At 35.5% G+C, this 72,089-nt stretch overlaps 1 protein-coding gene and 1 long non-coding RNA gene across 5 annotated transcripts; both read right to left on the bottom strand.

The window, feature by feature from the left end:
- Positions 1 to 38,608: 38,608 nt before the first annotated feature.
- LOC150033393 (uncharacterized) lies at positions 38,609 to 39,088 on the bottom strand. Its single transcript, XR_016523837.1, has 2 exons — positions 38,950 to 39,088; positions 38,609 to 38,844 (listed from the first exon to the last, which is right to left on the bottom strand). It is a non-coding gene; the product is annotated as an uncharacterized LOC150033393 (long non-coding RNA).
- Positions 39,089 to 40,740: 1,652 nt separating this feature from the next.
- LOC120088153 (CCR4-NOT transcription complex subunit) lies at positions 40,741 to 69,586 on the bottom strand. 4 transcript variants are annotated; one of them, XM_039045257.2, is made up of 14 exons: positions 69,256 to 69,558; positions 66,876 to 66,986; positions 54,438 to 54,524; positions 50,787 to 50,865; positions 50,568 to 50,695; positions 46,694 to 46,747; positions 46,393 to 46,538; positions 44,001 to 44,151; positions 43,771 to 43,908; positions 43,596 to 43,667; positions 43,434 to 43,507; positions 43,189 to 43,330; positions 41,905 to 41,983; positions 40,741 to 41,000 (listed from the first exon to the last, which is right to left on the bottom strand). In XM_039045257.2, the coding sequence occupies exons 1-14, from the start codon at positions 69,451 to 69,453 to the stop codon at positions 40,903 to 40,905; spliced, it is 1,557 nt and encodes a 518-aa protein (XP_038901185.1). In that variant the 5' UTR covers positions 69,454 to 69,558; the 3' UTR covers positions 40,741 to 40,902. The 4 variants fall into 4 exon arrangements, 3 of the variants coding, with proteins under 3 accessions (XP_038901185.1, XP_090161933.1, XP_038901187.1); XM_090305807.1 differs by having other exon boundaries at positions 50,800 to 50,865; positions 69,256 to 69,383; XR_016523836.1 differs by lacking the exons at positions 50,568 to 50,695; positions 50,787 to 50,865 and having other exon boundaries at positions 43,229 to 43,330; positions 69,256 to 69,554.
- Positions 69,587 to 72,089: the final 2,503 nt, after the last annotated feature.

The raw sequence follows: 72,089 nt of genomic DNA, 5'->3' as shown, positions 1-72,089 counted from the left end.
CTTTCGATGCAGGGGCCTGGGGACATTCCTCAGTTAAGACAAATCTCAGGTCATCTATTACTAGTGTTGAATTTAGATTTGTTTTCCATGTTTAGTAGTTGTCGCCGTTAAGTTTTTCAGAAGCTAATAGTTGATCTAAAGAGCTAGTCATGCTAAAAAAAAAAAACATATCCTTTTTAGTAGAAAGCATTAATCTTTTAAATCCAATCAAGTTTAGCAAAAAAAAAACTAATAATGTACCCTTCATTATTATATTTTGCAACGATATATCAATGGTTTAGAATAACCTCCACCGAGGGGTGATCGACTATTCCTCCGTTGAACCAAGACTATCTTGACTAGATACTATCACCAGAATAACTCTTATTCCTATAGTAACTCAGTTATCGCTACTTTTGTCAAGAATTTACTAAAACTTAGTAATTCTCGTAAGTGTGACCCTCCATTTTCAGACCTTAAAAATTGGAATAATTATGCTCCCAAAGTTGGAAAGGCAAGAATGAAAATGGACCTGAGAGACCCTATCAATTTCTAGAGTTCGCGGAGTTTCGAATCCTATAATACAGCCCTCCGATTGGTAAGGTCGGTCCAGGGCAGACATGCAAGCGCATTATAGGAATCTCATGGTGCGACCTAATAGAAGAGACCGTAGGATGTGTTGACACACTTCCTTCTCCCACTTACTATGAACAACTTCCCCTATTCAGCTTGGTATTGACTCATGCAAACACTCTCTGAATGGAGTCAACACTAGGGCGGCCCAAAGCCAAGCATGAATCTCACGGTGTGAACTCTTAGGGACGCTAGAGCTAAAAGTACATTACTTCTCTCCAGCTGAAGTGTTCTAGACGATTAGGGTATAAAATATTTAGCGATACATTTCGGCTAACTAAACATATCCTAAGTCTAGGTGATTCATCCGAGTATAACTTTTATACTGAATTTTTAACCTACGCATGCTCATAAAACCGATTTAACCTAACTCAGACGCCGGCTCGATCTCTAGGTAGTAGGTGTTCCGTGAACCATCAACTTAAATACCTTCAACCTTAGTCATCTTATCTGACTTTTTGACAAGATCTTGCCAGGTGAGTCTTCTTGTAACTTCGGTTTTACAAGATATCGACCTATTTTCTATGAAAATTAGGATTACTCGATGGTTAACCGTAAGTAAGCATGCATCTTATCTTTATTATTCATTTTAGAAGTCTAGGTTATTTTATAACAATTATAAAATAAATTATAACAATTATAACCCTAGAGCATTCATCTATAACATGCTTCCTTCAATCAAACATTCTTTAATATAACACTTATATTAAAACTAAGCATGCATAGTAAATATTTTATAACACTTATAAGATATAACAAATGCACATCACATGCTTTTCCTATGGTGGGGTTTTAAAACTATATGGCATACGATATGCACACATAATCAAACAACATTATACATCATATGCATAATAGGTAAACAACACTAAAGTAGACCGATTTTGGCATTAAAAACAAAAAAATAACTAATTTATTATACAAAATCAGCAACCAGCTTTTCGGAATCGGCTTCAAACACTTTGAACCATCTGGAACCGCTTAAAAACCACTCGAACCGGCCCAAAAACACCAAAAACCAAGTTGAACCGGTCAAACCGGCTCAACTAGGTCAAAACGGACCGCTCCAGACTGTCTGGATTAGCTTGTCAACATTCGTTGGCGTGGTCAACGGAGGTGCGGGGCGGGGCGGGTCAAACTGAACGTGCGGGAGGTAGGTCGCGGGCAAATGGCGTACACGAGGCAGCTTCGAGCAGAGAACCGGGTCAGGTCGCGGAACGGGCCGAATACTCTGTCGACAGCTAACATGGGCAAGGCTTTTCCAAATCGGGTCGGATTGCTACTCGGGTCAGGTCTGAGAGTAGTCTTTCGGGTCTGGAGGCTAATTCCGGGTCTGTGATCAAAATTCCTTCAATTTTGCTGCTGTCCTCTCTCCCGGAATCAAGAAATTACAACCTAATTTCAACTCTAATGACTCCAACAAATTTACAGACCATTTTTCACACATTAGCGCTCATAAACATGTGAGTAATTACAAATTTCCACAAGAAATTTAAAGAAAAACAATACCAAAATCATAATAAATTCACTTTAATCCATATTTCATTCAACCTTTGAATAGAAAGGAAGAAAACACCCACCAAAAGCAATTGAGTATAATTAAAGCATGCTCTGATACCACATGATGGAACACGAGACATACGCAGCGGAATAAGGATCTAATTACACTCTATTTGCTTTTAATTAAAAGGAAATTAGCATGCAAATGAAGGAAAAAACAGTGAATTAAAAATGGATAAGATACAACCTTTGTAGCTCCCAAACAATGCTTTTCCTCGTTGAATCTTGACCCGAACTCTTCTGGACCACCACTAGAGCTGACCTACTATCCTCTGGACTCAGAACCGAGTTGTGGGACCCGATGGATGAAGAACCCGAGAGAAAGAAAGAGATAGAAAAAGAAATGGATTTTCTTTTGGTTTGGGTTTTCTTTTTTTAACTTCATTCAAAGAAAAGAGTTTTTTTCCAACCCAAATTTTGAAAACTATTTTGGAAAATATGGCAAAAGTTTTTTCATTCAAATTAAAAGCCTAATTTATAGGAAAAAATCATGCAACAATTGCATGAAACAGATCTATAAAAACCCAATACCTAGAATCTACTATCTAAGTGGGCTTAATGTCTCCACTATAAGCCAACACCTAGCCCATTATTTTCTTAGTGGAATTATCCAACAAAAGTTTAGATTTTCCCACTAACTTTAGTCAAATGGCAAAATAGTCATTTTGTCAAAGTCAAACTTTGACCAAAAAGTCAACATTTTGACTTTTTATGATTTTTTCCGTGTTGACTAATTTTGACCTCCCGAGCATGAATCCACATTCATTTTCTCAAAATTCAAGTCACATTTGAATATAAGGTTGGTCAAAGTGTGACTTTTCAAAGTCAAAAATTAACTCTTTGACTTTTTACATCTTTGACCATTTCCATTATTTTCGAGCTTCCGAATATGAACGTATTCATATTCTTGATATTTAAATCAATTTAAATATTAAAGTTGTATCTCTAAACTGAAAAACCCGACCACTATATCACATATACTTGTCGGTTTCTCTCTCTTCACCTAATTCAAACAATTCGAATTATTCTATCATTTTGTTCTAAGTTTATTCCATATGAGCTAGTAGGAGAACCTAATGGACCTATAGATCATGGGCTCCAACAATCTGAGATTAGCTAGCTAAACTCTTTAGACGGAGCTAATCAACATTCGTTAACTAACGGGTCATTCCACTATAGTCTCGTAGTTACAGTCTCTTCAATATAGATATATTTGTGTTCATTTGATATAACCATGATTAGTAAGCTAATCCTTCACAGGTTGTTCGTAATCTCGGCTGGATCATAAAAACCGTTTTACCCCCAAGACTACATCTTGTTCCTTAAGTTCCACTGATCCTCTAATGAACAATTAGTTTAAGGTCTAACTTATAAACCGAACCCTTCTCGGGCCAAGGAGAGGGTGAGGCCCCTTGTTCAATACCTAGATTCAGTACAAAAGGGAACAACCTATCTACTATCCCTATAACGGGTAGGAGTGAATTCCATCTTGCACCCAATGTTCCCAGCTATCCACCTGATCTTACCCCTGAAATGGGAGGCTTATTGGGCCAGCGATAATGAGCTGCCCTCACCTATGCAGATCTAAGGATAATTCCGAGTGAACAAAAATTCATAGTTAGCTTAGGATTAGGATTAAGTTACCTAGGTCATCAATTAACGAAATAGTCAATTTTATACATAAAACGGCATTTAGAACGTAAAAAGTGACTATTTCATGGTTCAGTCTTATATAAACTCTTTACATAGGATGCCCTCATTTTCATGTCTCCACATGAATGGTTTAGGATCACATCGTTTGTACTACAAAGTGGGCTGCATCCATAGTGTCCCTAGAATAAGGCGCCCAACCTTATTCATATATAGACCATTTTGGCTATATATTTGAACTTGATCCACCTTTATGTCACTACATAAAGTTCAAACTACATTAAATAGCCTCAGGACCTTAGTTTATTGGATTCAAGATTACAATTTCAATAACAACTTTATCAAAAAACAAAACAGAATATGTTTATTAATTTACTAATAACGGGTAGAAATGCACGTTATCATAGTGATAAGTTCTTAAACAATGTTAGATTGCGTTGATGAAATATGTTAAATTGCGTCCATTAAGCATAAATTTTATAATATTGTGGTCGCATGCATCCAACGCATTAGAGTAGTTGATTTTTATATTTTTGTGCAAAATATGCGTTAACGCAATGCAGAGATTGCGATCATAGGAATACATTGGTCGAGTGCAACTTCACCGCAAGGCTTTGCGTTGATCTTGCTCGCAGACATTCACCCAAGAAGAATCACCGCAACTTGGTCGACGCAACATGGTGGACGCATCTGGGTGAAAGGATAATTAAGATCGATGGGACAGAAAGCTGACAGTAGTCGAATCCAAATTAAGTTGATAGCTGATAACGGTCACAAAGTACATTCAGCTTTATCGGTGACAATTATCCGGCGCATCAGTCAGGAATTAAAGCTGTCCCATTTGTACAACTGGGAGAGAGAAGCCGCCTATCACCATGGAAACTCTATAAATACCAAGTGCATTCTTCAGAGAAGGGGTTAAGCAGTCGATTACCTCATCACTTTACAAGTTCACGCCCTTGTCCATAGTTTTATTTCATTTTAAGGCAGACGCGAGGAAGAAGGTGTGCCAGTAGATCGTTCCAGCTAGCTTGGGAAAGCACCGGAAGCTCCAAGACAGAGAGAGGGTCGACGCTTGCGGAAGCGGGAATATTTGTAGATCAGAGTAGAGATTCAGTGTAAAAAGCCTCGGTCAGCAAGGAATTGCTACCAGGCTCTCTACCTTTACTAGAGATTCAGTGTAAAAAGCCTCGGTCAGCAAGGAATTGCTACCAGGCTCTCTACCTTTACTTTCCATTGTCATTTTGTAATCAACTCAGTTATAAGAATGGAATGTCTTTCTCTGTATCTGTGCACTATTAGTTATTTATGCATGAGTAGCTAAATTAGTTGAATGGGTTGAGAAGTAGTTAGCTAACATAACGAGGGAATCTTCATCTTTGTGATTATCTTGTTTATGTATGCTTCATTCGTCTATTAGAGATACTCGGGAGGGTAGTCTAAAGACAGGATCTAGATTTGGGAAGGTCAAGTCAGAATCTAGGTTTGGAAGAACCAGATTAGAACACATAAATGGGAGATAGGCACTTAGGAATGAGTACTATTTGTTATTAATGCATCGCATGCATCTTAGCAATAAGGTATGATTGTATGTGGTCACCTTGCTTTCATGCATTTTGCATCAACGTATAGGACAAGAGTAGAGACTTAGGGATAAGCTCTATGGACGTTTTGCATTCAACACATGTGTCCTAGACTTAGGAGCATCGCATTTACATTGGGAAATGACTTGCGTGCATGGTTGTAACATGATCGCAAGGTTTGACGCATTCCCGAGTAACGCTAGCTAAAAGACCTTCTCAACCCGTTCTTCGCTTACTCATTGCATCTATCAATGCAACTATCTTTCTCAAATATGCCGTCGTTATTTACTTCTATTTCATCAACGCAACAACACATCCAAAACTTATTTATTTACTTGGTTACCACAAAGTTTTCATAAATATTACCAACATAACTATTTTCACAAGTCCTTGTGTTCAACCCTGGACTTACCAGGAAACTCAGGGGAATTTACACTTGAATTCCCTGGGGAAACTTGAGTGCACAACAAAATCCATTAACGCATATCATCCATATTTTCATTCAATAAAATAACGCATCATTTACAAACTACGAGTTTTAGGACATAAAATCCAAAAATTATATAATTATAGTGTGAGAAAGTCAGGCGATACCGAGTCAACCCAATCGATTGTTATAGGTTCCATGTGAAAGATGGTGGGTTAGACGATATTGTTAGCCTTAATATACTTGAGTGTAGTTGCAAATAGTTTCAGTGTTTGGAGATTTTTTGTTCGCACGTTATTGTTGTATCTAAAGAGAAAAACATCAACCCATTCACCCTATGTAGCAGGTTTTATTCCGTGGAGTCGTTTGTCCTTGTATACACAGAATCCGTATCTCCACTTGATCATGTGCCTGAATGAAAGAAACCGCCAGAGTATGCCGACGTTAAGATCCTTCCACCGAAAATGGTTGTTCACAAAAGGGGGTACAGGGGATCCTGTCCACTGGAGAACATCGACCACCGAGAAAATGCAACTGATGTGATGGTGTCGAGGATAATAGACAGACTTGTAATGAGCCACTCGTCAATATAGACGGCCACAATAGATAGATAGACTTGCAGTAAAATGTTTTTAAGGCTGATAGGAAAAAAAGTTTGTAGTGTAATCATACTGTCATATAACATTCACAAGTCTTACTAATTTTACATTCATAAGTTGTACTGTTTCTTACATCACAATTTGCACAAACAAGCTTACAACTTAAAAAATACAATCTAATAAATGAATGTATCAGCCCATAACTCACAAGCATACTATAATCTAAAGTCTAACATCTTCTCTTGAACCAACACTCCTATCGTTGGAGACCCAGTAACCATATGCTCAAAAACATTTAGACAAAAGATACCACAATCAAATGTGTTTTGACCTTGTATATCTCCTATTTCTGCACAATAAACTTACCATGGGTCATAAAGCAAGTCTGGTTTCTTCTGATAGAGCTTGCAGAAGTAAGCCAATGACGACAAGTCTTGTTTCTTCTGATAGAGCTTGCAGAAGTAAACCAATGGCGGCAATGTATATGTCAAAGGCGTCAACATTAGTGCAATATCATTCATCAAGATGTACGATGGCATGAAGTCGTATAACAATATCCGTCCTCTATTCACGTCAATCACGACCAGGATCCAATGTTCAAGTATGTTCATTGCACTATACACGTAGTCTACGTCAACCCATTCTGGTTGGCGATTTGACTCCAAACCAAACACAAGGTTAGTTACACTATCTTTTTTCTCCCATATAATCGCAGTTTCTTCCCCGGTCCTATCATATATGGCTCTGAACAAGCTTTCGAGTGTGAAAAAGTTCAAATGGCATTGTTGGTAATGGATGAATTAATTGTTAATGAACTAAGTATACAAAATGAATGAATGAATTAATTAATTGAAAAAAACATATACATACCAATATTCCCGATGGGAACATCGTGAACTTATGGATGCATATCGTGGGCTGAGCAAGCAAATTTCTCCTAAAAAACATGAATATTCTCTCAAGCACCTATAAATGAAAGTCGAACACATTACTAACTAAAACATAGTACAAGTAACGATATAAAACTTGTATAACAAAATTAGTCCATACATCACATTCGATCCATTTATTATCCTTCGTTAACTCATGAAACAGTTCTTTTATGCTTCAACCCATCCTAAACAAAGTCCCGTGGTAAGTATTTGAGGCTCCACATCATCGCTCATCAGCCATTGTAGGAAGGTGTTGAATATTTCCTCTGGTACTGGATCGATTGGATCGTATCTAACCTTATCAACCATACCAGAAGGATAAGCACCTAGATCATAGTACTTCCTCTTCAACTTTGGTTGTTTCACTTCAACCGGAGGGGTATAAGGCTTAACCTCTTTCCTCTTCCTACCCGTACGCTTGGTACCTCAGTGACCTTCTCAAGTTGTTTCTCCAACTTGATCTTCAACTTCTTTTTTGGAGGCGGGATCAGGCGTAGTTGGATATCTTCATCGGTAGAGGATGGATCAGGCAGTGATGGTGGTGAGTGTGGCCTTAGTGGTAATCGACTCAACAAGAGTGAGCATCATGGTGGTTATAGGCACAATGGCATTGGTGGTGGGGAAGGTGGCATCAACGATATGGTCAATGGGAGTGGTGGTGGACAGTGTGAGAGTCGTGGTTATTATAGGCACGATGGAAATGTTGGTGATTAGCTCAGAGGTATGCTCGAGGATCGTGTCGATGGGAGTGCTACTGGAGAGGGTGGGATCGGTGATAGGGTCGATAGAAGTGGTGCTCGAGAGGGTGGGATCGGAGATATGGTCGATAGGAGTGGTGGTCGAGAGAATGGAATCAGTGATAGGGTTGATAGAAGTGGTGCTCGAGAGGGTGGGATCAGAGATATGGTCGATAGGAGTGGTGGTCGAGAGAGTGGGATCAGTGATAGGGTCGATAGGATTCCTTTTGACATGTTGTTCATCCACACCATTATGGTCACGTGACTCGTCCTCACCATTATGGTCATGTGACTTCTCTTCACCATCATGGTCATGTGACTCGTCTTCCCTATTGTTCTACACAATTACACCATATCATTCATACGTTACGCACGAAACACATCGACTCATCTACAAATCAAGAAATATACATACCCGACATAATATTTGCAATATCTCAGTGATTGCCTGCATTTGTACATTCACCTCTTCCAAATTAGACTTCACCTCCATCAAATCAGATGTCACCTCCCCCAATGTAGTCTCCACTTTCGAGACTCGCTCGTCTAAGATTTGCAAGTAGTCTCTACTCTAAATGCTCGCCTGTTTGAGTTAACATTGGGCTCTGGTACACGGTGATCTGACTCACGGATCTCAAATTCCTCTTCATGACAAGACTCATGCTCGAATTGGAAAGGCAATGGTCCCCCTCATGAGGTTCATGTCTACCAGATACCTCCGCTTGGTCAATGTCTGCTAGTTCTTCTTCGAGCTTCTTAACACTGATAACATCAGATCCTCCTCCTAAAGCTTTAAATACATTAGGCGTTTGTCAACTCGAGTGTCCCTAAATTGACTCTCCGCATCAGACATTGTTAATGGCCTGATCACCAACTACATGACAAACATATTGTAGACAATGTTAAATAATGTTAAATACTAAAACAATGGGAGGTGGTGCTTGTTACTCACTGAAGGGGAGTTGAAGACATATTTCTAAAATAACATGTTAAACAAAGAATGAGAGCATGACCACCTTAGAAATCGAGGCACGACATTATCGTTAAGTCGAACTGTAGTTCTCCTAGCAATAGTGGATATAATCTCATATGCCTAAACCTATAAGACCGTTTTAGTTTATAAGAAAATGTAAGAATTGATACCTGGAACATGTGAAGAAATTCAGGTAGATTGTATTTTAGCACGTAACTTTTATTTGTTTTCACCTTTTCCTTGTATGAGGTGACCTTGTCTTTTAATGCTTTCTTTAGACCATTGAAGGTCCGTTCCCATAAAATTTAAGCTGTTGAAGTATTCGAGGTCCTTCACATCATCAAACAATGATTTATCATTGCTACTTTTTGTCTTATCTTTTCCTATCAACCTCAACTCATACTAATATACAAGATTAACTTTCCCTGCATCCAAGTCATTTTTGAACTCTAGCGCCTTATAACATTCTTCAAACTTGGTGGGATGCACTTCCATTGCCATTAAATTCTTGAAATACTTAAATCGTAATGATTTCGTCACTTCAACAGTACGAACCAATTTGGTGAATTCCACAATCCCATCTCCAATAGAAAATTCTCATTCGAAAAAATTCACAATCGTCCCATCCAAATCAAAAGTCATGGAATTAGACCTACTACTTTCCACCTCCCTCAATTATATATGGTGGACGAGTGGGCTATTAAACACTATGTCCATATCTAAGAATTTTCCAAACACAATCCTCCTAAATATTTGAAGCTGCCTCTCTATAAGTTTTCATTTGATTATGTTATTCACAATCCTAATGTGAGAAGAAAGGCTTGTAGCTTGTCCAAGAAAATGATCCTTTACAGCAGTCTTCATATTAGCCATTACAACTGCAGGTAAAAGAAAAAACAATAGAGAAAAAAAGGAACAAAAATCACATTATCAAGCATTCTGGAAAAATCTCGTTTCAAGATCCCACTCCTTCCTCTCGTTCCTCTCATTTCTTCCTCTCGTTCCTCTCGTTCTTTTTCTAGTGCATTCCTCTCGTTCTTTTACTCATTCTTCCTCTCGTTCTTCCTCTAGTTCTTTCTCTCGTCATAGAAATTTGTACAGAAATCGAATCGCATGCATGATGACATGCATGTCATCTTGGGCCTTTTACTTAGAATTATGAAGGTTGTTAGGCAGAATATGCGGCAATCATGTTAGGAATTCACAAGAAAAAGAGTTTGCGTAGATCAGCATGTCAAATCTCAGCTAACCCATTATTTTGCATTAATTATGTGTTCAATGTTCTATTTTTGTAGCTAATGTAGGAAATGAACGCAAACGCGGAAACCGGACCACCGCATAGACGACCGCATGTGGAGAAACACTCCATCACAAAGGCAAACGCATCAATCAACACATGGAAGTTGCGGTAATCATCCGTATGCGTCCATCGCATGGGAGTTGTGCTCGTCAAGTGATTGCGGACATCATGTAGAGTTATGGTATTAAGAGAATGCGGCCATTGAATGTTTGCGGCTACACGACAATGAAAACTAATGAGATCAATGCAAGGTAGGTGGAATGAACACATCAATGCATCTACCTCGAGAAAATCCAAAAGATGATGTTGACATTTCACCTACCACGTTGTTGGTGGCAGAGGTTCAGAAAAGGACTAACGTGCGGAACTTCAGACTCAGAGCAGTCCAATTAATACTGTCGGCAACCCAAGCTCTATAAATAAAAGCCGACGAGCTGAAATTCAAGTTATCCGGGGGAAGATCCTTGTGAACCGGGGACTTTCCTCGCGATCCAAACAAAATGCATGAGAAGACGCTTACGAGTTCTTTACCTTCTTCATCCATGCCGAGTGACAACCGGAGCCTTCGACCGGAGCTAGATCTTGAGAGAGTCAGCTTCTCCCCCACCCATGGCACCACCGGCAGCCTTGATGCGCATCTGTTGGAAGCAAAGTTTTGCTTCCAGCCGATCATTTCTTTTTCCTTTCTTTTCCTATATTGTATTGTATGACATTTTGAATTAAGAAATTAATACAATGTGTTTTTCAATGCATTTCTCTATTCCTTCGACTTCATCTCCATCTTCTTGCTTAGAATCTTTACTTTCATTGCAACACTTAGTGGGATTGCTTGGGTAATGCATACTTAGTCATGTGGATTAGGGATATGAAGCATGTAGCAAACCACCGAGAGGTGTGCATTGCGTGAGTGTGTGAGAAAACCTTATTTGCTTAGTGTGAAGCTGCTGCAATTCCTGTCTATAGGCTAATGCATTGCTTGTCTATGAGTAAAGTCAGCAACAATCAACTGCCCAGGAAGGTAAGTGGTTGGATGCATTAAGCAAGGTTTGAATTGTTCACTAGGGATAGTAGCAACCTTGCGTCAACCAAGTTCATGTGATTGTCTTGTAGTATGTATGCTTCATTCATCCATTAGGGATATTCGGGAGGGTAGTCTAAGGATAGGATCTAGGCTTGGGAAGGTCAGGTCAGAATCTAGGCTCGGGAGAGTCAGATTAGAACAGATAACACAAGAGATAGGCGCTTAGAAATGAGCATTATTTGTTATTAACGCATCACATGCATCCTAGAGATAGGATACGATTGAATGCAGTCACCTTGCTTTCATGCATTTTACATCATCGCATAGGACAAGAGTAGAGACTTAGGAGTAAGCTCTATGGACACTTTGCGTTCAACACATGCATCCTAGAATTAGGAGCACCGCATTTTCATTGAAAATGACTTGTCGTGTATGGTTGTACCATGATTGCATGGATTGCATTGACTAGGGTTGCCCTTGCGATCATTCTTAAATTTTGCAATGAAACATCTCTGCATTTTATCTATTTTCCCACACATTTATTTCATGTCAAGATTTGTTGCATCTCTACCTTTCATGCATATTCTCATTGCGTTGTCTAATAGATAGGAGTATGAGTAGGATTAACATAGCAACATCCCCTCCATTCTTTTATTCAAACCGCCGTATGCACATCACCGCAAACATATAGCTAAAAGTCCCTGTGTTTGACCTTGGATTACCCGAGAAACTTGCGTTCATGTTATACTTGGCGTGAATGCAAGAAAACTTGTGGCAGGACGCATGGTCATCGCATACTTTCGTTAACGCATTTTTCATTCCAACGCATGATCATCGACGCATGATTATCAATGCATATCTTAGGAACATGCTTCGCACACCGCGTCCATAGGATTTTGGTTGTTGAGTAAAATTGACTTCTAATTTCTCGCCATCAATGCAAGAAATGGAAAACATAAACCACAATATGTACCACTGTTACCTTAACTTTTGGAGGTGTAGAAAGGAGCAAACGAGACAGTTCACCAGTGGAGAAAACCATCTACAATTTCTTGGCATTCAACGGTACAAAAATCGAATCGCGTGCAAGTTGTGGCATTCGATTTCAACGGTACTGAGAGAGATAAAAATATTGTACTAAGGAAGAGGAAATAAGTTTTAGCGAGAGGAATGAGGAAGTCTGGAATTTAAAATTTAAAACATTCTTCAGTCCAATGAAGAATGAGTCCAAAACAAGCTGAACAAGCGAGAATATTCAATGCGTGGGCAACTTCGAGCGTTTTGGGGACTAAATAGACATTTCACATGCAGTTGACGTTATCAAAAGGCCAAAATTCGAGTATTTATGAAAGATTGGCCAAATTTCGGGTGGGCCTCAAAATTTGACCCACCCGTATGAAATTTTCATAAATCATTTTGAAATAAATTAGACTATTTAGTAACTACTCAAGATAGCTTTTTAAATGTATTTTAATTATCTAGTTTCTATTTAGTCCCTAGATTTCAAAATGTTACACATTTGGTTCTTAAGTTTTGAGTTTGATTTCAATTTAGTCCTTAAGTTTCAAAATGTTACAATTTTACCCGTTACATTTGAATTTTATTTCAATTTGGTTCCTAGATTTCAATGTTTACATTTTTAACCTAAAGTTTTCACTAAATATTCATTTTCTGTCTTGACTGTTAATGTATGTTGATAAATTTTAAATAACTAAACAAATTATAATAAATTAAGTTTCACTATTTCGATCAAATTTTAAATTTTATTTCATAATTATTTTAAATTAGTTAATAGAAATTGACATCGATATTTGAAAATGAGTATTTAATGAAAAGTTAAGGTTAAAAATGTAAAATCTTGAAATCTATGGACCAAATTGAAAAAAAAAACTCAAATGTCAAAGATAAAATTGTAACATTTTGAAACTTAGGGACTAAATTGAAATCAACATCAAAACTTAAGGACTAAATGTGTAACATTTTGAAACCTATGGACTAAATAAAATCTAGACCCAAAACCTAGGGACCAAAACAGTATTTTCCCAAAAAAAAAAAAAAACTAGCACACTCAAATGTCAACTGAGTTATGTTCGCTTTAGCTAGTTTGTAATTACTTAATTACATTACTTTTAAATTTGTAATAATAGTTGAAAAATAAGTGAATCAATATGTAGCTCCACATGATAATATGAAAGATAAAGAGCGAGTAAATAAAGATACAAAAGTTGGTAGCTCGATTTGGTGCAATATCACCTCCATCTAGAGATAGAATGCCAAGTGGAAAGAAACTTTACTGATAAGGAGTAAAACGATTACAATAAAATACTTATATTTTTTAGACATTCTTTATAGTGACTTTCAAATAGTCAACTCCGATTGAAGAGTTCAGGGTCTGTTTGGTTTACAATTCAAGTTTTGTTTCATGTTTTCAAATTCACCGAGTTCAACAAGTATATGTGCCAGACCATCCAAATTCTATTTCTAAAAACTGTTAGACAACATTTTTATGTTTTCTTTATATCCGGAATTTTAATTTTAAAATTTAAAATGCATAATTACATTAATTAAAGATAAAAACATTTAGAAATATAATATGTAATGTTATAAACCTAATTCAATTTTTTTGAAAATTAAAATATGTATTATGTAAAGTATTATAAATTAAATTAGGTTAAATTCCAAGTTTGGTTCTAATGGTTTGGATAGAGTTAAAAGTTATTCACGTGATTTTAAAATTTAGAATTTAGTTCTTATTGTTTGATAGTCCATATGGTTTGTTAAATCCTACACGATAGGAACTATTTGTTGGATTTTATGCCCTAAAACTCATAAATAGTAAATGTTATTAATTGACCACCATCAATAAAAAGTTATAGATGTTAATTCAATAAATGTTATTGTTTGTTTTATTTGTTTATTTTTTTCTTAATAACCCTAAATCCAATAAACTAACATCCAAGGTTGTCTTATAAGTCTTGAACTGTATGTGAAGACATACAGGGATCAATGTCCAAAATACAACTTGAAGGGCCTATAGTATAGGGATGAGCTTGGGTACCTTATCCTGATAATACTATGGATACGACCCGCTTTGTATTTGATACAAACACAATGATCCAACGTGTTCATGTAGTTGACATACGAGTGGTTGCATAAGACTGGACCACGAAATAGTAGCCACTATATGTAACACCGTTAACTAGTTAGGTTCTTATTTCAATAGGATGACCTAGACAACTTAGTCTTACTCCTGAGTATGTTATGAACTTCTGTTCACGAGGGATATCTTTTGATTTGTATGGGTGAGGGTGGCCAGTTCACCAACTCAATATGCCTTCCATTTTTGGGACAAGACCGAGTGGGGAGCTTGGAACATAATAATACAATATGGAACCCACTCCTTCCTACCTTAGGCATAAGTAGATGAGTGTTCCCTTAAGTGGTGTCTCTGGGACTTGAACAAAGGGCCTTTCCCTCTCATTGGCCTGAGAGAGGTTTCTGTTTATTGGTTGAACCATAAACAGACTGTTCATTGGAGGAGCACTGGTACTTAAGGAATTAGAGGTAACCCAATGGTAAAACAGTAATTTGACTCAGTTAGAGTTACGAACATTCGTGAAGGACTAACTTACTGTTATTGGTCTATATTTGTGGACACAAAAATATATCTATAGTGAGAAGAGTGCAGCTGTGGGTCTTTAGTGGATTATACTCACAGTTAACGAATATTGATTAACTTGGTTAATGAGTTTAGCCCATTAATCTCATATCGTGGGAGCTTCTGATCTACAGGTCCACCAGGTCCCCTTGTTAGCTCATTAGAGGATATTTAAGAGGGATGATTTGAATTGTTTAAATTAGTTTGAGGAAACCATATATCAATGTAATTAATATATAATTGATTATGGATATGATCTATAATTCAAATTAAATTGGAAAGTAATATTTGAATAAGATTCTTCAAGTGAATTAGATTCACAAAGAATTAATTATTAGAGAGGTATTGCACATATACATATGATGTTTATGATGATTATATATATATATATATACACATACATTAAATTAGATTGAATGTATAAATAATTATTTAATTAATGTACAAATTAAATTTAATAAGTGTTATTTAATTGTGCTAATTAATTAAATAGGTATTATTTAAAACTAATTGTTTTAAATAACACTTATTAAGTGTTTTTCCAATGTTTTAATAACTCATGTTTTACTTAAAAGTTCAGACTTATGCTAGCTTTATTTATAAAGATGTTTAAGATAGTTCCAAGCAAACTGATTTTAAAGTGTCTATTAACGCATGGCTTAGTTTAAAGAAGTTATGAAAGAATGTTCAAGTATTATATACTTTATATTGACAAGCATGTATTAGTAGTTCATGATTATATGAATAGGATGTTTAAGCATATGTTTCAGGCTACTATGCTTTTATACATGTTTTAATGAATAAGTTTTTATGATGATTATGATGAACCTGATACTAAAGGACAATGAGATTGAGAAGGTATCCGAGCCATAGTACCTAAGTTATAACGGTACTTAGTTATTACCTGCACGTAGGAAAAATTGACGTTGGTTGTGTTGAGATTACTCCGAACCAACTAAGGATAGAAGTTGAGGGATTGAGCAAAAGGGTTCTCTCTCAACAAGGTTTAAGAGGAGTTATGATGTTCTAATGTTTACAAAGATTCTATGTTTAAAAAGTTTTAAGTATGAGTTTGCATGGCAGCTTTTCAGTTTTAAGCATGATGATTAAGTTTTATTAGTTACTCATTGGGCTAGTAGCTCATTCTTTCAAATGTTTTCCTTTTCCCTAAGTAGTGGTCATCTCCCTAGAGGTTAACCACCCTACTTCTCTGCGACGCAAGGACTCAAGATTAACTCAAAGTTTGAAGAGAAGTTTTAGGTGTTTACTTTTTTAATGTCTGTACATATGTGTTGCTCATGTTAAGGACTAGTGAAGAGTCTTGGGACCCACTGAACTCTGTAATTGTTATTATGATGTAATTATGTAGTGTGTTGGATCTTAGTGTTCTGAGGTTGTTTCTAAGTTTTCCTTAGTTTACTAAATGTTATATATGGGATTCAGGGTTCTTAAGCAGGTTAAGGAGGCTAGTTTGGTAGTGGGTGCCACAAAGAGGGTTGCGAACTACTGTCATCACATTCTCTTCCAGATTAAGAGGGTAATCTGGGAGGGGGTTGTTAGGATTTTTGTCTTAAATCTCCTTGTAATCTCGTAGTTTGTAAACTCTGTATAAACATATTGTTGCTAATAAAATAAGTATTATTTTATAAGCATATACTCAATCTAATAAACTAAGATCCGAGGTTATTTCATGTAATTTAAGCAAGTATGTAGATACATACAAGTGGATCTTGTTTAAATAATAACCTAAATGGTCTGTAGTAGATGGACAAGGTTGGGTACCTTATCCTGGTGACACTACGAATACGACTCACTTTGTAGGTGTTACAAGTGTTGTAAAGTGCTACAAATGATCCGATCCTGATCATTCATGTAGAGATATGCGAGCGAAGGTATCCTATACAAAGAGTTTATATAAGACCAACCCACGAAATGACTAGTCTCTTTATATAACGTCATTAATAATAGACACTTACATTTCACTAGGATGACCATGGTGACTTGACCCGAATCCTGAGTGAGTTGTGAACTCCTACTCATGAAGACAGTTCTTTGATTTGTATAGGTGAGAGTGGCCAGATTGCCAACTCAACAGACCTACCATTTTGAGGATTTGTCTGACTGGGGAGTTGGGAACACAACTACACAAGACGGAATTCACTTCTTCCCCGATACAGGGCCAAGTAGATAAATTACTCCCTTAAGGGCAGGTTCCAGGTCTTGAACATAGTGGCCATACCCTCTCCTGGCTCGAGAGGGACTTGGTCATAGTGGGACTATGATTTATTGTTCATTAGAGGAATCAATGGTACTTAAGAAGTTAGATGTAACTACAGGGGAAAAACGGTATTTTGGCCCAACTTTACTTACAAGCAATTTGTGAAGGGTCATCGCACTGTTGATTGGTTATATCCAATGGACACAAAAATTTATCTATAGTGCAAAGAGTGCAACTTCAATCTTTAGTGGAGTGACCGGCAATTAACGGATGTTGGGTAATTTAATTAAAGAGTTTAATTCATTATCCGAGTACCGTTAGAGTTTCAATCTACAGGTCTATAAAGTCCCCACTGTAGCTCAACAGGAATTTAATCGAGGATTAATTTGAAGTGTTCAAATTAATTTAGGGAATTAATTATATATGATATAATTAATTAAATTAATTATATATGTGATATAATTAATATATAATGTATTTTGACACATTATAATTTAAGGTAATATGAGAGGAATTTGAATATGATTCAAATACAAATTATATGAATGAAATTCATGTAATTAAATATAAATATGATTTATATTGAAAGGGATAAAATATTTGGATATGATCCAAATATCATTTATATGGATGAGATTCATTTAAGTGGATTTAATATAAATGTGATTTATATTAAAAGCCATGTATAGTTGAGAGAGAATAAAATTTGTAGTTTATGTTGTATTTGATGCAATATAAAACTATAGGCTATATGTTATATTTGATATAACATATAGTGTATATATATAATAAAGTAGTTATTATATATATATAATTAATTTAATTGAAATTAATAAAAAGGGAAGGAGTTACAACTCCCTCCCCTTATTCTCTCAATTATGATAGGTGGGATTCAAGTTGGTTGTGTAAGTTTCTACTTCCAAAATGGCTCAAGAAAGAAGGGTTCTCTCCAAGAGAAAAGTTCTCTATAGAATTTTCCCTCTCCTCCTCTCGACCTCCTTCCCTCTTCCAAGGATTCAAGCAAAGCCCACAACTTTTGCTTGAATCCTTTATCCCAAAGAGAATACAGAGGGTTCTCAAGTGGTGGTGTCCTCATGAAGAATGAGATCTGCGTGGAGAAGAAGTTCCGTTCGTGACGTGAATAAGGGAGTTCTTGAAGAAAGGGTTCTTCAAATGTAAGGGTTTCTGAAACCCTATGTAAATGCATATCTAGTTGTTGTTCTACTGTAAAACTTTACGTTCAATAAAAATAGAATTTGGAACGATCTTTGCTTCTACTCAAAGGATCTTTTCCGAAAATTTCCTTCAGGTGTGTGACAGTCTTCCTCTAAAGACGTAGCATTTGTCAATACAAACACTTTATTTTTTTTAGGGTCATAGAATAAACCACCTCTCATTTCCTTAGGGTAGTGATGATGAGTGCAAGCACACGCGTCAAATTATAATATAGTAGAATAGTCAAGATATCGAATATCGTCCTCTGAGGAATTGGTTTAACTTCTTTAGCTATTCAAAGATTCTTCTCATTTTATTTAAAGAACTGGGCTGTAATGAGAACCTAACTAATCTAATCCTAAAAAGCAAGAAAAGATAAAACTGGGGTGAAACTAGTCAAAGACACGTTCTAGGGTCTGATTTCATTAAACGGATTAACCAAATTAATTACTTTAACCTTAGATTGATTCATACAAATTATAGATCTAGGAGTCTTTTATCCAGGTATCCTCCCTCGAGCTCAATCCTTTCTAATGACTAACCATCAACCCGAATCTCTTCTATTGCTTGACTAGCCACAACATTAAGTTCCTCTATCGACAATCTCTATTAATCTCTTATCACTCTCGTGCATACTCGATTAACAGTTTAACATGCTAGATCCAACTCAACACCTTCTCTCTCTCAACAGACATTAAGTAAAGAACATTCAATTAATGATCAGTGAATCAAAAGCATTAAGAATAAACATGCTAAAATAATTATGCATAAATTCAATCCAAGAAATAACCAAATCAATTTTCCCAATCCATAAAACTAGATCAACGCCCTAGAAACACAAATCAATAACTCATGGTTACAACAAAAATATAGACCATTCATGAGGTTTCCAAACACAAAGGACAAAAAATAAAATAGGGAAGAAACTGCAAGCCATGTTCTTGACTTTCATCCTCGAATCCGGAATCGCAACCCAACGATCTCTTCAAATCTTCAATCCTTTGAAGCTCCTAGATGCCGCCTCTGTCCAAAATTACTCTCCTCAGGGAGAACTCACTGAAATATTGCTTTACGCTCTCAAAATAGCCTTAAAAATGCCTCCATTGGCCTCCTCTCGGCCCCACCAAATCTGCTCGATGATAAACTACTTATATAGACAGCAGTCGTAGTGTTGCAACGCTCTAATGTAATGTTGCAAGGCTTATGGTAATTTCATACGTAGCGCGCATCACTAGCCATAGTGTCGCAATGCTACAAGCAGCGTTACAACGTTTCCCTATTTTTAAATGCTTTTTTCCTTGCAGCGTCGTGGGGTAGTATTGCAACGCTTGTTCAACACTGCCCTACCTCCTATTTCTACATTTTCTTTCCTTTTTCTCCATTGATCAATGCCCTAGGTCAAAACCTTGACCTTCTTGGGGGTATTTTGGTCATTAATCTTTCAAAATTGCTTCTTCTCATCCAATTGCTTGATTTCCTACAATCAAACAATAAAAGCATCAAACATCACAAATTAAGCATAAAACTAACCAAATTCTAAGCCCAGAAAACGCACTTTTTAGATGTGTTTTAGGTAGCTAAAAAATTGGCATAATCTTGATTGAGATTCCATCTTCTTAGGATTTTTCACTAACACATGTGCAGGACAACCCCAGATTCTGAAGTAATATAAACTCGATTTATGTCCCCTCCATAACTCGAAAGGTGTTACAGAAACACTCTTCGAGAGAACATTGTTCAAAATGTGTTCCATTACCTTCAAACTTATGTTCCATTAGGTATAAGTTACCATACCTCGAATAGTCATCTATAAAATAGATGAAGTATTCGTACCCTTCTCTAGCCTTTACATTCATCAGACCACATAGATTAGAATATATGAGCTCTAAGGGCTCTTTGGCTCTATAACCTTTTCCACTAAAAGGTCTTTTAGTTATTTTTCCTTCGAGACAAGATTCACATGGAGGAAAAAAATCATCTTCAACTTGCTTAGAAGTCCATTCTTTACCAATCTCCTGGTCTTATCGAGATTTATGTGGCCTAATCTCAAATGCCAAAGGTGTGTATCATTGTTACATGGAGAAATTCTTTGCCCTTTAGTTTGAGTATTAGTAGTTTTAAACATCTCATGATTTAAAAGTACATTTGATTTAGTTGGTCTTAACACATATAAGTTGTCTTTTAATTTAGCTGAACAAATAATCACACCATTTTTCATAATGAACAATTCATTTAAATTAAGAGAAACCGATTATGATTGTTCAATTAAACAAGAAATAGAAACAAGATTCCTCTTTATTTTGGGAACAATGTATAAGTTTTCCAAAAACAAAAATCTATTTCCAAAAGAAAACTTAGCAACTCTCATTGCACGAGCAGGAATAGTGTCTCCCGTTCCAACCTTAAGCATCATTTCACCCTCTTCTAACTGCTAAAAGAAATTAATTTCCTGTAAAGAAGAACAAACATGATTTGTGGCTCCTGAATTACTATCTAGGCATCATGGTCATTTTCCACTAAACAAGTCTTTAGGACTATTAAATTATATTTACCTTCATTCTCTTTCTTTTTCTCAGCAAGGTACTTGGGGAAATTGCATTTTCAGTGACCATCCATATTATAATGGAAGCATTTACCCTTGCCTTTGCCAACAGTAGGAGGAGCCTTCCCCTTCCCCTTCCCTCTTTTCTTTTTCTGGATCTTAGTACCAAAAGTTGAAGAAACGGAATTAGTTCCAGAGGATGAACTCTTATGGAACCTTTTGGAATGGGCAACATTTACTTCTCCTTCTATTGTTCCTTATCTTTCATAAGGGACTCAAAAGTCTCATTCAGAAGGGCAGTCATATTTTTCTGTATTTTGTTCATTACCGCATTGTTGCGAAACTGAAGAAAACTCTTCAGAAAAGATTCCAAAATAAAGGACACCTGACTCTGCTCATCTATGACCACACCATTCATTTTGCCAACATTGAAATGGACCATCAGGTCGAGAAAATTTTCTCTCACTGATTGACTCTCTTTCATGCGCACATTATAAATGTACTTAAGAGCCTCATGTCAGGTCTAAGCGGACGGCTATCCAAATATCTCCTAAACAGACTCCATAATCTAACGTGCAGCCATCATGGCCTCGTTCTTCTTGGTAAGAACGTCAGACAGACTTGCCAAGATATAGACTTGGGCCTTGTCATTGATCTTTGTCCAATGGTTATAAGCATCCTTCAACGCTTGAGATGCATTTTGAGCAGGGACTGGAGGACATTCCTTCATCAAGACAAACTGCAGATCATCGACAACTAGAATCGTATTTAGGTCAGATTTCCACGTCGCATAGTTTTCACTGATTAATTTCTCATTTTTAAGCAAAGATATGATTGTGGAAGACATGCTGAAACATATAACAATCAATTAACCTTATTGGTTATCTTTGTCATAATCCATTACTTAATTATCCAATCAATTTAGCAAAAGTATATTTAATCACAGAATGCTTGTTAAACTTTTGATTTTAGTTTTTGCAATGATACTTCAGAGGTTTAGAGCAACAACCACCGAAGGGTGATCAGTTACTCCTCTGAATTAAGACAATCTCAGCCAATTACTAATACCATAATAACTTTTATTCCTATAGTTTTTAGCTACCGTGTTTCAGTCAAGGATTCATTAAATAATATAATTAATCCCGTAAGTTTAACCTTCTCATTTTCAGATCCCAGAGGTATGCTTCAACAGGCTACCGAAGGGAAAAACAACTGTTGAAGATTAAGCTAAGAAACCCTATACATTATTTGAGTTCACGTTGTTCTGACCCCTATGATGAGGCCCTCCAAAGGGATGGTCACTCTAGGATGACACGCAAGCAGACCATAGGAATCTCATGGTGCAACCTAATAGAGGAGACAGTGGGACATGTTGACACACGTCCCTTTCGCACTTACTATGAATACTTTCCCCATTCACCTTGTTATTGGCCCATGTTAACACTTTCTGAAGGGAGGGTGCTCCCAAGGCAACATGAAACCAAGTATGAATCTTACAGTGTGAACTCTTGGGGATGTGAGAGCTAAAATTTGAATATCATATATACCAACTTCCTCCCACTAAAGTATTCTAATATTTTATTAGGATTTTATTATACTTAGTTAAAACCCCGACTAATGAATTTTTCTAAGTCCTTTAAATTTGCTCAATATGACATTTATATTGAATGGTTTGCAATATTAATTTCATTTAATAAAATCAATCATTTATTGCATGCTTATAATATATTTGTCCAATTCACCTTCTAGGTCGGTTCCTAGGTGGAGGTGTACGTTTCCATCAGCTTAAAAACCCCCTCCTAAATAGAACCTGTTGGGTCTTATGTCCTAAAACTCGCAGCTTGTAAAAATTAAACATATTCTATTATCAATAAAGATGTTATTCAACATTTCTTCTTGAGTTTCTTCAATAAAGGTATTGAATCTATTAATTGCATTCGTAAAGTCTAAATCCAATAAAGAATGCAACTTTCACGATCCTCAGAAAGACAAGGTATTTATATCGAAAAATGTAATTTCCTGGAGGAAGACCACATAAAGAATCATCAACCTCGTAGTAAGCTAGTAATAGAAGAAATGTCTAGAGAAACAAAAAATGTATCAACAAGAGTTTTTGACAGACCAGGTCCATCGACAAAAGTTGCTGATGAAAATAGTACTTCACAGCCTTCTTAAAAGTTGAGAATGCCTCGTCGTAGTGGGAGGGTTGTGCAACAGCCTGACCAGTACATCGGTTTAATTGAAACTCAAGTCATCATACCAGATGATGGCTTAGAGGATCCATTGACTTTCAAACAAGCAATGAATGATGTAGACGAAGACCAATGGATTAAAGCCATGGACCTTGAAATGGAATCTATGTATTTCAATTCTGTCTAGGATCTTGTAAATCAACCCGAAGAGGTAAAACCCATCGGTTGCAATTGGATCTACAAGAGAAAACAAGACCTAGCTGGTAAGGTACATACCTATAAAGCAAGACTTGTGGCAAAAGGGTTTACCCAAAGAGAGGGGGTAGACTATGAAGAAACCTTCTCTCTGGTTGCCATGATAAAGTCAATTAGAATACTCTTGTCCATAGCTACATTTTATGATTATGAAATATGGAAAATGGATATCAAGACAGCCTTTCTGAATGGCTATCTTGAAGAGAGTATTTATATGTCTCAACCATAAAGGTTTATTGAACAGGATAAAGAGCAAAAGGTTTGCAAACTTAACCGATCGATTTATGGGTTGAAACAAGCATCTAGATCTTGGAATATGAGATTTGACACTATGATCAAATCTTATGACTTTGAACAAAATGTTGACGAACTTTGTATTTACAAGAAAATTGTTATCATAACTGTCGCCTTTCTGGTGTTGTATGTTGATGATATTCTACTCATAGGAAATGAAGTAGAACTTCTAGCTGACATTAAGAGATGGTTGGCTACGCAGTTCCAAATGAAAGATTCGAAAGAAGCACAATATGTTCTTGGGATCTAAATAGTTTAGAACCATAAGAATAGAACTTTAGCACTATCTCAAGCATCTTATATAGACAAAATGTTGTCTAGATATAAAATGCAAAATTCCAAGAAAGGAACGTTGCTTGTCAGACATGGAATTCATTTATTTAAGGAACAAAGTCCTAAGACACCTCAAGAGGTTAAGGATATGAAACGATTCCATTTGCATCAGTAGTCGGGAGTTTAATGTATGTAATGTTGTGTACTTGTCCCAATATATGCAATACAATTGGAATAGTCAGCAGGTTTCAGTCCAATCCTGGATATGATCATTGGACTACCGTTAAGAACATTCTTAAGTATCTTCAGAGAACAAGAGATTATATGCTTCTGTATAGTGCTGAGGATTTAATCCTTACTGGATACATTGATTCTGACTTCCAAATGGATATTGATTCTAGGAAATCAATTTTGGGGTCAATATTTACTCTGAATGGAGGAGTAGTTGTATGGAGAAGCATCAAGAAAAGTTGTATTGCTGACTCCACAATGGAAGCTGAGTATGTAGCTGCAAGTGAAGCAGCAAAAGAAGTAGTATGGCTCAGAAAATTCCTGACTGACCTGGAAGTAGTTCTTAATATGCCCCTGCCTGTCACCCTCTATTGTGACAACAGTGGAGCAGTTGCAAATTCAAAGGAACCTCAAAGCCATAAACGAGAAAAGCACATCGAGCGGAAGTACCATCTCATTAGGGAAATTGAACACAGAGGAGACGTGATCATCACGCAGATAGTCTCACAAGACAATTTAGCTAATCCATTTACAAAGGCCCTCTCGGCTAAAGTATTCGAGAGTCACCTAGTAGGACTAGGTCTATGAGATATTTGTAACTAGGGTAAGTGGGAGAAATTATGGGTATCTAATGCCCTAGTTTATTGTATTTATACTTTTTGTTCTCTTAGTGTAACTCAACATTGTATATATTTGTATATATTGATCCACTAGAGTTTTAGTCCAAGTGGGAGTATTGTTGGGTTTTATGTCCTAAAACTCGCAGTTTGTAAAAATTAAACATATTCTATTATCAATAAAGATGTTATTCAACATTTCTTCAATAAAGGCATTGAATTTCATCAATAAAGGTATTGAATATATTAATTTCATTCGTAAAGTCTGAATCCAATAAACTAAGATCCATGGTTATTATATGAATACTTGAACTTTATATAGAGACATGGAGATGGATCAAGTTCGAGTAAATAACCAAAACGGTCTATAGTATATGATTAAGGTTGGGTACCTTATTCTGGTAACACTATTAGATGCGGCCTACTCTGTAGCTATAACAAGTTGTTGTAAAGATAACACAAACAAAGTAATCCAGATTCGTTCATGCATTGACATGAGGAATGGGGGTATCCTATGCAATGAGTTTACATAAGATCGGACCAAGAAATAAGTCACTCTTACTTTATAATGTTGTTTACTGTTTAAGACTAATTTATTCGCTTAGATGATCTAGGTAACTCGATCTTAATCTTGAGCTAACTATGAACTCCTGTTTATTCGGGATTATCCTTAAATTTTCATGGGTGAGGGTTGGCTCAACAGTGCCAGTGATGCGTGGAAAATGGAGTAAATAAATATGCATTCATTGTGTATTCTCCATGTGTCACTGGTCATGTGTTGGACTAAGGGATATGCAATATGCGTCTAATGACCATGCGTTCCTGCCACAAGTTTTCTTGCTCTCTCGCCAAGTATAACAAGATCGCAAGTTTCTCGGGGTGATCCAAGGTCGAACTCAGGGACTTGTAGCTAAATGTTATAAGGTAATGTGTTTGTAACGAAGAACAAAAGAATATTGAATTTTAAGGGCTATGCACTACTCCTACTCCTAACTAAACAGATTAAGTAATGGAAGTATGACTATGAGAGTTAGAGGCACGACAACTGTTAACGCGTAATAAGATGTATGGAAAAATAGATAAAATGGTGGAGGAGATGACTTTACCACATCAATAAGTTTGATCGCAAGGGTAACCCCAACCAACGCAAGTTATGCGATTATGCTATACACAATTGACTAAGACGCATGTAATGCATATGCGATAGTGTCAATAGACTTATGTCTAAGTCTTTATTCTTGCTCACATGCTCCCACACATAAACAAGGTGACTACCTACCACCGTATCCTACTTCTGGACACATTCAATGTGACCGCATACTTTCATATACTATCTATAGGGTGCATACGATGTGTAATAGCAAACAGAACTTATTCCTAAGCTTCTATTCTTGCTTATGTGTTCCAATCTGACTCTCTCAAGCCTAGATTTGGTTTTTAGACTACTCTCCCGAGTATGTCCAAATGATGAATGATGTGCTCATAAGACTAGGTAATCACATAAAGCATGGTTGACATAAGATTATTCCTATCTCTAGGAACACTACTTACTTTGCTTAATGCGTTCCACTACTTACCCTCTCAGGCAGTTAGTCACTGCTGATCAGCTCATAGAAAAGCGTTGCTACAGCCTCACACTAAGCAAATAGGATTTTCTCACAATACCCCTATAACACACACCTCTCGATGGTTTGCTACATGCTTCATATGTCTATGTTGCATGATAAGTATGCGATACTCTAGCAATCTTACTTAGTCGTGCAATGAAAGTAAAAGATGATAAGAAGAAGTAAATGAAGATGGAATCGAAGGAAATAGAGAAATGCATTGATCACAATATATATTAATCTCTTAAGCCACAATGTAATATAACGCAGAGATAGAAGAGATATGGAAGACCAGATGGGCAATGTCTTGCTTCCATCAGATGTGTGTCAAGGCTGTCGGTGGTGCCATGGATGGGCGGTGGAGTAGTCTCTCTCGAGATCTATCTCCGGTGAAGCTTCGATCATCACTCGGAATGGTTGAAGGAATAAGAACTCTCAAGAATGTCTTCTCACGCTTTCTTCTGGAACACAAGGATCTGCACTAAGGCAGAACCTCGGATGATTTCAATTTATGCTCTAAGGCTTCTATTTATAGAGCTTGATCGCCGACAGCATTAATGGTCCTTCTCTGAATTTCTGCTGCTAACGGCGTGATGGACCTACTCTGAATATCTGCTATTAATGGTGTGGTAAGTGAGATGTCAACTTCACCTTTTGATACTCCCAAGGTATGCGTTCATGTTTGGTTTCCGAAGTATCATTGCATTCCACCACCCTTGTATTCATCCCTCTATTATGGTTATTACTCTGTAGCCGCAACCTCTATACGATGGACGCATGCGATTAATGGCTGAAACATCCATGCGTCGAACGTATGCGATCGCCTCTACGATGGTGAGATTTCCCGCATGCGATCGATTCCTGCGATAGCTACAAAAATAGACAAATGGACGCAAAATAATGCATAATAATGTGTTAGCCGAGATTTTCATTGTTGATCGACGCAAGCTCACTTTCTCATGAATTCTTAGTATAATCACCACATATTCTTCTTATCAGCCTTCATAATTCTAAATAAAAGGCCTATAATAACGTACATTTCTGCCCGTCATCAGCCAGCTCAATAAGCCTCCTATTTCAGGGGTAAGACCAAGTGGATAGTTAGGGACATAGGGTGCAAGACAAAATTCATGTCTACCCAATTTAGGGTTAGAAGAAAGGTTGTTCTCTTAAGTAACTGAATCCAGGTCTTGAACAAGGAGCCCCACCCTCTCACTGGCCTGAGAGGGATCTGGTTTAGTGATTGGATCATAAACCAATTGTTCATACAAGGATCAGTAGGAACTTAAGGAACAAGACATAATATTGGGAGTAAAACAACATATTGACCCAACCGTTATTACGAACAACCTGTGAAGGGTCGACTTACTAGTTATGGTTAAATCACGTGGGCACAAATATATCTACAGTGAGGAGAGTGCAACTATCGAGCTATAGTGGTGTGACTTGATAATTAATGAATATTGATTAATTTGGTCTAAAGTGGTTTAGCTAATTAATCTTAATCGTTGGAGCTCATGATCTGTAGGTCCATAAGGTCCCTCTTCTAGCTCGTAAAATATGAACACCTTGAATTATTATATTGAGTGAATTTAGAATGATATCAATTTGAATTGATCAAATTGAATTAGGGTTTGAATTTGAATAAGTTCAAAATCAAATTAGGGTTTGTTTAATTATATTCAATATAATTAACGTTTAATTTATTGAAATTAAACAAAATTGGAGTGTTTATAATATTTAAATATTAATTGCATGAATAGGATTCATGTTTAAAATTAATTATGTGATTAATTTAATATTTGATATTAAATTAATTAATTAATCAAAAATCAAATTAATTTTCAATTTTAAATTCAATTTAAGAAATTGGATTTTGTATTTTTTAGATTTGATTAATTAAGAATTAATTGAATCAAATATTAATTAATTAAAGAATTAATTAAAACAAATTGGAAATTAAGAAATTAATTGGAAATTTTGATAAAGTGGGTTTTTTCCACTTTTCTCAAGCATGAGATGCTTCTCATGCACAAACACATAAATCCCACTTGAATTAGGGAAGTAGCTGTTGGCCATCAATGGGATTGAAGATGCTTGCATGCTGAAGAAATATAATACTCTCACAATTTGCTCAATTGAAGGGGCTAAGAAGTGGTTCTTGAGCTAAAAAAGATTTTCTACTACTTCATGTTCTTCCTCACAAGAACTCTCAATTCCTTTCACCAAATTCACTCAAATTCGAGTTTCACCACTCAATTTCAAGGCCAAGAATAGTAGAGAAGATCTCTTGGTGGTTCACTAACAATTTGGAGCTGAATTAACGTGAAGTGCAGCTTTGATTTGGGAGAAATCATCAAAGGTATGTTCATTTTGAAATCCTCTTCAGTTTTTTTGTTGAAACATGCTTTAGAACTCAAATTAAATGTAATTAGAGTGTTTACTGATTTTGTTTGCTTCCATTGCATACTTGTGTATTCCATCAGAACCTTCCTTAGACAAGGTTCTTATGGAAAATTATTTTATAAATTTAATCTTTTATTGAAATTCATTTTAATCCTATTAACAAAAATTAAAAAGATTTACATATTCCTAAACCCATTAGAAATAACATAAGCCAATTTTAAACAATTAGAAAAAAAAAAACCTATGTTTGCATGCAATCTAGATTATAGATTTTAATCAATTTCATTAATACTATAATACTTTATGAATTAATGAATTATTAAATCTATAAACACATCAAACATTCACATACATCATTCCACTATTTATTAAAGCAATTTTAATATATAGTATGATGCATGGATATGCTAAGGTAAATCAAACATCACTAATATAACTCTTATGTTATGATGCATGAGTATGCTATTTTGATCATGCATAAAAGAATATAACCCTTTATATTTAATTATGATGCATGTACATGCTTATCTTGAGGTGGGTATTTTTGAATCTATAGGACATATAATATGTAATATGAATTCAAATAATAATTTAAAACATACATCCAATGCATAGTTAAATTAAACATATGGACTGATTTTTACACCCTAAAATAAAATTAACTAATTAAATTAATATAACTATTATATTAATTTAATTAATTAATATTTAAAATAAAATTACAAATAAGGAGACTATGTTAAAGAAAAATTCAGCCGCCTCAAAGCCCTCACGCGTGCCGCTCGGCTCCGTCGAGAATTCATAGTGTTGCAATGCTGTGGGCAGTGTTGCAATACTGCGACTACAATGTTTCGCCTCTGCCTTGCAACGTCGTGACGCTGTACGACAGATTGCTTGAATCCTCCTCGTTTTTGGCTCCAAAATTGTCTCGAACACTTTCGTTTCTTCCTAATTTCTTTAGAAACCATTGCTCTATCGATCGACACGAACTTACAAACTTGAAGCAAGAATTAAAATGCCCAAAAATACAATAGACCTTTACAATTTAATCAAATTGAAAGATAATCTAGTGCTAAAATCGAAAACATCCAATTTTGCAAACCAACATTCAACACAATTCTGAATATTAAACCCACCTCTAAACGATTTTGTTTTGAAAAATACGAAGAACGAAAATACAAGGAATTGTCTCTGATACCAATTTAAGGGATCGAATCCCGCAGCAGAAGCGTTCTCGTGTGAAATCGCCTTACATCCCACGATTCGATTTTACATTAAACAAAATCGTTGTACTAAACAAAATGTATAAACATGTAAATTAGCATGCATTAGGGAAAATATTAGAAAAATTGTTACCTTTGTAGATTCCCTAAGTACCACGAACAATCCTCTCCAAGGTTCCAACGAAGGGATCTCTAAACGGTCTTGATCACGAACAACTCCTTGAGGGATCTCGAACACTATCACGAGAGTTACCTCGTTATTTTCTGGAATTCCAATAGAGGGATAGGTGGTATCCAATTATTGGGAGAAGAAGAGGAGAATAAGGTTTTGGAGAGTAAAGAGGATTTATGGCTTAGAAAAAATTATGCTCAATAACACTAAAGAGATGTATTGTCAAAGTTTCTCTGCAATGAGAATTGTATATTCAATGTATATCCAAAGGGTCATGGGGAGGTCTTTATATAGAGAAGGACCAAACATCTTTCCCAATATATTTTTCTTTTCTATAATTAATTAAATAATATTTTTTTAATTAATTAGCCCATTTAATTAAATAACACTTATTCGATTAATTAGTCGGATTAAATAACAGTTATTTAATTTGCACAATAAATAACACTTATTTAATTTTGATTTGCACAATAATTAAATAACTACTTATACATTAAACCTAATTTAATGTATGCATTTAATTATAATATATCTCATGTATATGTGTAAAACGTCTCTATTAATTAATTTTTTGTGAATCTAATTCATTGAATTAATTAATTTGAATCTTATTCAAATATTACTTTCCAATTTGATTATAGATCATATCCATAATTAATTATGCATTAATCACATTAATATATATTTTCCTCAAATTAATTTGAACAATTCAAATTATCCCTCTTAAGTATCCTCTAGTGAATTAACGAGTGGACCTAGTGGACCTATAGATCAGAAGCTCCAACGATATGAGATTGGTTAAACTCATTAACCAAGTTAATCGATATTCGTTAACTGTGGGTACAATCCACTAAAGACCCACAGTTGCACTCTTCTCACTATAAATATATTTCTGTGTCCATGGATATAGACCAATACCAGCAAGTTAGTCCTTCACAAGTGTTCACAACTCCAACTGGATCAAATTATCGTTTTACCCTTGGGTTACCTCTGAATCCTTAAATAGAGTACTCCTCAATGAAAAACTTGTTTATGGTCCAACCAGTAAACAGAAACTCCTCTCGGGTCAATGAGAGGGTAGGGCCCTTTGTTCAAGTCCCAAAGATATCACTTAAGGGAACACTCATCTACTTACCCTCAAGGAGGGAAAGAGTGAATTCAATCTTGTATTATTATGTTTTCAGCTTCTCACTCGGTCTTATCCCTAAAATGGTAGGCATATTGGGTCGGCGAACTGGCCACCCTCACCCATGAAAATCAAGAGGCAATCCCTCGTGAACAAGAGTTCATTATATACTCAGGATTAAGACTAAGTTTCCTAAGTCATCCCATTGAAATAAAAACCTAACTAGTCAACAGTGTTACATATGGTGGTTACTATTTCGCGGTCTAGTCTTATGCAAACTCATTGCATAGGATACCCTTACTCGCATGTCACCTATACGAATAGATTGGATCATTACATTTGTATCAAATACAAAGTGGATTGTATACATAGTGTTACAAGGATAAGGTACCCAGCCTTATCCATATACTATAGACCCTTTAGGTCGTATCTTCAACATTGATCCCTGTATATCTCCATATATAATTCAAGACTCATAAGGCATCCTTAGATGTTAGTTTATTGGTTTTAGGGTTATTTAGACAAAATAGACAACAATACAAAAAATAACATTTATTGATTTAATATGTATAACTCTTTACTGATGACGGTCAATTAACAACATTTACTATCTATGAGTTTTAGGGCATAAAACCTAATAGTATGTCTTGGGTGATAAAGTATACAAACATGCAGCGAAAGAAATCAGAATAAATAAGCATTCTAATTACACTTAATTTGAGTTTAAAAACATGTATGAAAACTATTTATAAGAGAGGGTTTCAAGATGAACAATACCTTTGAAGTAACTCTGCAATTTCAGCACCTCTTCACGAATTTGGCCTTCAAACGCACAGTGGACCACCAAGAGAATCTTCTTACTATCCTCTAACTCAGATTGTGCAGTGGAAACACTTAATTGAGATCAATTGGGTTGAGAAGGAAGAGGGTTTGGGAGTCTGCAGAATTTCAAAATTTCACATCCATTCCATCTTCAATGTTGAAATTCAGCATAATTATGAAGAACATGCATGCAACCACTACTTGGTAATGCTGATTGACACTTCTATTAGCACCGAGTTAGTGGGATTGGTGTTGATCTATGGATTAATCCACTATCTATTTATTTTCCAATTTTCATTTTCAATTTAACCCAATTTTCACCAAAATTAGTTTTAATTCAAAATTCAAAACTGAATTTGAATTGAAACTGAAAAATGTGTTATTTATTTAAATAATTAATAAAAAAAATTTAATTAATGAATTGAATAATAATTTAATATCAAATATTAAATTAATCAAACATTTAATTAATATATGAATCTTATTCATGTTATTCAATATTTAAATATTCTAATCTCTCCGATTTCGTTCAATTTCAACAAAATTAAACGTTTTAATTGTTTCAAATAAAATTAATTAACCTTAAATTGAATTTGAACACTTCAAATTCAAAATCCTAATTTCGAATTTGAACATTTCAAATCCGCTCAATTCACTAATCCAATTTAATTTTACGAGCTAATAGAGGGATCTTATGGACCTAAAGATCATGAGCTCCAACAATTTGAGATTAATTGGCTAAACTCTTTAGACCGAATTAATCAATATTTGTTAACTACCGAAACACATCACTATAGCTCGATAGTTGTACTCTCCTCATTGTAGATATTTTTCTGTCCACTTTAATCATAATTAGTAAATCGATTCTTCACAGGTCGTTCGTGTTTACAACTAGGTCAAAATTATAGTTTTATCCCTGTAAATATATGTTTCTCCTTAAGCTCCCACTGATCCTCTATTGAATAATTGGTTTATAGTCCAACTATTAAACCATGACCCTCTCAATCATGAGAGGGCGGGGCCCTGTTGTTCAAGACCAAGTATCAATACTTTAGGGAACAACCTATCTGCTAACTCCTAAATCAGGTAGGAGTGAATTCCATATTGCAGAACTATGTCCCCAGCTATCTATCCGGTCTTATCCCCAAAATAGGAGGCTTATTAAGTAGTGTTGTTGGACTATTCTCACCTTAGTAGATCAAAGGATAATCCCGAATAAACAAGAGTTCATAGTTAGCTCAGGATTAAGATCGTGTTACCTTAGGTCATCGAAGTTGAAATAGTTAGTTTTAACAGTAAATGGTCATTATAAAGAAAAGTGATTATTTCGATGTTCAATCTTATGCAAACATCCTTTGCATAGGATGCTTCCACTCGCATGTCTCCACATGAATGATTTTGCGATCACATCATTTGTATCAGTATACAAAGTGAGCCACATCCAATAGTATCACCAGATGAGTTACCCAATCTCATCTATATACTTATAGACCTTTTTTACTATAAGCTAAAACTTGATACATATTTATGTCTCTACATAAAGTTAAAGTTTTCATACTATAGCCATGGATTCGTTTATTGGGTTTACAACAGAATGCAATATCAATAACATTTTATTGAATGAACAACTAAATAATACTTTTATTGATAAATAGAATTGGTTTCCAATATTTACGAACGGCGAGTTTTAGGACATTTTCAACAATCTTCCACTTGGACTAATACTCTAGTGAGTTGCAAATACATACAAATATATAATGTACACAATGTTGAGATTAAGAGAGAAAATTCAATAAAGTAGGGCATTTATATACCCTTGACATTCTCCCACTTTCCCTAGATTATGAAGCTCGTAGTCTGTTAGCTCTAAAAAAGAGCTAATATTCCTAGCTTAATTCGAGCTCCTTAGTGGATTTTATGTGTTTGTTTCCCTATATTGCAGGTATTGAGCGATCAAGAGGTGGAATTAATCATTTAGTGAAGAACGGAGTTAATTTGAAGCAATATGAAGTTAATTTGAACATCCGGTCTTCAAAGAAGTTGAATAGACTAAATTGCCATCGAATTCCACCAAGTATGAGGCACCATCGAGTACCATCAAGTAGAAGGTTGTCGAGTAATCAAGAAAATGCTACCGAGTGACCGAGGATTGAGTATCGAGCTATCGAGCATCGAGTAGTGAGTATCCAACAGTGGACGCAGCATTGCAACGTTTGAGCGTCACAACGCTCTGGATTTTCATTAGTACCACCTTTGCAACACTGTGCAACGCTCGACTTCAACGCTGAGGGAAAGAAGTATCAGCGTTGCAACACTCTTTAACAACGTTGTGACGTTACAACATTTGACGGACGAACTTGAAGCGTGCGTGCGAGACAGTGTCGAGGCCAATGTTGGACTTCTTGCCTGACATATCCCTTCAGCCACAACAACGTTGCAACGCTATTCCAAGCATTGCGACACTACCCCGTATTTTTTCTATAAATTCACCTCTTCGTTTAGGGAAAAGATTATGCTGAAAAGGCTAAAAATGCTAAAAAAAAAACCTTGTTATTCTTCCATGGAGGCCGAGGAGAGGCCTGGACTTTCTCCTTTTCCTTTATGTTTTCAGTATCATTAGGTTAGATTTATTTTATTTTTGGATTACGAACATGTACTAGAACGTATCTCGTCGGTTTATCTATGAATCGATGAGGTAATCTTTCATTTAGTTCTTGGATCAACGTTCTTTGTATTTTGATGAGTTTTCAGTTCAATTTTTATGTTTTAATCCAGAGTTATGTTTTCTTTAAATCTTGTTTAATCTAGACTTGCTTTGATGTGTTGGATTGACGCCCCTATCATGATCGCATGTCTTAGCTAGTTACATTCAAGCTCGCACGTATCCTAATAATCGTCCATGCTTTGAATTTACCCTTGTAGTACAAATTAGGTGAGCATGCTTAGGTTTTAAGTTGGTCTTGAATCTTTGCATCACACGTTTAATGTAGATTTAAGAAATAAATTGATTATTTGAACACGGTTTTCCTGACACTTAATCAACATAGTTGAATCCTAAATCTTAATGCATGTGTTTCTAGTTCCTTATGGCTGCTGAGGACCCAATTCCATTTAGGAGCATGTAGGTTAGTTAGGGCATGGCTTTCCAGCCTTAATTACGAATTAGGATGCTTGACTGGTTCGGATTAATTGATTTTCGGGCTTATAAAGATTAGTTAATTCGTATCGATTGAGTAGCTATGCATGTATAATTCGAATATATGATATTTTGGTTGAAAACAGATTTAATTTACATTGAACGACTACTTGATCCGAGAGCCACACGAATCCATTACCGTTTCATATATTCATTACACTTTACTTTATCTTGCATGTTTTCAATTTAAAACCAAAAACCAAACCTCGTTTTTACTATTTTTCCACGGTCAAATCTAACCCAAAAGAAATTAATTCTTCGTTTCTCTATGGTTCGACCCTACACTTACTACTGTTGCTACATTTTAGTAGTAATAAGAGTAGTTCGGTAATTTTACAAATTTTCTTTTGTTTCAGTTTGGAGTTGAATTAACAACACTGATCCCCGATCCGAGCATAGTCCTAGTCCGACAAGATGGCCCTCGGACACTTTAGCCGTGAGGGCCTTCCTAAATGGATTAGCAAGATTATCTTCAAAGGCTATCTGTGTGACTATCACGTCTCTTCTGTGTACTATCTCCCGAATGAAATGGTACTTTTTCTCGATTTATTTCTCGCATTTATGGCTTCTTGGTTCCTTTGAATTGGCAACTATTCCACTGTTATCACAATACAGAGTGATAGGCAGATGCATATTGGGAACCACTTCCTAATCTGACAGGAACTTTCATGGCCATACGGATTCTTTAGCTACTTCACATGCAGCTACATATTTAGTTCCATCATGGAGTTCATGATACGACTCTGTTTGATGTTTCTCCACACTATAGCTCTTCCATTAAGAGTGATAACTGGTCCCAAAGTAGATTTTCTAGAATCTACATCAGTCTGAAAATCAAAATCAGTATATCCAGTAAGGATCAAATGCTTAGGCCCATACACGAGCATACAGTCCCTCGTTCTCCGGAGGTACTTGAGGATGCTCTTAACAGCAGTCTAATGACTGTGTTCAGGGTTGAACTAGAACCTATTGACAATTCCAACTGTAAAGCATATGTCAGGATGTGTACACAGCATAACATACATCAGACTCCCAACTGCAGATGCATATGGAATTATTTTCATTTCTCAACTTCTTGAGGTGTCTCAGGACACTATTCCTTGATAAATGAATTCTATGTCTAAAAGGTAACATACTCTTTTTGAATTTTGAATATTATATCTTGACAACATCTTGTCAATATAAGATGCTTAAGATAGTGCTAGCGTTCTGTTCTTGTGATTCTGAACAATTTGGATTCCAAGAACGTACTGTGTATTTCCTAAATCTTTCATTTGGAATTGAAATGCTAGCCATCTTTTAACATCAACAAGAAAACTTGTCTCATTCTCATTGAGCAGAATATCATCAACATAAAGAACCAGGAAAGCTACAGTTTTGTTGACTAATTTCTTGTAAACACAAGGTTTGTCAACATTTTGCTCAAAGGCATAAGATTTTATTGTAGTGTCAAATCTTATATTCCAGGATCTAGATGCTTGTTTTAATTTATAAATGGATTTTTTAAGCCTGCAAAAAAATTTCTTTTGACTCTGTTCAATAAACCCTTCTGGTTGAGACATAAATACTTTCATCAAGACGGCCATTTAAAAAGGTCGTCTTGACAATCATTTGTCATATTTCATAGACATAAAAATGCGGCAATGGATGAAAGTATTCTTATAGATTTTATCATGGTAACAGGAGAGAAGGTTTCTTCATAGTCTACCCCCTCTCTTTAGGTAAAACCTTTTCCCACGAGTCTAGTTTTATAGGTCTGCACCTTACTAGTTTGGTCTCACTTTTTCTTGTAGATCCACTTGCAACCAATGGGTTTGACCCCATCTAGTTGATCGACAAGTTCCCAGACAGAATTGAAGTACATTGACTCCATTTTTAGGTCCATGGCTTCAATCCATCGATCTTTATCTACATCTTCCATTGCCTGTTTAAAGGTTAATGGATCATCTAAGTCATATCATATATGATGACATGAGTTTTTGCTAAACCCATGTATCAATCAGGTTGTCATACAATCCTCCCACTATGTCGAGGCATTCTCAACTCTTGAGAAGGATGTGATGGAGTAACAATTGTTGTTGGTGGACTAACTTGATCAATAACTCTTATTGAATTTGTAGTTTCTCCGGATATTTCATTGAATACTAGTTTACTGCAAGGTTGTTGATGATTCCTAATATGATCTTCTTCTAAGAATGTAGCATTTGTCGATACAAATACTTTATCTTCTTGACGATCATAAAAAAATCCACCTTTTGTTTCTTTAGGGTATCCTACAAATAGGCATAATTTTGAACGTTGTTCCAATTTCTTAAGGTTTTTCATAACACGTGTGCTGGGCATCCCCTAATTCTGAAGTGATGTAAAATACCTTTACGTCCTCTCCATAATTCATATGGTATTTCTGAAACACTTTTTAAAGGAAACCATGTTCAAAATATATACCGTAGTCTGTACTGCATACCCCCAAAAAGATTGAGGTAATTGAGCGTAACTCATTAATGAACAAACCATGTCCAACAAGGTTCGATTTCTCCTTTCTGCCACACCATTTTGTTGTGGTGTTCTAGGCACTGTGAGTTGGGACCGAATTCCATGATCTACTAGATAGTTCTGAAATTGTAAATCCATATATTCACCACCTCGATCTGATCAAAGTATTTTGATTCTCTTACCTAATAAGTTTTCAACTTCTGTCTTAAATTCTTTGAACTTTTCAAGAGTTTTAGACTTATGACTCATTAGGTAAATATAGCCATATCTTGAATAATCATCAACAAATTTGACGAAATATTCATATCCTCCTCGAGCTTTAACATTCATTGGACCACAAAGGTCTGAATGTATAAATTCTAGGGTTTTTCTAGCTCTAAGACCTTTTCCTATAAAAGAACTTTTGGTCATCTTACCCCCAAGACATGATTGACACGGAAGCAATGAATTGTCTTCTAACTGATTTAGATGATCATTTTTTACCAGTCTCTCAATCTTGTTGAGATTTATGTGACCAAGTCTTAAGTGCCAAAAATAGGCGTTGGGAGAAACCTTTCGTCTTTTATTTTGAGTTTCTACCATTTTAAACATCTCTATATTTATGGCTTTTCCTTTAGTTGGTTTTAATATATACAAGTTATTTTCAAGTCTAGCAGAACAAACATGAACACCTCTTGAACTAATGAACACTTCATTAATATCAAAGATTACTTTGTACATATTTTTTAGCAGACAAGACATAGAGATTAAGTTCCTTTTCATTTTAGGTACATAATATACATTTTCAAGTAAAATGTAAGCATGTATGAAATATAACTTGACGTCTCCCACTGCTTCTGCTGAAATGACTTCATCCATTCCCACCTTGAAAGTCATTTCATTCTGATAGCTATGTTCAAGAACTAGTTTCCTGGAAAAAAAATGCAAATATGGTTAGTGGTGTCTGAATCTAGTATCCAGGTTAAGTGAGAACTTTCCACTAAACATGTTTCTACCACAAGTAAATTGGATTTACCTTGGTTTGCCTTTTCAGCTCTCTTTTCAGCAAGATGCTGCAGGCAATTGCATTTTCAATGCTCGTCTTCATTGCAATGGAAACATTTTTCTTTTGGTGTTTTATTCTTGCTTTTCTTTGCAAGGGCTTTCTTCTTTCCTTTTCCTTTCTTCTTCATCTGAATACTCTTATCCTTAGAAGAATGAGACTTCTTTTTCTCTTAGGGTTTTGTTCCAGACGAAGATCCCTTAAGAGATTTCTTCTGTGAAACAACATTTACTTTACTTTCCTTGTTTTTCATCAAGGATTGATAAGCCTGTAGTTCATTCAGAAGAGTGGTCAAATTGTAATAAATCTTATTCTTTACAGCATTAGTACAAAATGTCCAAAAGCTCTTCGGAAGAGATTCCATTATCATACTAATTTGACTCCTTTCGTGGGTTGTAAAGGGGTACCATTGGTCATTTCTTAAGATCTCCCTTCTTATTTTAGCCTTCATATATATTTTCAAACATTGTTTCAGAGATAACAACCAATAATTTTAAATCATAAATCCTAAATATAATACTTTAATAAAATACAAATAAATTACCCAACTATTTAAAAGCCTGTGTTTTAAAAAAGAAACTTACTTACAGTCATCATTTATAGATTTTATTTGTGAAATGCTCAAAATTGATGAAAATAAACACATCTCTTCTGTAACAAACACATTCCGAAAGTTTTTTTCTTTAGCCACTTTTTGATCCTTTTCTAAAGGGGTAATATTAATCATTTTTTGTCGATTTGAAAAGATATCATTTGCTATTTCTAAAGAACTCCCTTTTGTTTTAGTTTTTGTATATATTTTCAAAATTTGTTCCAGCGATAAAACCAAGATTTTAAATCATAATTGTTTAGATTGGCAAAAAAACAACAATATTAATGGAAGCTCAAGTCCGACATGGTTTATAATATCATGAATCATATTATGCGTGTTAGTAGGACTACTAACTGAGTATTCTCAATATTCACTACACCCCACAGCCCACCAAATAATAACAAAGTACAAGGCGAGTGAGGGATTTTCTACATTAGAGTTGTTCAATTTTCATGTAATATAATTTATTTATTTTATTATTATATTTTATAATTTTTTAATGAAAGGATAATTTTGAGTACAACTTACACTCAAAAGAAATAACACTTAGGCCATGTTTACCAATCTATAATCAAAGTTGGTGTAATCATAATAAAATTCTATTGATAAATCAACCGTAATAAATTACAATCGCAAACATTATTAGATTATTTTTTTCATCACGTTTACTTAAAGTCACAAAATTGTCACGTTTATTGTTATCGTCTGTTAAGATTAAACGATAATGATAATAATAACAGAAAGTGTGATAGATTCATAATCCTCGTACCGTAAACAATATTGGTGAAGGTAGTAGATCCCACATTTTTCAAATACAATCAAACTGCAAACTTTCTTTCCTCAATCGAATTGTGCATCTTGATTACAAATTTGGAAGTGGATCCTGCAGTTTCTTATAATTAAGGAAATAGGTACACAACAAACGTAATCAAATGAGACCCACTTTTCAAACTACCATTAATTTATTATCTATCACCTGAGTAAAGTAGCCCTAATTGAGACATTGCGTAAAAAAATACAGTGGATTATTTGGATCCCTACGCTTTTTTGCACACAAAGGGCAGCAATGAGTTGGAGAAAGCCATAGACCTAACCTGAAACCACCATTCTGATGGGTTTCCAAAGCAATGGCCAGGAAAAACAATACATAAAAATCCATAATAAAAAGTAAATGAGAAATGGGGTAAGCTTAATATATATTTAGTCAAATATCCGCTAAACCATAGACACAGACAGACAAAGAAGGGGGAAAGGGCCTAAGACTTGAGTAAAAAATGCTAACAATTGCTATTTACAAAGGACGGCTTTGGTTGAGATGTATCAAGTACTTTCACTCATTCCAAAGATTTAAGAAGCCTGAATAATGCCGCCGCTTCTCTAATCCGAGAGAATTCGATGCAGAAAGCTTGAACTTCGATGAAAAGATCTTTGACTGCAACCAAACCCAAATCGCTGAATTTAGCAGACTATAGCTGCAGTTACTCGAAGTGTTTATCAAATAATTAACAAGCTACTAAGTTGGAATTGTCTTCCATTCCAAGGTATCAAGAACTGGTATTGAAAAGAAAAGAAATAGAAGGCAGGGGCTTAAAATTATAACAATCTTATAACAGGAAATTAAAGAACTGTACGTTTTTGCATACTGAAAAAGCAACGCTCTGTTTCAAAATGATGGTGATACTATAAATAATAAAGCGTGCCCTCATAAGAGCTCTGAGCCAAGCTATCCAAAGAGATCGCAACTCTTATTGACAGCTTATACGGATGTTATATGATAGGACTATTATCCAAAAAAGATTAGATTCTTCCTTTGGGAAATCTCTCACAAGGCAATGCTATCATACATATCATGGTTAGCATATCATGGTTATCTCCCCAAGCCAAATTTCCCTTCACTGCCCATTTGCTTGCCTATTCAGAGGTAGATTTTAAATTCCTGCGCTAATAGTTCCCAGATGACTATCTATTGTACTTCATTGGACATTGGAAAGCAAAGGGACTAGAAGTGAACTCCCAAAGTATAAGGACCAAAATGGTATTTTAACCTTAAAAAAAAAATGAGTACAATACTAGTTAATATTAGGTAGCAAACATCATATAGGTACAAATCCATTCACATCACATAAGAGATGATACTTATTTGACAATTCTAGACTCTTCCAATCAGATTCCAGTATTTGTATCTCTCGTTAGAAAGATATATGCAAAGATGTCAAAGAAAACAAAGGTTGTAGAAGAAATCACAAACCAACTACTATAGGATAGAATGAACTACATTCTTAGAAGTGAAGAATACATATAATCACTTCAATTCAAGCAGCATGAGAGGAACTTACCATTGATGATGTTATTTCGAATTAGACTCTGTAGAAAAACACATACAAGTCGAACTAATCTGTTCTGCATGTACTTATCCTGGGGAAAAAATAAAAAATAAAAAAGTTTAATATCTTAAAGATGTTAAACCAAAACTAGCATATTGCAATCGGTAAATTCCTCCTCCCTCAATTAAATATAAAAGGCATTTGAGAACCAAACAGAAAAAAAAAAAAAAAAAAAAAAAAAAAAAAAAAAAAAAAAAAAAAAAAAAAAAAAAAAAAAAAAAAACTTAAGAAATAATTTTTTAATTATTAAATTAAATTTTTTTTATTTAAAAAAAATATAAATAAAATACAAATAAAAAAACCTATTGACCGGTTGACCCAAATAAAACTATTGCTCTTGTTACCCGTAGTGGAGGCTTATATACAATAATACGATCCCCTTAACAGTTTCTCCCCAATATCATATTTCTAAGGTACACATTGTAATGGGCACATGCAAACTATGGAAGGAAAATTAGAGAGTTTGAGGAATTAAAAACTCCAGAAATTCTGCCGGTGTTTTCTTTCTAAACACTTCTGGTTGTTTCCCTTTCTAAACACACACACACAGAATATTGTTTACCAAAAACGGCTTTTGATACCAAAATAAATCTTAATTGAGAGCCCATTGAGAAGCATCAAAATGCACTAAGTTCCAAATATCCTCCGATGATCTCTCCCTAAGAACAATCTCCTATTATTTTCCAACAAAATAAACCGCATAAGTAAAGAAACCAGTCTGCCAAAGAACCCTCCCCTAAAAGGGATCCTGAAAAACCTTCTCCGCCACCCCTCCCATAAAATGGAGTCCTCAAAAACCTACTCCAGCATCTCACATACAGTTCATACATAGGGACAAAATTGAACCCCTACCAAAGACACCTCCATACTCATGATGGTAAAAGGACATAACAACAATACATGATTTAGGTCATCAACTTCGCTCTGACAAAGAACACATTAATTTGAGCCTAAGACACGAGACGAGGCTATCCCCGCAAGCATAATCCTTTCCAAGGGGCAACCAACAAAGCAAATAGTCCCTTGAACCGTTAGGATCCTTACGTTTTCATCTTTAATGATGTTTCCATATTTAATGGAAAAAGCTTTTCATCTCTGAAAACATAAGAACAAATGATTCAAATAAGAGAATAGAGTTCATGAAAGTAACATTTCTTCAAGAGCCAACACTTGCAAGAAAATGAAGACTTAAAACCTCAAATGTTGAAAACTCAAATGAGTAATAAAAGCACATACTTTAATGCCCTCACACGATGATATACAATTAGTGATGTACATGTGTATGAACTCAGAGGGAAGTTCAACCGCTGTCGTTAGCCTGTTGACAACTTCCATAGAGTGTAAACTCATGTCCATGTTAACTAGTACAGTAAAGTACCTGCAATAAAAAGGTGTAATGATGAATACAGGGAAAAAGTCCAGGAAGAAAGTATCCCAGGACACAACCAAAAACAAGTCAACATGTGGATTAAAATCCATACTCTGCAATTTCAGGGGAATTAATCAATTTCTTTAGAACTTCAACTGCAATAAGAGGATTGTTTTCCACCAGTTCCTAATGATAAGAAGAAGAATATAAAAAAGATGAGGTAGACCAACATCTTTTCTAATGAAATCAACTAAGAGATCATCCAAACACATACAGGAAGCTTTCGGGGTGTCAGTCCACAATGATATACAAGCTTTGGGTCATTTGCCAACTCCACCACCACTTGCTGGTCTCAACCAAAGAACTAGCAGTTAGTCATTTCATCTTTTTGCAAGGAAAAAGAATTCATGTGAAAGTTAACAAAGTAACTGCAGGACTTGAACCTCTACCTCTTGTTGCGCAGGAATAAGAGGTCCCTTCAGAGCTTTTGCAATTAAGTCCCTCACAGCTGCACCTCTACTAGTGTCAACACACATTCTATGATCCCATAAAAGTTCACGATGATCGTCAAGGTTCAACCAAACTAACTGTAAAGGAGCTTTCCCAAGTATAAATCAGGTGTGCTCTATTCTATCTAAACCACACATGTTATTTCAAAAAGAGAAATAAAATGTGTCACCTCTCCATTCTGTATCGGAAGCCTTGGTGGAAGAGGCCGAATCCACTCAGGACTTGATCCCTGAAGTGACAAATTGGACAGTAACCCCAGCAATGTCTTATCTCTCTCTCCAGATCCCACTTTAGGCACCACTCCAGGTAGCAGGTCGAACCTAAGATGTCGAACATCATATAAATAACAAAATGAAAATAGTAAGTTAGTGCAGAGGCTTGATCTTTGATGTAGCCTAAAGAGATAAAAGGAGAACTTTCTCCAAAAATCAAATCAGCCTTTATTATGAATCAAAAGTTATCAATACAAGAAGACAATTACTTGATTTAGAGAGAATTGAAAAGCAAATTAATCCTAATCCTAATTAATAAAAGAAACTAATCCTAATCCTAATAAATCAAAGAAACTAATCCTAATTCTAATCAATCAAGGAAACTAATTTTGATCCTAATCAATCAAGGATTTGATCAAGATACCAAAAATTACTATAATCATACCACATTATTCTATCCTTCCCAAAAGAAACTCATCCTCAAGTTTCAAAAAGAAATTGAAGATTACAAAAAATAAAATATGATAAAAAGAAGCATCTCTGACATTAAAATACGTTGAAAAACGTAAAAGAAATTCATCTTCAAGCTGATTGAGCACAGATAATAGTGTGGCTTGAGGAAAAAATTGTCCAATCAAGTAAGGTTGAAAATCAGTTTAGTTAATTCTATAAAAAGTTTAGAATTGGTTGGTTTATATTTTGGCTTGGTTGGATTACCAAAGTCGGGTCAAGTTGTGCGAATTGTGGGGCCAAAGTGAAGAGAACTGGTTAGAGATCGGGTTTATGGTGTTCGGGCAAAAAGACTCATCATGCTTGTAAGATCAGAGGTTCCAATTTCTTCCTTCTCGACTTCTTTGTCTTTGCATGCAACAAACGTAGGTGAATTTGTGTAGGAACCTTAAAATCCTTGGTTTGGGTTGCAGAAGTAATTGGTTGAAAATAGTCGCACAATTTTTCCCTACAAACATGTTTCCATCTTCTTGTCATATGCAATAACACAAGGTTTTGTCAATTGATTCTTTCCCCTCCTTGACTCCTGCAACTTTATTTAACAAGTTTAATTCACCTTTGTCTTTGGTCGTGTCGCATTTGTTTTTACTTGAATTTGTTTCATTTGTCTCTTCTTCCTCTCCTCCTTCTCCTCCTCCATCGTATGCCTTTTCTTCTTCTTGTGTGCAATTGGTCTTCCCTTTCAATTTGGCTTGCTTGAATTCACCTGTGGGCTTCAACCGTGATTCGTTGGATTTTTCTTGTGTAAATTCACAGCTTTGAGTGATTTTCCGCCTTTCTTGAACTTTCCCCAGAAGACCCCAAATTTCATCCATTCCCTTCCAAAAGTTTTCTTGATAGATGTACTTATTTGAATATTTCTGTTTTCTTGAAAATGTTTCGACCTCCGTATTGGTGTTGAAATGATTTAGAGGTGTTCTTTGATGTTGGTCATAATAAATTCTTCTTTGATGTTGGTCATAATAAATTCTTTTACACTCTGAATCATTTTTTGAATCATCTAACTCCCAATTCTTGCGTTGATTTCTCAAAAAACTGATTTATTTGGACCGTCTAGCTCTTTGTTGATAATGTCCCCTTGTTATTCCGTTCCAAACTGCATTAGAATCTTCATTTGAATAGCTAGAAAAGAATCATTATAATCAAATTTTCAATGTGGATAATGATAGGTTCTTTGAAAAATCGAGAACGAACAAAATCATTATATATGAAATTCTTCTTCTGAATCACTTGAATCAGAATTCCAGCACTGCTTTTGGGAGCAAATTTGACTTTCTTGCCTATACCAACTGCTATATTTTTCTACGGCGTTTTCCTTGATTGGTAATAGTCCATTCATACAAAATCTTGAAAAAAAATTCAATATCTTCTTTCTTTTCTAGAATTTAAAGGGTTCCCCTATATAGATGTGAACTGCTCAACAACAAGCATAGCTCATGAAGCTCCCTCTTGCGATTGGCATCGTCAAGAGTTTCCCGATCTTCCACCAATCAGTCAATGTTGGCCCAAACGGCTGCTATAATACCAAATTGATGTAGCCTAAAGAGATAAAAAGAGAACTTTCTCCAAAAATCAAATCAAAGTCAATCAAAAGTTATCAATACAAAAAGACAACTACTCTAGTTATAGAGAACTGAAAAGTAACCTAATCATAATCCTAATTCGTAAAAAAAACTAACCCTAATCCTAATAAACGAAAGAAACTAATCCTAATCTTGATTCTAATCAATCAACAATTTGATCAAGATACCATAAGTTACTATAATCCTACCACATCCATCTTCAACACATAAATCATTGATACGAGAACTCAAAGAAGGGGGGAGGGAGAACTCATACTCTGTGGAGTTTGAATCACAACCCAGTGGGACATCAGGATCTGGCACCACACTTCTCACAGAACAATCTTTCAAAAAGCAATCAAACGATTGCGCTTGAACTTTATCACAAAACTGTTGCTGCAATTGCTCTAGCTGAGGGAAAGCCTGGAATAGAAAATAAGAAGTAAAGAACCTTGGCATCAAATGGATATTACAAATTTGATTCTCCCCACAATTGAACTTGTCGGTGGAACTCTTGAGGATCTTTCTATAGACAAACTAAAAGGAAAATTATATTCATGTTGACTTCAATGTCTTACATGCAATGAAGGGTCGAAACCTTTAATGTAATCTGAAGCAGTCTGTTTCAGGAACTGCAAGACAGAAATCCTCATCAAGATTCATACAAGGAGAATTAAATACATGAAACTTAGCATAGGAATATTGCTACATACTAAAATAAGATTAGTACAGATAAACTCAACAAAATTAGCCCAAAAAAAAAAAAAAAAAAAAAGGCATTCTGTGCTCGAAGTTCACATTGAAAAAGTAATAAACTAGATGCGCAGAACAAGACTAATTTCACAAGGGTTTGATGGGAAATTAGTCTCCTTTTTTCCGTAATAATCTAATATATAGTATCTCTGAAATCTATTACACTACGAAATAATAGAAGAAAGAAAAGGATGACCTAAAGCTTCCACGTGTTAGCATCACTTCAAAGAGCTTATTCAGTAATCCCGTAGCAGCTCAACTTACTGAGTGCATTATTAAAATAAAATAAATAAAAGATTTAGGTGGAAATGACAGAAAAGTTTCTAGCCACTAGATGACAACTATCCACATCGCCTGTCTTAGCCTCAGATTTCAACATAAGGCTGATGCTTCAACTACAAGGATAGGGAGGGACTGGTGAGACCTGCGTGAAGAAAAAAGGCCTATCATATACTTCAAAGAGACAATGTCCAACTAGGTAAAAATACAAAAATTATGTCCACGGATCCCTATAACATCATTTACTCTTCAATTAATATTGATTCCACTTGTCGAGACTTCTACAAATTTTCAAGCCCAAAAGTGAGGAAGATGGAAATTTTTTATATAGTTAAAATGTCCCTCACCCATCAGTTTATGTTTTTGGGTTCCCTGGTGATTTAACAAAGACCAAAATTCACGTGCAAGCTAGGTGGATAGCATTTATAGAATTTGATTTTTTCATCAAGCATGAATCTGGAAGAATCAATAGGGTAGTTGATACATTAAGCGGTAGATTTCAACTACTTCCCAATATAGGCAGAGAGATTACCCGACCTAAACTATAATCAACAGATGACTAACTTTGTTAACAAAACATTAGCATGACTGATGGATTTCTATTTTAGAATGTTAACTAATGCGCACCCATGCATCCACAGAAAATTTCAAAGGTTCTTTTGTAATCTTCAATCATATGTGTTTTTAATGCTCTTATGCTTCTTCATGTTGGTTCAAGCTTCTCCGAATTTTCAACATTCAGTGGGTCTTCTCACTCTTATTGGTACTAAGTTGGCTCCAATGGCAAATCTTCTTGTTAAAGCTCATCTGTCCGAATTATGGCTGGAAAGAACTCAGAGAACTTGTCGGAACTCTTCTTTTTCTCTGAATGATCGTTTTGATTTAGCCTGTCTCAAAGCTTCTTCTTGGTGTTCTTTATTGAAGCTCTTTGGTGGTTCTTCAGTTCAAGATATTTTTTGGAAAGTTTTCTTAGTATTGACTTGATACCCATGTTTCTTTACTAGGATACATGGTTTTGTTTTGTTCGGTCTTTCATCTTTATTTTGAGGTTTTGATTTCTTTTGTTTTGTTTGTTTTCTTATTTTTATATATCCGTGAGTGTTCGGACCAGCTTACGCACACCTTGACTAATCTCACGAGACAACTCGCCTGACCCTAGACATTTAGCGTTATGGAAACACGTATGATATTAAATCCTAGATACGCGGTCACCATGGATTGAATCCATGACCTCTTAACCCTTTGTTAAAGGGATGTTCCCTTTATTTACCACTAGATCAACCCATGATGGTTTCTTTTGTTTTGTTTGCTTAATCTATTGTATTTTGAGCATTAATCTCTTTTCATTTTCTTTTTCAAAATGGAAACAAGCCTCTTCATTAATAAAATGAAATGAGACTAATGCTCAAAATACAAGAGAATAATACAAAGAGCAAAAACGCCTAAGGATCAGGAGGTGCACTCGGACATCTCAACTAGGTTGACACCCCTTACTCACCTTCTTAAGATAAAGTTACATATCCTTTTCAGAAAATCTTCAACGATCTTGTTTTTTCTTAGAAAATGATATGAAACTTCTCATTAAGGAGATGAAAAATCTTGTTAATCTTGAAAAATCTTGAAGTTCTTTGGTTTATTTCTTAAATCTTAACTGCGGGATTTTAGCTAGACTATTTTTGGGATAGCATTGTTCTGTTATGAGCACTTCTCCAAAAGTAATTCTAATGGGTGAAATGGTCTTTTGAAGGAATTAGAACTGGACTCGTTCATTTCACATCAAAAGTGGTATTCAGAGCCCTCATGGAAGGGACTCTCCATGCTGGAAAAAGGCGCCACCAGTGTTTTAAAATGCCCAAGGCATACTAAGACACAATGACTCTCTAGAGCCTAGGCGCAAAGTGCACAAAAATGCACAAACTTTTTTGTGTGAAGCACACTATATATAAAAAATATAAAAATATATATACACTATATACATGTTTATTTACACAACCAAAACATAGATAGATAGAAATGTGACTTAAAAGAAGGATATTAAAAATAAATAAATAAAAGATAGATAAGATTTAAATATTAGTCATTGTCATTCAACACCAAGTTAAATAAAACGACACAAAAACAATCACAAATACAATTCTAAAATCCTAAATATCGAACTCATCTTCACTAAATAGGTCTTCATCTTCATTCTCTCCATCATTCGACTTATAACCATCTATATCTTCTTCGTCAGTCTCATAATCATCCAAATTAATTGATGTGGGGGTGGGTTGGGACGGTGGTTGTGTGGAAGATGAACATGAACATGAAGCGTTAGTCTTAGACTTAGTTTCTAAGGTACTAGCTCTAGAACAATAGGCAAGTTCTTTTGCTCCAGCAACTCTTGAAACATCGCCCCATGTTAAAGAATCGTCGTCGAAAACAAGATCACCATCCTCCTCAGAATCGTCATCCATTCTTCCAATCAACCACCTATCATCTATCTCTTTTCAAGAGATAGGGTCGACGATGTCCCGAATATTATATCGACGCTTCAATGCTCTATTATATTTTATGAATACTAAGTCATTCAGACAACTTTGAGCAAGTCTATTCCTTTTCTTACTATGAAGCTGCAAGTATACACAATAAAAATTTCATTGTCAACTTCAATTACATTCACATCCAGAGGCACTACAAATAACAAAAGATACCTAACCTGTTCAAAAACACTCCAATTACATTCATAAAGGCACTACAAGTGAGACCTAAATTTCTCACAACAAATTTTTGCAAGTTTGGAGTTGATTGTCCGAAATGATCCCACCATTCTACTATAGATCAAAATTGTATTAGTAGCTTTCAATTCGAAATGATATCTCAATGTACTTTAATCAAAGACTTAAAGTTAACGTTTTCCTGGAGATATTTTGTCTCTCTGTCTTATTGCTAAAGACTGTCCAAATAGTCCTTCAACTTTCTTGTATTTGGTTAGCTCTCCAAGTATCTTGTCTTGAATGTCCAAGAACAATGCAACTGAAGCTCCCATCGGCGATCAATTATTGTAAAAATATCTTTGTACTTTTCTTCCTTACCCATCGAAGGATTTGGCAATAGCCTCCTTAGCTCTATCCATAGCCTTATAAATGTATCCCATAGGAGGCTTCATCTCGCCATCCACCAACCTAAGTACTCGCAATAAAGGGTCGGATACTTTAAGAAACATCTTTCTCAAATTGTTTTTCTTGTTGTTCTTTGCTCCATTGGCTGCTTTTCCACTCGTCCGAAGTAAACATCTTTCTCAAATTGTTTTTCTGACGATGTAAACTTGATAATGTTATGCAAGTTGTAGCAAAGCAAGTCTTAGTTGGTCTAACTCCTTTTGATTAATTGCCTCATCATGTTTAACAATCTGGGACAAACGTAAATGAAATTGCTAACCTCCATGCCTCTTTTCAGCGTTTTACGAATATGTGGGAACTTGTATATATCCTCCAACATCAAATCCATGCAATGAGCAGCACATGGAGACCAAATTAATTGTGGTAGTTTTGCTTCGAACAATCTCCCTATTAACAAAGTAAAATAAGAACATATTTAGGCTTCTTAAATGTGTAAGAACAAGCGTAAGACTAACAAAATTTAAGAAAGAGTTAGTACTTTGCATTCTTGCCTGCCATAACATTTGTTGAGGCACTATCTGTAACAACTTGTGTGACATTGGCTTCTCCAATGCGTTCTACAAAATTGTCGAGTAACTCAAATATTTTCTTTTCATCCTTCACATAAGACGAAGCATTGATAATCTCAATAAACATGGTGCCTTTAGAACTATTAACTAAAAAGTTAATTAATGTCCTATTTCTTCTATTTGTCCATCCATCCACCATAATAGTACATCCAACATTGGCCCACTCTGCCTTATGGTTCTTCATCAACTCATTTGTGGCTTCTAATACCTTTTTCAAACACAGCACTCTCAACTCATGTACGATGGTGGTTTCAATCCATGACCAAATTGCCAAATTGCTTCAATCATAGGGGCAAAGCTTTCATAATTGCAGACATTGAGAAGTATTCCCGCATCATAAAACCATCGAGCAATCCTTTGGGGATGGTGTGCCCCCTCATTTCCTTTTTGTATGCCTCATTCATTGTAGTCTGTTTTCCCTTTCCTTTGTCATTCTTTCTATTTTGCACCACATTTTCCGGGTTCGGTGTAAAATATGCATCCATTGGACCCTTTTGTCTTGGCTTCTTTGAAGCTAGTGCCACTCTTTTATTCGAATTAATTGTGCACACTTCATCTTCGTCCTCGTCGTCAATACCATAGTTTTCCTCATCAATGTCCACAATCAAATTTCTTTGATCTTTAATCTCCTTTTTCTTAGACATATACTCTTTAATCTCTTCCTTCACGTGATCCGAACATTTTCTACCGGCTGTGACATTTCTATAACCACCAACAAGGTGTTGTTTCATTCTAAAACTCCTCCTTTTGTTACTTTTGAACAAAATCACATACTAATGTATATACATCTTGATCATTTTGCAATTTTGCATATTTCCATGCCCGATTCTTTCTTAAACCGTCCTCAACCATCTAATTATTAGAAACTTAAATTGATTAGTAACTATCTTAAGAAATTGATCGCAAAAGTGAGGATTTGGGATTTGGGAGTCGGGACTTACCAGAATTTAGATGACGGCTGCTGTTTTGTAGAGTTTTCTTCTCTGTTTTGAAGCCTTTCTTTGTTTTTTTATGACAAAACAAAGATACTAATGTGGTAGCAAAGTAATGGTGGCTGGCAAAAAAAAAAAACAGGATTTTCTTCTGTTTTTTCTTCGGCTAGACAAACGTACGTCACACTCTGTTTTTTTTTTTTTTCTTTCTTTTAAGAGAATTTTGATAAGGCACCACCGTTGCGCCTTGCGCCTAGGCACATGCCCAGCCGCGCCTTTCAAAACACTGGGCGCCACCACCTCTGGTTAAAGAAAGATCAAAGTGGAGTTGAGACCTTCACCGCCAATCCTCTTCTCAAGAAGTAAGAACTCCAACCCAACGCTTGTTATTGGTTGAACAAGGCCTCAAAAATATCCAGCGCATCATGTGAGCATCAATGGCTGCCCAATGTACCACAGGCCAACCAAGAACGCCCAGATGATAATATAAGACCCGAGGAAGATGAAAGGGTGGACAATTTGAGAGGAACCAAAAAGAATATCGACTAACTTCATCAACAAAGATGGGAGGGAACATAATATATCCAACAACACTACAGTTCTTCCCATGAGAAGGAATAATTTGTTAACGTAAATTATGGCCTAGTTATGTTTTCCGTTCTAGTATTTTTCTTTTCTGCTATTTTCCTTATTGTATTTTTGAAGTCTATTTATTTTGTAATTCACTATATTCTAATTAAGTTAGATTATTCAAGAATATACACAAAATTCACATAGTATCAGAGTCATAGGGTTTTGTCTTATTCCACTTTAGCCAGTACCGCCTCTGTACAATCTGTGCCTCCGTTGAACGACCATCAATAGAGGCAGATCCACACTCAAATCCGCCGCTCAGGACAATCTTTGCTCCGACTCACCTCTACTTTCCAAGCTCTACAAATCGCTTGTCGTCCTATTGTCGATGCATCCACGCCCTCTAGATCTACCGTCGTCTGCCGCTGTCCCCTAAAGCATCCACCGTCGGTCCCATCTTCCTACCAATCCCATCGTCACGCACTCCTCCCAACACCGTTGCACGCCACTTGTGTAGATCAGTCGCCACTGCTCGGGAGCTCCTCATTAGTGCTCCGATTGCCAGTACCTAGATCCTGTTCACCCATGGGTCTCTCTGTTCAAGTCTCCCAATAACCAAATTTGTCTCCGTTCAAACCACACGCCCAATTACGATTCCGTCACAGTTCCATGGGCCTACTTATGCTTTTCGTCGGCCGTTTTCCACCGTTCATGGGTTTCATTCGCCTTTCCATGGGTTTCGTGAGATCAGTCTAGTTCGGTTAGACTGGTTCAATTCAGTTAGCCCAATCCAGTTCAGTTAGCATAGTTAGTTCAATTCAATCAGACCAGTTTGGTTTGCTTTGGTTCAATTCTGAGTTTTAGTCCTTGTGTTTTTCAGTTTCAGCCTATGTTCTATTTTCAAATCTTCCAAGTCTTTGTTCCGTTTTCAAATCGGTCGTCCATGGGTTTTGTTTTAGATCTCTCTATGAGAATCTCCGTTTCCAGTCAAAGAGTCTTTGTGATTTAGTTCTTCGTGGGTTTCTGTTTCCAACCAAGAAGTTTTCCGCATTTTAGTCTTTCGTGGGTTTCTATTTCCAACTCAGATTTGCCATGATTAGATTCACAAGTTTTCTTCAGTTTCAGTCAACTATCACTTTGAATATCATCCTGTCACTTCAGTTGGTCGTGACTCTACCACTTTGAGTTTCAAAGAGGGTGTTAACGTAAATTGTGGCATAATTATGTTTTCCTTTCTAGGATTTTCCTTTTCTGGTACTTCCTTTATTGGATTTTTGGATTCTATTTATTCTGTAATTACTATATTCTAATTAAGTTGATTATTCAATAGTATACATAAAATTCACAGAATTTATGCACCAATACCCCTGCTTATTCACCCATGCATTTAGTTCCTTCATGTTGATCGCCATTCAATTCATACTCTGACATATCCTTTAACAAATCCACAAATCCCTTCACAAATTAACTTCATTTCTTACTGCTTCTTGCATCCTTTTCACATTTTATCTTTCCAAAAATATTCATGTCTTATTTCATTCCACTTGAGAACATTTAAAATTATAAATGAAAATATCTTACTTCATTTTATCTCTATTATTACTTTTAAACTGTCCAATATTTACAATTTAAAATTTATAAAAATTATATTTCTTCCATCATTTTTACTTCACCCTAGGAAACTATGTTTCAATGATTTTCAGCTACGTCTGACCTATTCTATATTCATCATTAATTTGCAAAATAAAACATATTTCACCCATTATCTCTTTTATTACTTTTAAATTTCATGTAAGATATTTACTATTTAAAGTTAACTAAAATTATATTCATTTAAAAATTTATGTTTAAAAGATCTGTAAACATGTGCATCCCACGTGTCATCAAACTAGTGCATTAAAAAAAAAACAAACAAATGATTCCTTATAATAACATAGTTCCTATGATTTCCGAAATATCACATCATTTTCCAAACCAAAAAGCACAAGAAATTCTTATAAATAATTAAGAATATGCAAAATGGTCAACTAGAATCAATCAAATGAAAAAGTGAACCTCTTTGCCACCACTGGAGCTGTCTGTTGCTAAAAGCTGGAAAACAAATGCCCTCTCATATTTTTCAGCTTCCTCGTCAGAAGCAGCCTGACACCCAGAATACAAAGCAAGAAAATTCTCAATAACTAAAATTAACCTTATTCAAAAGGCAACGATAAGATCAATATCTTTTTTAAGCTCATCCTGCAACAATAACGTCTTTTACTAAAACCCATGAAATGAGATTAGAAAATTGACAGCAATCTGTAATCTTTGCTTTGGATCCTTTATAAAATGTTATCATTATTGATGTTTCACTGTTCTAGATTCCTTTTTCTCATCAGCTGCTCCAAGAATTTTAATAAATGACATGACAATGGCCATTTTTATCCCAACGCCAAGTTAATGCTTAACTGAGTTATATTGATGGATTTAGTATTATAATATTTTGGCATGATTTTACATAGAAAAATAAAATAAGATGGAGATACTCAAAAAGAAAAACAAAAACACCAGTGAAGCTCAGCAACTACAGAGTGTAGACTGTGCCCTTGATTAGGCAGGTCAGGGGAAAGAAAATGAAGGGTATAGAGAAGGTCTTGTTCTAAAGGATAGGTTGATGGAGAAAGAGCAAAACTCAGGATCTAAAGGCCATCCACGGAAACCCTAAATCCATATCGTACACTCTGCTCTGAGTTCACAATGGCATTTGGGAAGACAAATCTGAATAAATGAAAAGATCTTGAAACTTCAAATTGTAATAAAACAAGGATCTGTGAATTTTTTCCCAACTTACTAGCCAAATCAAACGTAAATTTGGAGGCAAATTGATTGCTCCTACTCACCTTCTCAAAAACAACAACAGACTACATTCCAGGGGAACAAATCAATCGCATAGCCTAAAAGCACACCGCTGCCACAACAGAACCTTTGAGAAGCACCATCTCCTAAATATCAGCCACAACTTGTTGAATGATGAACAGACCCACTAAGCATCCCTCACCCATGCCACTGTACCCAGATAGACCACATCCCCTTCTTTTTCTATATGGAACTTTGTCCAATAATATATCAAAACCACAAAGAAGACAGCCTAAAGGCAGGGAGAGGTAGAAGGAAACCATCAGAAAAAGGCCATCCAATTTGTAATAATCATAGAAATACTATAATTATAAAAGAAATCTTCGTGATTTGAACTACACCAAGAAGCCAAGTGCTGAATACTATAAACAAGAGAATTCTCTGTATCCATCGCATCCTCGATAACTCCAAGGATCTCTCCATCTAAATTAACCAAGAATGAATTCCAAGTATCCTCTCCATCCAAATGGTAACAACCTTGTTTTATAACTGTACTCTCCTCCTAAACCTTCCCCTTCCAAAACCCTATCCACCCCTCCGGCCAGCCTCCGACCACCACTCCCCCCGGCCATCAATCTCCACTCATCGCTTTTCGGTTCACCTTCTCCCATTTTTTCAATAAACCCTTGCCCCCCTCCGACCCACTGTTCTTTTCAACAACTGCTTTTCTCTTTTCTACTTCCTAGCCACTCTTCTGTCTCACCTCTATTCTTTAGCCATCGTTTCAAATTTTCAATTGTCGTTGTATTCTATCGCTCCCTACCTCTCCCTACCTTTTCACCAGGACATCGGTTGTGACTTTTGCTTCGTTTTTATTGCTATTATGCGGGTTTTTGTTCTCTTATGCCTTGCTGGTCAATTTACTCTTTTCCTTCTGTTTTCCTTCATTTCAGCCAAGTTTGAATACAATGGAGGTGAAGAGTTGTTGTATGCAATATGCATAATTCTTACTTTTGGTTTTAATGTGAAAAGACATGTTTATTATTGAGGATTCAAGTAATAATAATCAGATCTCCCTTTCTATCCCTCATTTGTGATGGTATGAACTATCTTTGGTTGAGTTATTATAGAATGTGGTTCATATGTTCTCCAAGAAACACCGAGATGGCTCTGAAGCTTGGCTAAGTTTAAATCCTTCAATAAAAGGTACTTTTGAATGTGCTATTTAGCCCCCAGCTGGTGGCAGGAAAAATTAAAACATTGCAGTTGGTTTATTGAAGAAATGTTGGTACTCTGGGAGATGGTTAGAGACTTTCTTGTCAAAGTGGAGACATGTTTGTTGCCCTCCCTGTATTCCTCACACATAATGGGATTGGAGAGTCTTTAGTTTTTCTTTTTTTTTATATATATATATAGGAAAGGAAATAATATATATAAACCAAGGCAAAAGAGGAACAGCTTAATGGCGAGGGGTTGAGAGGACCCCCCCCCCCGCCCCAAGCAACTAACAAAGCAAAGCCTTCCAATTGTTAAAAATCATTAGGAGCCTGTAATTATAAAAGAATTTAGTGTACTTAGTACACCACCAAGAGGTTGTGTGCTGCACAAAAGCTCGAAAAGAATCAAAAGAAGCAGACTTATCTTCAAAAATTCTACCGTCTCTTTCTTTCCAAGTGCACCAAAGGTGCACACGAGGCCCATCTCCAAAAGCACTTTGCCAGCACTATTAAAGGCATAACTATCAAGCCATTCAAGAATCCAATTATCAACATTGTCAGGGAGACAACCCTAACGTACACCAACCCTGATGAACAAACTCGCAATGCAGAAACAGATGGTCCAACCTTTCCTCAGCTTTCAAGCACAGACAGAAAATTGAAGGAGACAGGGAGTTATTCTTAAGCTTTCTCTGCAAATTATCATGGGTGTTTAAGCTTCTATGTCTTATATGAAGAATTTGACTTTCTTGGGCACCTTCATCTTCCACACAATTCACACCAATGGGAACATGGAGGGAGAAGGAGGCCCCTAGCCAAATGCAGGAAAGTGGCTTTTGTAGCGAATTTCTCCGAAGCACCAATCTTCCATTTGAGGCTGCCGTTGCTACCATTACTTCCTTCAAGCTTCCAGTATTGAAAATATGCAAAAGTTCCACAATATCTCCCAACTCTATCAAAAAAGTTCCTTCTAAAGCCCAAATCCCAAGATTGGTTAGAGAAACACCAGCAATCAGCCACTTTAGCCTCCTTCTTGTTAGATATGGAGTAAATACTATGAAATTTCAAAGCAAGAGGAAGGAGGTCACACCACCGGTCGTTCCAAAAGCTAATAGTTTTTCCGTTGCCCAACACAAATTCTTCGCTCATGAACTGCTCTTTATGCTTTAAGATCCCAGCCCAAAGAGTACCCTTTCTACCTGGCTTAGGAGCTTTAGTCATCCGACCGTTAGTCTCTAAGCCATAAATCGCACTGAGCATCTTCTTCATAACAGAATCTCCATAACCATTTCATAAGGCGGGTAGAGTTCTTCTGACGAAATGATCCAATCCCGAGACCCCCAAAAATGGTAGGGAGTGAAGTCAAACTCCACCTGACAAGATGGGAAGTCGGGTTAAAGGAGCCTCCATTCCAAACAAAATCTCTTATAGACTTTTCCGGATGGTTGAGAGTTTTAACCGGAGCTTGCATCAATGAGAAGAAGTAGCGAGGGAGACTATTAAGGACCGACTGGGCAAGGGCCAACCTACCTCCTTTGGAAAGAGCGATCCCTGTCCATGTCGATCTACGTTTTAAATTTTTCCTCTACACCACTCCAAACATCCTAAGCCTTATAATTTCCACCAATAGGGAAACCCAAATAAACAAACGGTAAAGATTCCACTTTACACCCCAAGTTCAAGGCTATTCTATCTAAAGCATTTCTATACAAATTAATACCAATGATGGATTTTTTGGAAGTGTTTAAGGACAAAACAGAGCCCAAAGGAAAGTGTTAATAACATACCACCATTTTGTAATATTGTTGTCCTCCAAAGAACAAAAAATGAGTGTTGTCAGCATATTGCAAGTGGGTCAAATCGGAAAACATTGGAGAGTCTTTAGAATCAATCTTCTCTAAAGATATGAAGGTGTAAAATGGAAGATAGCATTTTTTTTTCCTTTTATGTCATCCTAAGGATGACCTTCCAAACACTCTCTCCTCTCTCCTCTCTCCCCCCGGCCCATCTCTAGCCTTTCAACCTTCCTTGGTGCTGACCTCCGACGATCTTCTTCTGTCTTCCCCTGCCTTCTACAGCTGTTTATTCCCAAAGATCCTCTTCAACCTCTATCTCCCTTACCATGGAAGTTCATAGTTGTAAGATTGAAGACAACTTCTTTTGTGTTTGGAATGAAGGCTCGACTTTCTTCATAGAAGTTATGATCAACCGTCTGGTCTTATCCCTTACTCCTAGACATCATTTGAAGGCTCCTTTGTTGATCTTCTACACTTATCTATTCAGTTTCCATTCCTTCAAAAGTTCATGACAATGGAACTTGTGGCTTATTCAAATGTCGCTTTCGAATGTTTGGTTGGTGGAATGCATACTTTGGCCTCCGACAGGAGGATGCAAAGTTATTCAAATTCTAGCTGCTCACCATAATTCTGGTACGCTTAGTGCATGGGAATTATTGAAGGAAAGTAGGAAGGATTTTTCAAAGTTGATTCAGTGTGATACCTCTTTAGCTCCATGGCAAACAAAAGCTACTATCACATTTGTTGACAAACAAGAGACGCAATCCAATTCAAGAAGAAGCTATGCAGAGGTGGTTCATTTGCCTCTCTCAGGTCATTTCTCTTCTAATTCGAGTTCTTATTAGGTTAGAAAGAAAAAAGAGGTGGTGGCTATGAATTTCAACGAACTCAAAGTGGTCGCGCGCCTTTATGCTTATAATTCATGTCAAACATTCACTCAGCTTTAGAATTTTATTTTCAAGCAGAGATCGTCATGAATCCACTCTCGGCAGATAAAGCTCTTTTGCATTTTTCTGGTAGATGGACAGATTGGAACTTCAGAGGTGCTTGGGAAATGATTGGAGATTTTCATTTAAAAATCGAAAATTTGTCTAAAAAACTCACTCGATTCCAGATTTAATTGAAAATTCTCTTAACTACTGGAAATTGGAGAATTTTGAAGCTTAAGGAAATCGTATAGGAGGCTTAATCCGTGTTTCTTCTTCCACACTCGATTTGCTTGACTATTCAACTGCCCGATTTAAGGTTAGAGAGAAGTTACGTGGTTTTTTACCTGCTTTTGTTAATGTGAAAAGTCCTTGATGGAAAGATCATGGCTTGTTTTCTAAGGAGGAATCAAAGGAGATGTTGCTTCCACTTGAAGATGAATGATTCCCCTACAATCCTAAGATTGGTGACTGTTCAACTTCTCACAATCCAAGTTTTGCCAAGCTGGATCTAGTAAAAAGTGTCCTTTTAACTTCTTAAAAGTCGTGTTTAGATGAAATCAGTTGCGATTTGGATAAAAGGGATGTCAAGAGTCAAGAAGCTTTAATTGAAGCTCCTTTTGCCGAGGAGATGTCCCACAAATTCCTTTGGCTTTAAATGAGAAAAGATTAAATGTTGCACCTCTCATGGACAAAGGAATGTGAAGAATCAAGAAGCTTTAATTGAAGCTCCTACTGCCAAGTTGTCCCAACCAAATCTTTTCACTTTAAATGAGAAAAGATTGAATGCACCTCTCATGGACAAAAAGAATGTGAAGGATCCAAAAGCTTTACTTGAAGTTCCTTTTTCTGAGGAGTTGTCCCAACCAATTCCTTTGGCTTTAAATGAGAAAAGTTCTCCTTCCCAAGCAACTCCTCAGCTTCTCAACAAGAAAGGGCCTACATCGGATTTAACTCTTCAGGATTCTTCTCCATTGTTTGGCTCCTCAGAACAATTAAGTGTGAGAGTTAAATGAGCGTTTTTCTGCAACCTACTCAAAATATTACTCTAGAAGGAAATCATTTGAAAAGCTAACCCTTGAAAATTCTAATTCCTCTCTCTTAAATGATGACAACATTGAAGAATCATGTTCCATCAGTTTGCCTCCCTTAGTGACTGTTCAAGTGACCTCCTTGAATGCGACTTCAGCAGTTATTTTGGGCCCCTATCAACATGACCATTCATCTTCTCGTGTGCCTGATCATTCTGATTCAGACTCTGAGGTCAGTTTGAGTAGCATTGAACCAGAGGATTCATTCAATTTTCCAATTCCAGCATTAGTTGATGAACAACCTCTAGATGATCCATGTTTGGCTTCATTATTTTCAGAGAATTCTTGTGAAAGTTTAGAACCCTCTGCTGATATTTCTTCTTTGGACCCTTGTTTGGCACCTTTAACAACAAAATTTTCTAGCAAAAAGACTATTCTAGCCACTTGTTCTTATCAGAGTGACAGTGAAGACTTCTCTTTACTTTACAAATAATGTGGACTTTCAAAGAATTCTAAAAGAATTAATAGTTTGGTGTGGATTCTTCTATATGGTTCCCTCAATTGCTCATCCAAATTGCAACACAAGCTACAGCACAAACTTATTTCACCCTCAATATGTCCTCTTTGCTTAGCTAACGGGGAAGAAATGCAGCATCTGTTTTTTTATTGTTCCTTCTCAAGTAATTGTTGGTGGAAATTATTTTCTTGCTTAGGTGTGCAATGGGTTTTTGTGAATTCAGTTAAGGACAACATTCTTCATCTTTTGGTTAGCCATTCTCTTGCCTATAGAGCTCAGATATTATGGGCAAATGCAATTAAAGCTTTGGTCTCTGAGATTTGATTTGAACGTAACCAGAGAGTTTCCCATGATAAATTTATAAATTTGCCTAACAGATGGGGGTCAACCTGACTACTAGCTTCTACTTGGAGTTCACAATCTGAGCATTTTGAAAATTATTCTATCCAGGATATTTGTCTTAATTGGAATGCGTTTTTATTCTCTATGTAATCAAGACATGTATTTAGTTTGTTCGTAATCTCTGAATTATTGTATCTCATATTGGAAATGATGAGGGTGCTATGGAGGTATCAACATAGTTGAGACGTCCGAGTGCACCTATTGATCCTCAGTTTTCAATTTTCAGTTCTTGTTTGTTTTGGTTTGATATTTTGTCTCTTTGTATTTTGTCTCATTATAATTGAGCTATTGCTCTTATCATTATATCAATGAAAAGTTCCGTTTCCGTTTAAAAATAATAATAATGTGGACTTGATATATATGAGATAAAGGTTTCGGCGCTCTTCTCCGGTTGCATAGGGTATGAAGATCATTTCTTGGACTCCAAGAGGTTTGGGGATTCCAACAAGAAAATTGCACAGGAAAAATTTTCAAGGATCACAACTCAGATATTTTGCAGGTTCAAGAGTCTAAATTACCTAGCTTTGATTCAAAGTTACTCAAGTCTGTTTGGAGATCTAAAAATGTTGGTTGGTCAGCTATAAATTCCATTAGTTGTTGGGGTTGATTGTTAACGTTGTGGGATGAAAGCTAAGTCAATTTCATTGAAGATCATAAAGGCTCCTTTTCTTTCTTAGGCCATTTTTCTTCTCTATCCAGTATTAGTTTTTGGGTAACAAATGATTATGGGCCAATTGATTACCGAGAAAGATCCTTGTTGTGAACTAAAATTCATTCTTTATCCATTCTTCGTTGTGGTTCTTGGTGTATTGGAGGAGACTTTAATATTATTTGTTGGATGCATGAAAGAATCCCAATTGGTAGTCTCAAGAAGTATGCTCCAGTTCAACAAAGTAATTAATGATCTAAGCTTGGTGGAGCTTCCCTTATCCAATGGTGATTTTTCATGGTCAACATCAGAGGACTGCACTATTCACTCTTTATTGGATCAGAATCTGTGAATTTTTTAAGAAAAGTATTGTTCTAGCTCAGACGTACTTGTCGTAGTTTGCGTCAATGCCTCTCTTTGGTGCTCTCTTTCTTTTTTTTCTTTTTTTTTTTGGAAGGAAACAGAATTTTTCATTGATATAATGAAGAGAATCTAATGCTCAAAAATACAATGAAACAAAGCAAATAAGAAGTGAAAAATAAATATACAAACAAGAGCAGCACAAGAGTATCTAACAAAATGATGCTAAGACAAAGTTCATTGTGAAGAAATAAAAGCTCCTCCGTTCAGATAAATGTCTTGAATGGAAGATTTTACAAAAGATTTGGATAGAGAACACCAAGCGAAAGCATTGCGCCTAGCTACTTCAAAACGGTCGAACCATTGAAGATACTTTTCATGAAAAACTCTCAGATTTCTTTCAGACCATAATTCAAGAGCTTTGACCGCATTAATCCAAAGTTGCTGGGACATCTTCTTCAAAGGAACTCCAAAAAGAACCTGCTGGACATTAAGTTTGACAGAATCGCACAAGACCCAATTTAAATGAAAAATAGACATAAGCTTTTTCCAGCAAGCCGAAGAGTAGCTGCAATCAAAGAGTAGGTGTTGTAGATCTTCGCACTCAATATCGCACAGGAGGCAAATGGATGGAGATAAGTAATGACCTGACAGATTTCTTTGAGGAGTTGAGGAACAATTCAAGGAACCATACAGCAAGATGCAAATTAGAACGTTGATTCTTTTTGGACTATTTGACTTCCAAAGAATTTTAGCTTTATCCATATTGTCTTCTGCAACTAACCTTCTAAAAAGGGAATTAACCGAGAATTTGCCATAAGGCTCCGAAGACCAGCATCTTGAGTCAGGCAAAACCCCAAGAAATTTATTTGATATATCTGCAAGTCTCTTACTACATCCTTCGCTAGCTACTCTTCTCCTTTGTGGAGTTTTGTATCTATTGAGCATTAATCTCTTTTCATTTCATCAATGAAAAGTTTTGTCTCTTGTTCAAAGAAAAGATATGAAGGTGTCTTGAAGTTTTAAGGAAGTTCTTCACCGGAATCTTAATCATTTTCAGTGTAGCAAACATCCCGTCGATGTTTCCTCTTTTTGGGTTAGGAAAGATACAGAAGTGGTGGATATGAAGTTTAGCAATCTTTTCGTGGTTTCTAGATTGTTTGCCTACTATACATGGAAGGATGTTCATTTTGCTTTAGAAGATTATTTTCAGTCTAAAATCTCAATCAAACTTTTTCTAACTGACAACGCATTGATAAAACTTGATGATAGCTTTGTTGACATGGACTTTGATGAAAAATGGAAGACAATTGGTAACTTTCATTTGAAAGTTGAAAATTGTCTCACAAAGTATATTCTCATCCGAAGTTTATTGTAGGATATGGTGGTCAGCTCCTACTAAAAAAAAACTTACCTATGCCTTTTCGGACACATTTTAATTTTGAAGCTATTGGTGAAAACCTTCGGAGTTTCGTTAGGATTTCTTCTCAAACCCTAAATTTCTTGGATTGTTCTAAAGCCCATATTGAAGTTAAAAGAAATCTGTGTGGTTTTTTGAATTTCTCCCCGCTAAAATTGAAATTAAATATCATACCAATGAAAATTTTCATCTTAGATTTGGTGATATTTCTCTATTAGACCCTCTAAGTATTCTTCAAGGTGAATTACATTTCAAAAATTCATCAAATTCTTTGGATATTGCAAGATGAATTGAAGTTAAGAGAAATGAAGAAGTGTCTAAGGTAACTAATTCTTTTGGTGTTCCCACTAAATTAGCAAAGGAAACCCGAATTGATTCGACTTCAATCAAGGCTGTTCAGCTCCCCAAAAGGAAAAAATCTCTCCTTCAAAAGTCTCTTTTAATCATTTCGAATTATGAAGAATTAAAGAAAGGTGAAAATGATGAGGAAGATGAAGGATTTCCCTTACCAAGCAAAGAAGAGTTGAAGATAGAAATTGATAATCCATCCGTTCCTACCATACATGAAGCATACATTATTGATATTCACAGGGTGAACAAGAATTGAATTCTAAGTCACATTATATTTCAAGTTCACTTGGTCCAAGGAAGTAAGTAATGGAAAGGTTCATGTTTTCTCTATCCCCTAAAGCAACTTAGCCTCTACATTACTATCAAAGAAAGGAGCAGCCGCCTAGAAAGGCACATCCAAAGATCAATTCAGATGCTATGGAGGAGTCTTGTGTGCCAAATTCTCAGTTGATAGACAAACCACAAATCCACAATCATTGCTTCCTGATATGAATTTCAGCCAATCAGCCATTAATCTCCTAGGATCAAATATCATTTTATCAAAGGGGTCTCTAGCCATTTCCCCTTAAGAATAACATGTCTAATTATGATTCAAATGGAGAATCCATGGTTAGTGTAAGTAATGAGAAACTTATAGATTTTCAGACACAATCAAATTATGTTGACAATGACATTATTCAGAGGTTTGCTTCACAAACGGTGTTGATTCCTTGTTTCAAAATGACAACAATGAGCAAAAACTTGAATAGTCAAAGTTTGTTATAGATCAAGTAGATAAGTCACCATTATTCCGGCCAAATTTCCTTCTCTGATTGAAAAATGTGGTTTCAAAAATCGATCATCAGGTAAAATCTAGCTGGGATGGAATTAATCCTGTGGAATTCCTATAATCTTGAGACTAAGACTAAATGTGTTGCTTTGGAGAAGTTTTGTTTCAGTAGCAGATTTCAAGTTCGGAATAGCTTTTTGGTTAGATTCGTGGGTTAACTCTGAAGATATAAGGCTCGAGTTCCTCATTCATTCAAGAATATCAACCTTCCACATCGGTGTAGTCTTTAATCACTGGGATACAATTTGTATTCTTGGAATATATCTGTTTCTAGGCTATTTTAGGTCGAAGATAAGTTGGACTTTCATTGGCTTTTGGGTTGTTTCTCATCCTCTAAAGTAAAACATACATCTTTGCCCGATTTTAGAATTTGGTCTCTTGAGATATCGAGCCTTCTCTCGTTGAGTGGCTTTTCTTCAACAAATCCGAGGATTATATTTTTCGATTTTCACTAGTCTTTTGTTGGCATTGGATTTAAAGTTTTTGTGCTCTATAGCTGTGGGAGATATTTTTTCAATTCTTCAGATTTGTTAGGAATTAAAATGATCTTGGAATTTTCTATGCTTCCATGGTTTGTTCATTTTGATTCTGCTTGTTTGGAGATTTTTCATTGTATTTCAGTATTATTGTCTATCTTTGGTTTAGTTTGTTACTCTCCTCTCTAAGGGGTTATATATTTTTGTGCATTAATCTCTTTTAATAACGAAAAGTTTTGTTTCATTAAAAAAATAAATAAATAAAACAGGTATCCACTCCATCCAAATTAACCAAAGGATGGCTCCCACAACACATGTCCAAGGGACTCGGCCTTGCCCTTGAAGCTCATAACCATCAAAATTTCTGTCAACCAAATTTCCACTCTATTTGGAATACAAAACAAGAGGCGAAGTTCTTTGAAATAAAGATCCATCCCACGTAGGCAAAAGGAGCAGTGAAGGAAGGAATCAGTGGTCTAAACTTTCCTCCCCCTTTTGCAAAGGTTGTATTGTCGAAGGAGAGAAAATCCAACTAGGAAATCTCCTACAGTGTTAAGAGTTTGCACATGTTTTTATGGAAACAACAAAGAAATAGAGTACATAAATCCTAGGTACATCAGGGACCACAAAAGTTTTTTTCACCCTTTTAGGGACTTCTAGTTTCTAGATTGCTTTCACCCAATGAAAACTAGCCACTCTTTTAGGGTTCTATAGGCTAGCTTGAACGAAAAAGACCCATTAGATTCCACCATCCATTTAAGACAATCTTTTTCCAATTGAAGTTGTACCCACCAATGTCCCAATGAGAGAAGTCTAATTATCCATCTCTCAATCAAACAAATGTCCTTTAATCCCCAAGTCCCAAGGTTTTCAACTCAGCAACCTAGTAAGAACGATGTTTGCTTCTTTCTTTGTAGTTATGGTGTAAATGTCAAGGAACAAGGAGGACAGAGGAACATGATCCACCCAAGCATCTTCCCAAAAACAAACTTGTTGGTCGTTTGGTTTCTAACCATAAGCTTGGGTGAAATTAAACAAGTAGCCTTTGTTTTTTACTATATCCATCCACACTCATCCCCTTGCATTTCCTATGACAATCTTTGTCATACAGCTGTTCAAGTCACACCCACATATCCCCTTACTTCACTCCACCCAAACAATCCTCCTCCAAAGACTTGCTCAATGGAGGCCAAAGAAAAAAGAGTTAACCTCATCCATGGTATTTTCCTTAAAGCATGAGCCGCACTGCACTAAAATAAGGACCAATCCTAAGGCTTGCACAAAGCACAAAGTCTTGCGAGGCACATAATAGAAATCTATGGAAAAAAAATATAGCTCTTTTAAAATAAGTAAACCAAGTTTTATTTAGAAGAACACATGAGGGCAATACAAAAGAGAAAGCCCAAAACAAAAGGTAAATGAGTACAGTTACAACAAAGCTACAAAAGGGACCTCCAATCCAAAAGTTAAGTTCAGCAATAGTTTACAACTACGTTAAATTGCTTAGGTTTTTCCTACCCAAAGTGTAAAATAGCAAACATAACACAATGGTGATGACCGTTGATATCTAACAATAATTAAATAATTGAGCATCTATTTGAAACTAAATTTTTTAGTCAAAAGGTATTAAGAGCAAGAACTCTAAAATGACATGGTGTGACAAGTCATGAGGTAACATACTTACATTTACAATAAAAGATATAAATGGATTAAAAGATGACTTCTGCGAGGAATATGTCTGGTGAAGAATGGAAAATCCCACTAAACGTTGTGTGGCACGGAGCAACTTCTTGGGCTGCAATTTAGACCCATTAACAAGTAATCCATAAAGACAAAAAGCGGTCAAGCCTTCAAAATATAATGATTACATGGAAAATATAAGAAAAAAATGGAAATAGGCACACCAACGATATAGAAATTTAACCATCACTAAGCAAACGAGTGTAAATTCTATAGTGGAAATCAAAATTTTGTCCTTTTTTTCTTTTGGTAAGAAACCACGCTTTCATTAAGATGAATGAAAGAATGTAGAAGGGCATACAAAAGACCGAGCCCAACAAAAAGGAGAAGACTCCAACACTAGCCATTCAAGCAAACTCCAATCCACAAGAACAAGATTATGTTCGTAACTACAAAAAGGTTTAACCATAAAAAAAACATCTTCACACAATCTCTCAACCTCTCTGAAAATTCTATTATTCCTCTCGCTCAAAATGCCCTTGCCTTGACACAAAATTGTACCCTTCCCCTTAAAAGGGAAAGTTCAAGGGAACCTCCTCCATTTGAGCCCTATCATCTCTGTGCCACACCCAAAAAACCCCAAACAATCTCAACCAATGACTCCAAAGAAAGTGAGCAAACTGACAACTCCATCTATGCCCTATCCTCCTCGTACCTCATGCAGGGAACGAACCAATGCAAGAACAAAACTGGGGACATGTGTCTTTGAATACAATCCATAGTGTTGACTTTCCCATGTAAAATTTGTCAAGCAAAAAACTAAACCTTCTTTGAAATTAAGATAGAACATGAAAGAAGCAATGAAAAGAGAAGCTCATTAAAGTGTCCAAGGCCCAAAACCTAACATCCCTTCTCCTAGAAACCACGAATTTAGCTTGAACAAGGAAAAGAAGATTTATCACGTGCATGTCCACCACCTCTCTTTTTGTCAAGGGTCTTTGGAAATCCAAGGAGATAGAGGAGGAAGGATCTGAGCAAGGGAGCACAGAGGCTACTAGATGCGACCTCTTATCCGAGCAATGGCACAACCGCAAAAACAATGTACAAAGAGGCTCCTCCCCATCCAACAATCCTCCCAAAAATAAACCTTTGAACCTTCCCCAATCGAACGTGTGATAAATTGAGAAATTGAGGGAACCCAAAAGAGATAGCTTTGAAAAGGCTTTTACAAGTGCTTCTCGAAATACCATCAGCCCCCACTCAAAAGGGTGAGAGTCGTGCATACTCACAAGTCAAAATCACACTAAACCATAGTGTTTGGTTTTTTTAAGGAACGGCAACCATTTGGATTTTGCCAAGAAGGCCTCATCACATAATCTAACATTCGTGATACCTCATCGGCTACAACACCAACTCCCACTTGACCAAGTGAGACCCTCCCATGTCATATTTCCCTTCCCAAAGCAAGTCTCTCATCATGCTCTCAATTTCCTAACCCAACCGGAATTCTGAAGAGGGAGATGAAGTAACTTGGTCTAATTGTCCAAAATCCACGAACCTGTCCTAGTTGTCTCAACAATTCACACTAACCGCGAGAATAACAAAGAGAACATGAGGGGAAAAAACAACAAATCCTAACATTCTTCTTTCTAAATGATAAAAGAGAAGGCTTCCATAAGAATGAATAAACTACAATGAAAACAAAGGGTTACTACCAAACATAGCAAGAAAGAGCAGTGCTTCAGGCATTTTCTAAAAAAAGTACTGCAAACTAAAACCATGCATTTGAGAAGACCTCAATTATCTAAGACTAAACTAAAATGACAACAAAAATAAATGAGAAAAAAATCCTACACGTTGCATAATTCCACTGAGTGAAAAGCATTGACGATTTAAGATACCTCTCGCTTGCATGAAATTCAGTGAACAAAATCTTCTGCAGCGTTTTAAAAGTGTTACTTGTGAAAGAATATCCGATGTTGTCAAGATGACTCGAATCAAAAGATGGACCGAGATTGAGTACTAAATGTTCTGTTATAATTTACTGGATGATGATTGGAGAAATATTTTGACACAGTTTGAGTGACCGTAAAAGAAACGTATATATCATTATTGCAGCAGAGTTTCTGCGGCCACAATTACATCGATTTGGGTTATGCATCCCTAGTGGGTATCCGAGCTTGGTGACACAGACGCTTGTAGTTACAGGTTAGAATTGGTTAAACAAACAAAAAATGGTCAAACGAGATGAATGAATTATAAGACTTGCAAATGAAGTACAACCCTAAAGCCGGGCGTAAAGAAGTAAATCAGAACAAATCATAAAAGTAGAGAGAAATTAAGACGTGGAAAGTTCATAGGAAGAGTGACATAGATTGAATTACCTCCAACAGAATAACGAGTGAATAACAGGCAACAAATTGACGAGTGCGAGGGATCTTGGAGGTAAAATCGGCGACGATATCCGTAAAGGAGCGGTGATCTCCTCCTGCTAGCAAGGAGTAGAGAGTTCGGGATTCATCTGCCGTCAGGCTCATCTTCATGCTTCCCCTCTTGACTTCCTTGTTCGAGATTTTGAACATCAATGCACTTGCAAGGATGGAACAATAAGAACTCTCTACACAAAATTAGTAAATCTTCGACTTATATATTTACGAACTTTATTTTTGTTTTCAACAAGACGTCCGTCTAAACGAATGTTTTTTATTTTTTTCCTTTGTTGAGAATACCTTATTATTTATATTATATTCTATTAAAATATTGATCTATCCGTAAATCTAAATTGGATCTATGGAGTAAGGTAAGCTATCCACCCCTTAGTTGCGCGTAATATTCAAAAATAGAATCAAAACTACTATTTGGCTACAACATCAATTGAAATGATCGAATCCTACGTAGAAGTAAATGATCGATTTACTTTCAATTAGTGATTGCTTTACTTTCAATTTTATTCTCAAAATTTTATACATAATATAAAAAATATACAAAACATTCTAATATAGTAATTAAATTAATAGTATTAAAAATTAATCTAGATGGGTGAATCGATATTTCCATGATTAAAAAATTCTACAAAACATAAAAATAAACAACAAAATGTCAATAGTGTAAATATAATATAAATAATAGACATATTAATTTGATCAAAATTATAAAAGGTTTGTTTACTGATTTAAATTTAATTTTTGAATTATTTGTTTTTATAATTTTTTCTATAAATATTGATCAACAACTTGATATTTTCATCGACATTTTTATAAAAATAAGACTTCGAAATTTCCCTCAATCGACAAACTAAACTATATCCACTTATTCAATGACTAGAGACAATTCAGTTCATTGTTGTTACCTACCTATGATTTAATATTTTAAAAGTTTCTGGACACATAAATATTGAAGGGTTGGAAGGGTAGTCAAATTGGTCTGAACACTCACCAAATGGACAACAAATATGAAAGTATGGTTATGTTGACATGTGTCTCGTAGTCACATATAAGATATACTAGTCAAGACCACGTGCGTTGCATGTATTATCATAATGTTTAAAATGAAATATACATGTATAAGTTGAAAAGACTATTCCATCTAAATATCAATCTCACACAAACTTAAAAAGCACACAGAATCTACGTTAAATGATAAGAAACAAAATTAAATAAGATAACATATCTTAGGAGGAAAAGAAAAGTGGTTTTTTTAACACGTTTCCTTTATTTAATGTGAAGTACATATTTGTTAAAGATAAAATTTATTTTTAAAAAAATCATTTATTTAACGTGAAGTAGATATTAGTTAGAAATAAATTATAATTTTCAAAATATATATTTTTTTCTTAAAAAATAGATATTAATTTGAGATAAAATGTGATTTTGTTATTTTAAAAAAAGAAAATTTACTTTAAATGACAAAACTTCTGAAAATATTTACAAATAATAGCAAAATATGATCGTAATAGACAGATAGACACAGATAGTAATCTATCACGATTTATCGTACACAAATAGTAATCTATCGCGATTTATCGCACAGTGAAATTTTGCTATGTTTATAAATATTTTGATTTTTTTTCCTATATTTGAAAACAGTCATTGAAAATATTCTTAGTTAAGGTGAAGTATATATTAGTTAGACATAAAATATGACTTTTTTTTAAAGATTCTTTAATTAAGATATTCATTTGAGATAAAATATGAATTAACGTGAAAAGCAACTTGGATAAAGGAGAATTCATCAAAGGTATGTGAAAAGAAACCCTCTTGTGTTTTTTCTGAGAATGCATGCTTTATAACTCAAATTAAATGTAATTAGAGTGCTTATTGATCTTATTTGCTTTTATTGCATGCTTGTGTATTCCATCAATTTATTTAACAAAAAAAACTTTTTTTATTGGATATTTTACTAAGCCTCATAATTCTAAAATTTAAATTAAACCAAAATATTTTTCTTTTTTCTTTTTATTTATTTTGGATGGGATGATTTGATTATTCTCTTAATTTTAAACTTTAAATTAAAACAAAGTATTACTATTTTTTTCATTATAATCTTATCTATATTGATTTTTTAAATTGATTTGAATGATATGACTATCCTTTTTAATTTCAAACTTTAATTAAAATAAAATACTATTGTTTTCTTTTTTCATATAAAATTTCATGATGATTTTTTCTCGGTTGAAAAAAGATATTTGATTACCCTCTTAATTTCAACAAAAATATAATATTTTTCTATACAAACAGAAATCTTAAAAACTTAATATCTTTTGATTTGCAATGATCTTCTTCTTGATTTTAAATTTTATTTCAAATTTTTATGAATTGGTGTATAATTACAACAAATTTGAAAAGAGAAAAAAATAACAAAAGCATGTAAAAAATAATAAAAATTATTATAAACTCCTAAACTCATTGGTGTGCATTTACAAAAATTAAAACGTGAAAACAAAAATACAAAGGTATTAAAAACAATAACTATCTTCTTTGTCATTTTGTCAACATCTAAATTGCTTGAAGTTTGAGTATTTTCTGGAACCTAAAAAACAAGATTTTTTCTCCACTCTCTTTAATATATGAGGATCAGTAGGTGAATCTATTGCATGTATAGAAAAACTATAGAAGCGTTTAAAAAAATTTATATTAAATCATTCTATATGTTTTTACAAAATTGAAAAGTGTAAATTTTTGAAAAAGACAACATACATTAATCAAAAGAGAGAGATGAT

This window comes from Benincasa hispida, chromosome 10 (genome assembly GCF_027475165.1).
Source record: "Benincasa hispida cultivar pf3 chromosome 10, pf3_genome.v1.1, whole genome shotgun sequence".
Classification (NCBI taxonomy): domain Eukaryota; kingdom Viridiplantae; phylum Streptophyta; class Magnoliopsida; order Cucurbitales; family Cucurbitaceae; genus Benincasa; species Benincasa hispida.
The sequence above is the reverse complement of the archived record's forward strand: the minus strand, read 5'-3'. Positions and strand labels throughout refer to the sequence as shown.

What these genes read in the sequence shown, in the direction of transcription:
- LOC120088153 (XM_039045257.2), bottom strand. Translation starts at nt 69,453, where the DNA reads ATGTTCAAAATCTCGAACAAGGAAGTCAAGAGGGGAAGCATGAAGATG. An exon ending in CGCTGAAAAGAGGCATGGAG is followed by an intron (nt 46,748 to 50,567) that starts GTTAGCAATTTC and finishes TCTGTCTTGCAG; the next exon opens with TTCCTGAAACAGACTGCTTC. An exon ending in GTTTCGACCCTTCATTGCAT is followed by an intron (nt 46,539 to 46,693) that starts GTAAGACATTGA and finishes TTTCTATTCCAG; the next exon opens with GCTTTCCCTCAGCTAGAGCA.